Source organism: Meles meles, chromosome 21 (genome assembly GCF_922984935.1).
Source record: "Meles meles chromosome 21, mMelMel3.1 paternal haplotype, whole genome shotgun sequence".
NCBI lineage: Eukaryota > Metazoa > Chordata > Mammalia > Carnivora > Mustelidae > Meles > Meles meles.
The window spans coordinates 8,785,413-8,852,223 of NC_060086.1; the positions used below are offsets into that span (position 1 = coordinate 8,785,413).

The 66,811-nt window shown below is 55.4% G+C and overlaps 6 protein-coding genes, 1 long non-coding RNA gene and 1 pseudogene across 9 annotated transcripts in view; 5 read left to right on the plus strand and 3 right to left on the minus strand.

Annotated features, from left to right (window-relative positions):
- Positions 1-8,117, minus strand: part of ZNHIT1 (zinc finger HIT-type containing 1) — a 14,899-nt gene extending 6,782 nt beyond the window's left edge. Inside the window, exon 1 of one of the 3 annotated variants that reach the window (XM_045993269.1) lies at positions 7,979-8,117. In XM_045993269.1, the coding sequence (XP_045849225.1) occupies positions 7,979-8,000 (22 nt within the window). In that variant the 5' untranslated portion in view covers positions 8,001-8,117. Of the gene's footprint in view, positions 1-7,777; positions 7,894-7,978 lie in introns of those variants that run through there. The other 2 variants (XM_045993267.1, XM_045993268.1) reach the window with 2 other exon arrangements.
- On the plus strand, positions 1,374-2,412 carry LOC123933755 (annotated as a pseudogene).
- A 407-nt stretch (positions 8,118-8,524) lies between the features above and the next one.
- Positions 8,525-16,255, plus strand: PLOD3 (procollagen-lysine,2-oxoglutarate 5-dioxygenase 3). The gene is made up of 19 exons (XM_045993265.1): positions 8,525-9,127; positions 9,508-9,599; positions 9,760-9,896; positions 10,000-10,163; positions 10,341-10,453; positions 10,585-10,648; positions 10,976-11,073; positions 11,318-11,419; positions 11,562-11,687; positions 11,877-11,998; positions 12,398-12,502; positions 12,621-12,746; positions 13,010-13,151; positions 13,237-13,350; positions 13,567-13,635; positions 14,298-14,402; positions 14,936-15,082; positions 15,326-15,451; positions 15,804-16,255. Exons 1-19 carry the CDS (start codon positions 9,007-9,009, stop codon positions 15,957-15,959), a joined length of 2,229 nt encoding a protein of 742 aa, XP_045849221.1. The 5' UTR covers positions 8,525-9,006; the 3' UTR covers positions 15,960-16,255.
- A 3,573-nt stretch (positions 16,256-19,828) lies between these two features.
- MOGAT3 (monoacylglycerol O-acyltransferase 3) lies at positions 19,829-23,654 on the plus strand. Its single transcript, XM_045994231.1, has 7 exons — positions 19,829-20,138; positions 20,372-20,479; positions 20,567-20,637; positions 20,902-21,106; positions 21,434-21,608; positions 23,085-23,287; positions 23,382-23,654. The coding sequence occupies exons 1-7, from the start codon at positions 20,066-20,068 to the stop codon at positions 23,534-23,536; spliced, it is 990 nt and encodes a 329-aa protein (XP_045850187.1). The 5' UTR covers positions 19,829-20,065; the 3' UTR covers positions 23,537-23,654.
- Positions 23,655-25,186: 1,532 nt separating this feature from the next.
- On the minus strand, positions 25,187-34,192 carry LOC123933970. Its single transcript, XR_006816715.1, has 3 exons — positions 34,109-34,192; positions 25,483-25,643; positions 25,187-25,395 (listed from the first exon to the last, which is right to left on the minus strand). It is a non-coding gene; the product is annotated as an uncharacterized LOC123933970 (long non-coding RNA).
- Positions 34,193-34,271: 79 nt separating this feature from the next.
- On the plus strand, positions 34,272-41,752 carry NAT16 (N-acetyltransferase 16 (putative)). Its single transcript, XM_045994148.1, is given in 11 exon segments — positions 34,272-34,314; positions 35,363-35,824; positions 36,703-36,742; positions 39,395-39,488; positions 39,560-39,638; positions 39,641-39,693; positions 39,695-39,784; positions 40,470-40,502; positions 40,504-40,683; positions 40,959-41,200; positions 41,202-41,752. Coding segments are annotated over 11 exon segments (1,656 nt in total). The 3' UTR covers positions 41,542-41,752.
- A 4,617-nt stretch (positions 41,753-46,369) lies between these two features.
- On the plus strand, positions 46,370-51,131 carry VGF (VGF nerve growth factor inducible). Its single transcript, XM_045992548.1, has 3 exons — positions 46,370-46,427; positions 48,040-48,264; positions 48,772-51,131. Exon 3 carries the CDS (start codon positions 48,792-48,794, stop codon positions 50,643-50,645), a length of 1,854 nt encoding a protein of 617 aa, XP_045848504.1. The 5' UTR covers positions 46,370-46,427; positions 48,040-48,264; positions 48,772-48,791; the 3' UTR covers positions 50,646-51,131.
- Positions 51,132-52,014: 883 nt separating this feature from the next.
- AP1S1 (adaptor related protein complex 1 subunit sigma 1) lies at positions 52,015-58,096 on the minus strand. Its single transcript, XM_045994203.1, has 5 exons — positions 58,002-58,096; positions 56,001-56,179; positions 55,235-55,343; positions 54,051-54,188; positions 52,015-52,806 (listed from the first exon to the last, which is right to left on the minus strand). The coding sequence occupies exons 1-5, from the start codon at positions 58,002-58,004 to the stop codon at positions 52,759-52,761; spliced, it is 477 nt and encodes a 158-aa protein (XP_045850159.1). The 5' UTR covers positions 58,005-58,096; the 3' UTR covers positions 52,015-52,758.
- Between the last annotated feature and the right edge of the window lie 8,715 nt (positions 58,097-66,811).

The window sequence follows — 66,811 nt, forward strand, 5'->3', positions numbered from 1 at the left end:
AGACAATATACAGTAACAGACACCTTATAGGCAATACAGTGGCAGTAAATTCATATCTTTCATTACTTAGCCTGAATGTAAATGGGCTAAATGTCCCAATCAAAAGACATAGGGTATCAGAATGGATTAAAAAAACAAGACCCATCGATACGCTGTCTGCAAGAAACTCATTTTAAACCCAAAGACACCTCCAGATTTAAAGTGAGGGTGTGGAAAACAATTTAATACACTAAGGGACATCAAAAGAAAGGTGGGGTGGCAATCCTTGTATCAGATAAATTAGGTTTTAAGCCAAAGACTATAATAAGAGACGAGGAAGGACATTATACCATACTTAGATCTTCTTGTTGGACAGACCCTTGAACAATTTTAAGTATCTATGGCCCTAACATGGGAGCAGCCAATTAATAACAAAATCAAAGAAACACACTGACAATAATACAGTAATAGTAGGGGACTTTAACACTCCTCTCACTGAAATGGACAGATCATCCAAGCAAAAGATCAACAAGGAAATAAAGGCTTTAAATGACACACTGGATCAGATGGACATCACAGATGTATTTAGAACATTCTATTCCAAAACAACAGAATACACATTCTTCTCTAGTGCACATGGAACATTCTGGGCCACAAATCAGGTCTCAACTGATACCAAAAGACTGGGATCATTCCCTGCATATTTTCAACCCACGATGCTCTGAAACTAGAACTCAATCACAAGACGAAAATTGGAAGGAACTCAAATACATGGAGACTAAAGAGCATCCTAATAAAGAATGAATGGGTCAACCAGGAAATTAAAGAAAATTTTAAAAATTCATGGAAACAAATGAAGATGAAAACACAACTGTTCAAAAATCTTTGGGACACAGCAAAGGAGGTCCTGAGAGGAGAGTATATAGCAACACAAGCCTTTCTCAAGAAACAAGAAAGGTCTCAAATACACAACCTAACCTTACACCTAGAGGAGCTGGAGAAAGAACAGCAAAGAAAGCCTAAACTCAGCAGGAGAAGAAAAATAATAAAGAGCAGAAATCAATGAAATAGAAACCAGAAGAACAGTAGAACAAATCAACAAAGAAACTAGGAGCTGGTTCTTTGAAAGAATTCATAAGACTGATAAACCCCCGGCCAGACTTATCAAAAAGAAAAGAGAAAGGACCCAAATTAATAAAATCATGAATGAAAGAGAAGAGATCACAACACCACCAAAGAAATACAATTATAAGAACATATTATGAGCTACTATACACCAGCAAATCTGAATCTAGAAGAAATGGATGCATTCCTAGAGACAAATAAACTACCAAAACTGTGGGGCGCCTGGGTGGCTCAGTGGGTTAAACTACCAAAACTGAACCAGGAAGAAACAGAAAACCTGAAGAGACCCATAACCAGTAAGAAGATTGAAGCAGTCATCAAAAATCTCCAACAAGTAAGAGCCCAGGTCTAGGGGATCGCAGCACCTCACCAGAAGCCGCCCCCGCAGCAAGCGAGCGAGCGCCAAGGCATCGCGAAAATGGCAGATAGTTTTTCACTTAATGATGCTTTATCTGGGTCTGGAAACCCAAACCCTCAAGGATGGCCTGGTCAATGGGGAAACCAGCCTGCTGGAGCAGGGGGCTATCCAGGGGCTTCCTATCCTGGTGCCTACCCTGGACAAGCTCCTCCTGGCAGTTATCCTGGACAGACCCCTCCTGGTGGCTACCCTGGACAGGCACCTCCAGGAGCCTACCCTGGCCCAACAGCTCCTGCTTATCCTGGACCACCCACATAAGGAGCCCACCCTGGGCAACCGAGTGAGCCCGGGGCCTACCTGCTTCCTGGACAGTCAAGTGCTCCTGGAGCCCGGCCCGCTGCTGGCGCCTTTGGCATCCCTGCTGGACCACTGACTATACCTTATGACCTGCCCTTGCCCGGAGGAGTCATGCCTCGCATGATGATAACAATTCTGGGCACAACGAAGCCCAATGCAAACAGATTTGCTTTAGATTTCAAGAGAGGGAATGACATTGCTTTAACCCACTTTAACCCACACTTCAATGAGGACAACAAGAGAGTCATTGTTTGCAATGCAAAGCTGGATAACATCTGGGGAAAGGAAGAAAGACAGGCGACTTTCCCATTCGAAAGTGGTAAACCATTCAAAATACAAGTGCTGGTTGAATCTGACCACTTCAAGGGTGCGGTCAATGATGCTCACTTGTTGCAGTACAATCATCGGATGAAAAATCTCCAGGAAATCAGCAAACTGGGAATTTCTGGTGACAGAGATCTCACCAGTGCTTCACACATTATGATATAATCTTAAAGGGGAAGACTTTAAAAAAATGAAATTGAATATAAACCCTTACACATTGAAACTTCATGTTTCCTGATTGAAAATTTTTACTTTCATTCATCCTTCTGTAAATCTTCGATTTAATAAACAATCTAAGAGTTCAAAAAAAAGCCCAGGTCTGGACGGCTTCCCAAGGGAATTCTACCAAACATTTAAAGAATTAATACCTATTCTTCTCAAACTGTTCCAAAAAACAGAAACGGAAGGAAAACTTCCAACTCATTTTATGAGGCCAGCATTACCTTGATCCCAAAACCAAAGACCCCATCAAAAGGGAAAATTACAAGCCAATATTCTTCATGAACACGGATGCAAAAACTCTCACCAAAATATTTGCCAACAGAATCCAACAGTACATTAAAAGGATTATTCACCACGAGCAAGTGGGATTTATTCCAGGGCTGCAAGGTTGGTTCAACAACCGGAAATCAATCAATGTGATAGAACACATTAATAAAACAAAGAACAAGAACCGTATGATACTCTCAATACATGCTGCAAAAGCATTTGACAAAGTACAGCATCCTTTCTTGATTAAAACTCTTCACAGTGTAGGGACAGAGGGTACGTACCTCAATATCATCAAAGCCATCTATGAAAACGCACAGCAAGTATCATTCTCAATGGGGAAAACTGAGAGCTTTTCTGCTAAGGTCAGGAACACGGCAGGGCTGTCCACTATCACCACTGCTATTCAACATATTACTCGAAGTCCTAGCCTCAGCAATCAGACAACAAAATGAAATAAAAGGCATTGGAATCAACAAAGAAGTCAAACTCTCACTCTTTGCAGATGATACGATTCTTTATGTGGAAAACCCAAAAGACTCCACTCCAAAACTGCCCAACTCATACAGGAATTCATTAAAGCGGCAGGATATAAAATCAATGCCCAGAAATCAGTTGCATTTCTATACACCAATAGCAAGACAGAAGAAAAAGAAATTAAGGAGTCGGTCCCATGCACAGTTGCACCCAAAACCATAAGATACCTAGAAATAAACCTAACCAAAGAGGCAAAGAATCTGTACTCAGAAAACTATAAAGTACTCATGAAAGAAACTGAGGAAGATACAAAGAAATGGAAAAACGTCCCATGCTCATGGACTGGAAGAACAAATATTGTGAAAATGTCAAAGCAATCTACACATTTAATGCAATCCCCATCAAAATACCATCAATTTTTTTCAAAGAAATGAAACAAATAATACTAAACTTTATATGGAACCAGAAAAGACCCTGAATAGCCAGAGGAATGTTGAAAAAAGAAAAGCAAAGTTGGTGGCATCACAATTCCAGACCTCAAGCTCTATTACAAAGCTGTCATCATCAAGACAGCATGGTACTTGCACAAAACAGACACATAGATCAATGGAACAGAACAGAGGGCCCAGAAATGGACCTTCAACTCTATGGTCACCTAATCTTTGACAAAGCAGGAAAGGAATGTCCAACGGAAAAAAGACAGTCTCTTCAACAACTGGTATTGGGAAAATCGGACAGCCACATGCAGAAGAATGAAACTGGACCATTTCCTTAGACCACACACAAAAACAGACTCAAAATGGATGAAAGACCTCCATGTGGGACAGGAATCCATCAAAATCTTTGAGAACACAGGCAGCAACCTCTTCGACCTCAGCTGCAGCAACTTCTTCCTAGAAACATCTCCAAAGACAAGGGAAGCAAGGGCAAAAATGAACTATTGGGACTTCATCAAGATCAAAAGCTTCTGCACAGCAAAGAAAACAGTCAACAAAACCAAAAGACAAGTGACAGAATGGGAGAAGATATTTGCAAATGACTTATCAGATAAAGGGCTAGTGTCCAAAAGAGTTTGATAAAGTGTGGTGTAGAGTTTGATAAGTTCATTGATAAGGAACTTAACAAACTCTACACTACACTTGATAAGTTCCTTGATAAGGAACTTATCAAACGCTACACCCAAAGAATAAATAATCCAATCAAGAAATGGGCAGAAGACAGGAACAGACATTTTGGCAAAAAAACATCCAAATGGCCAACAGACAAAGGAAAAAGTCCTCGACGTCACTTGCCACCAGGAAAATACAAATCAAAACCACAGTGAGATACCACCTCACACCAGTCAGAATGGCTAAAATGAACCAGTCAGGAAATGACAGATGTTGGTGAGGATGTGGAGAAAGGGGAACCCTCCTACACTGTTGGTGGGAATGCAAGCTGGTGCAACCACTCTGGAAAACAGCATGGAGGTTCCTCAAAAAGTTGAAAATAGAGCTACCCTACGACCCAGCAATTGCACTACAGGTATTTACCCTAAAGATACAAATGCAGTCATCCACACGGGTATGTGCCCCCAAATATTTATAGCAGCAATGTCCACAATAGCCAAACTATGGAAAGAACCTAGATGTCCATCAACAGATGAATGGGTAAAGAAGATGTGGAGTGTGTGTGTGTACACACACACACACACACACACACACACACACACAGGAATACTAAGCAGCCATCAAAAGAAACGAAATCTTGCCATTTGCAATGACGTGGATGGAACTAGAGGGTATCATGCTAAGTGAAATAAGTCAGAGAAAGACAATTATCATATGATGTCTCTGATATGAGGAATCTGAGAGGCAGCCTCGGGGGTCATGGAGGCTAGGGAGGGAAAAAAATGAAACAAGATGGGATTGGGAGGGAGACAAACCATAAAGAGATTCCAAATGTCAGGAAACACACAGGGTTGCTGGGGGTTAGGGGGGTAGGGATGGGGTGGCTGGGTGATGGACATTGGGGAGGGTATGTGCTCTGGTGAGTGCTGTGAAATGTGTTTAAGTCTGATGATACATTATCTGTTAAGAATAAACAAAATAAAATGGTGAGGTCAGCAGGTGATTTCCTCCAGCTGACTGAACAGCCAACAGCTGTGGGGCTCAGGAGAAAGTTCACAATCGAGAGAACCACTTTTGGAGTCATTCGCTTTTGGGTGAGAGAGTCCTACGTTTGGGTTTGAAATCCCAGGAAAAGTGAAAAGATTGAGAAAGAGATGGGGCCAGCCCTCTCCTTAGGGGGGAGAGAGCGGCCAGAGATGGCCCCACTGTCGCTGTAGCTCAAAATTCAAAATCTTCCCAAAGTCTGCTTCTCCCCCTGAATACTCTGTATACGTAAACAGAACCATCTACACAGAAATCCTAAACAAGAAACCCAGGAGTTATTTTAAATCTATCAGGGCCTGATAATTCCACACAAAATATCTCTTTATTCATTCAACAAGTATTTGTTGAGTGTCTGTAACCATAATAATAGAGTTGACCCAGTGGCTATGGCTTACCAGACATGCACTGTGAATCAGGCACTACACTAGGCTCTTTGTGCAAGAGCTTTAACCCTTTATCAACCTTACGAGAGAGTTATCATTACCATTCCCAGCTTACTGAAGTTCAAAGTGTGTCCAAAGCTCACATAGCGAGTATGTGGCTAGGTCAGAATTCAGACCCAGAACTGCCCAGCTCTGGATCCCTGCACACTGCCTCCCCTCCAAGTCCCCGGGGGGTGCGCTAGGCCCTAGGAATACATGAGCTTACAGTCGGGGTGGGGGGGGGATACAAACAATGAAATAAGCAAGAAGAGTAGACCATAGTATATGATCACACAAGAAGTACAAAGAGCTATGGAGCACATGCCAGAAACACCTAACTTGGCCTTGAGGTACTCAGAAGATTTTCCAGAGGAAGGAAAGTCTAGGTTGAGATCTGACTAAGGGACAGAAGTTAGCTTGGTTTGGGGAGAGGGATGGGTGAGTCAGGCTTTCCTGTCAGCATAAGAGAAAGCTTGAATGGGAGACCGAAGTGCCTTCAGTAAATTGTAGGAAGATCAGCAGGGATGCTGTTGGGGTGTCCGGGAGACTGTGTGGATATAAAGTCAGGCAGACCATTAAAAGTCTTACCTTTACATATCTAAAGGAATTTGGATCTAGGGATCTACAGTGAGAATAACGGAGATCCAGCAAAGAGTTTTGTTTTGTTTTGTTTTGTTTTTGACAGAGAGAGATCATAGGTAGGCAGAGAGAGAAGAGGAAGCAGGCTCCCCGCTGAGCAGAGAGCCCGATGTGGGGCTCGATCCCAGGACCCTGAGATCATGACCCAAGTCGAAGGCAGAGGCTTAACCCACTGAGCCACCCAGGTGCCCCAGCAAATAGTTTTAAGAAAGGACTGACATGGGGGTACCTGGGTGCCTCAGTTGCTTAAGTGGCTGCTTTCGGCTCAGGTCATGATCCCAGGGTCCTGGGATGGAGCCCTGCATCGGACTCTCTGCTCAGCAGGGAGCCTGCTTCTCCTTCTCCCTCTCCCTGCCGCTCTGCCTACTTGTACTCTCTCTCTCTCTCTGTCAAATAAATAAATAAATAAATAAATAAAATCTTTAAAAACAAAAACAAAAAAAGGAAAGGACTGACATGATTGGATTGATTAAAGTCAACTGGCAGAGTGTCCCATCCACATCGCTTTTTATGGGGACTAAACTCCATCACTCCCTAACTGACCTTCCAGCCTCTACACCTGGATAATAAGGTAGCCACTACTCACACGTGGTTATTCAAATTCAATGTAGATTTTTAAAAAAGATTTTACTTATCTGACAGAGAGGGAGCAGGAGGCCACAGAACAGGGAGTGGCAGAGGGAGAAATAGGCTCCCCGCTGAGCAGGGAGCCGGATGTGGGGCTAGATCCCAGGGCCCTGGGATCATGACCTGGGCCGAAGGCAGTCGCCCAACGAACTGAGCCACCCAGCGCCCCAAATTCAAGTAAATAATCTTAAGTAAGATTAAATAAAATTTAAAATTCATTTTCTCGGTGGCACTAGGCGCATTTCACGTGCTCAAAAGCCACATGTGGCTAAAGGCTGCCAAGCTAATCAGTGCTGATTACGACCATTCCCACCATTCTAGAAAGTTCCTCCGTACAGTGCGGCACTGAAGCCAGAACTGCCTTTCTAAAAGATAAATCTGGGTCACGCCCCTGCGTTAAAAGAGCCATTGACGGTTCTCCACGGCCCTCTGGATAGAACTGAAGCTCCCCGGCACTGTACAGAATGCCTTCCAAATGCACCTTTCCCCAACCCTCCAAACTCTTACTATTCCTCCGTGGCTTCCTAAGCGACTTGCTTTTTCTCGCTTTCCTGCCTTTGCACGTGCAGCTCACGCTGCCGGGAATGAGCCTCGGCGCCCCTGCACTGAGCGAAACCGTGACTCGACTTTCCAGATTCAAACCAAGCGTTTTCTCTCCCTCCAACCCTTCCCAGTCCCCTCCGTCCCAGAAGCGAGGTTAGGTACCACTGCTGCCCGCGCCCTCGAGCTATACACCCCTCTGCCGTCGCACGTCTCACTCTGAAACGCAACGGTAGGCTCGTGTGTCTATCCCCCTCCCAGAAAGCCAGCTTCTGGATGCCACGGACCTTTTTCCTCTCTCCATCCCCAGCGCAGGCAGGGAGCGGGCATCAATAAAACACGAATGGATGGTCTGAGGGGCTACCCCGACGCCAGGACCCGACGGCCGGGGAAGGGATTTGAGACTAATATCTGGGTCAGAACACCCTAGGCCAGGGTCGGGTCTGGGACAGGAAAAGGTAAGGGGCCAACCGCTGGGGCTCACATACCCGAAGTTTTCTTCTCCACCATTTCCACAACACAGCTGCCGGAAGAGCATACGGCGCCGGCGCGCTATAAACCACCCTCGCCCCAGCCGTGGAAGGCGGTGCCATCACTTCCGGCGGCGCGTCCTTCTGCGCGTGCGCAGAATCATCCCAGTGCGCCCACGCAGGACGTGGTGTTGCCTAGGAGACGAGAAAGCTTTCCGCCATATTTTATGGGGGCAAAACTACTTCCGGTTTAAGTGGTTGTGTATTTTGTGGGACCCCCCGAAATGTATCACTTGAAAGAGGCGATGCCAGTGGTCTTTTTTTGAGAAATGTCATTTTCCTTCGGTTCTTCTGAAGATGCCATTACCGCAAAGGCAACCCCTGGAGCTTCTCCCGGGGGCGCTAGAGATGATGGGCTGGACTACCAACGAAAGGCAGGCTTGAGTGGGCAATCCGAGAGGCCCCCCGGGACCCTCTGCCGAAAGCTCCACCCCCCTTGCCCCTGGGGGCCGCAGACTGCTCGGCCTTCTCCCTCCTAGCCGCCGGCTCCTCCGCGCGCCCCCACCGCCGTGCTCTCCCAGCCTTCCGCCCCGCGGCTCCGGGCAGGGCTGTGGCAAAGACCCGCCTCCGCATCCCGCCCGACCTGCGGGGGGTCACTTCCCCTCTCCGGGTTTCAGTTTCCTCGTGTGTCGGGAGGCACTGGGCCGGCCTGGCTCTCACCGCAGTCATCGGCTCCGGACCGCCGGCGCGAGCCCCCGCCCCTCCCCCGCTCCGCGGCCGGGCGCCCCCTCTGCCGGCTCCGCGCTACCCGCGCGCTCACGCCCGGATACAATCCTCCCCTTGTCCGCGGGGCCGGCTTCTCGAGTTTTCAGTAGCTTCGGGCTACGCCTTTTTTCCAGGGCGGCGCCCCAGCCCTGCTCCTCCTCGCGGCGGGCCGCACGGCAGCCCCGGTCCCTCTTCTCAGAGCCCCTCCCCGGAGCTGGGATCCGGACGCACAGCCCCAGCGCCCTGCGAGCCTGCGTGCGGTCTCCGCCCGCTCCCTCGCCATGGCCTCCTCCCGCCCGGGACTCCGGCTCCTGCCGGGGCTCCTGCTGCTGCTGCTGCTGCCTCCGCCTCCTGCAACCTCGGCCTCCGACCGTCCGCGGGGCAGCGACCCGGTCAACCCAGGTGAGAACCCCGGAGCGCGGAGCCGAGCGGGTGCCGGGTTTGCGTGCCTGCCCGCGGCGCCGGGGAAGGGGTCAAGGCCTCTCCCACGCCGCGCGCCCTCCACCCGGTGAGCCACGCGGCCCCTCGCCCACTGCCCACCCTGGGCTAGGATTTCCAGCCTCGCATGTGAACTGACCCCGAATTCCTGGGTGTTACTCCCATCCAGCTCTCCACTGGGGCCGAAGTTCCCCTGGTTGGGAAGAGTTTAAGAGGGAATCGGAAAAATACGGAAGGACAGGAGCAGCGTCGGAGGGAGGGCGAGGGGGTCTGCGGTGAGCCGAGCGCGTGGGGCGGTGAGCTGGGTGAGTGGGTCCCGAGCGCCAATTCCCGGCTGGTGACAGAGAAGCTGCTGGTGATCACGGTGGCCACAGCCGAGACGGAAGGATACCGGCGTTTCCTGCGGTCCGCGGAGTTCTTCAACTACACAGTGCGGGTGAGGAGAGGAATGCCTGCCGGTCCCTGAGGGGAGGAGGGGCGGGAGGAGTGGGCTGAGGGCTGGCTGCTTGGGGCCCCGCGGTGAGCCTGGTCAGGAGGGCCCCTCTGGCCGACTGAGCCCCTCCCTGGCTTGGCGGGTCTCCCTCCGCACCCCACAGACCCTGGGCCTGGGAGAGGAGTGGCGAGGGGGTGATGTGGCCCGAACGGTTGGTGGCGGACAGAAGGTCAGGTGGCTCAAGAAGGAGATGGAGAAATACGCAGACCGGGAGGATATGGTCATCATGTTTGTGGACAGGTAAAGGGGCCGCTGACGGGGAGGCGGGGGCGAGCAGGAGGAGGGTGTAAGCAGCCCGAGGTTCCCGTGGCTGTCCTGCTCACGCCCAGTCTTTCTCACCCAGCTACGACGTGATTCTGGCCGGCAGCCCCTCGGAGCTGCTGAAGAAGTTTGTCCAGACCGGCAGCCGCCTGCTCTTCTCTGCGGAGGGCTTCTGCTGGCCCGAGTGGGGGCTGGCAGAGCAGTACCCTGAGGTGGGCACCGGGAAGCGCTTCCTCAACTCTGGTGGTGAGTGGCAGAGTGCCCAAGGTGTGGGGGGAGGGGGTACTGGGGCATGGAGCATGGCAGGGGGGGGGGTGTTGCTGGGGCATGGAGCATTCCAGGGGCCTGAGGGCTAGAGAGGGAATAGGGATGGGTCCCTGGGACCCTGAGAGTCTTAGGGTCAGCGCCCACCCACCCCTACAGGATTCATTGGCTTTGCCCCCACCATCCACCAAGTTGTCCGCCAGTGGAAGTACAAGGACGATGACGACGACCAGCTGTTCTATACGCGACTCTACCTGGACCCGGGGCTCAGGGTAGGGAGGGATGGTGGAGGGTGGCCACCTGCGGCCCTGGGCGCAGCCTGAAGGGGTGATGAGGGTGCTAGGGCTTTAGGGAGGCTCTAGAAAGAGGGTAGTGATGGCCCACCCCATTTCATCCCATCCAGGAGAAACTCAGCCTCAATCTGGATCATAAATCCCGGATCTTTCAGAACCTCAATGGGGCTTTAGGTGAGGAGAAAGGGTTCCACTTCTGTGATTTTATTTAAGGGAGGACCTAGGGTTACCCCCCGTTACAGGGGAGGAAAATGCCTTTGTGACGATGACTTGCCCGGGTCACCTCGGGAGGAGGGTGGAGCTCCCCAGGGTGGCCGGAGTCTAGTCAGTACCCTTGGGAGAGAGACAATGGCCGCTCCCCCCCCCCACGCCCCTGGAGCCACAGTCCTTCATCCTCTCTCTGGAGCATCTGGGCTCCCCGCCCCCCTCCATATTTAGAAGCATCTGTTGCTTGGCAGCTTTGAGAGGAAAAGAGTATAAAGCTGGGCTTTCCTTCCCCAGATGAGGTGGTTTTAAAGTTTGATCGGAACCGTGTACGTATCCGGAATGTGGCCTATGACACGCTTCCCGTCGTGGTCCATGGGAACGGCCCCACTAAGGTGCTCCAGCGGATCATACCCTCAGCCCCCCACCCCTGCCCCAGTCAGATCTAGCCCCCACCCCTGTGTACCCCCAGCCCTTCCAAGCAGCCAGTCCTCCCCAGCCCCATTGGCAGAGGTACTGGGAGAGGTTCTGAGTGTCCATCTCTCCCCTCCCTGCCCTGTCCCCTGTCCGTCCACCTGACCGTCCTCAGCTCTGCTGCTGGACCCCTTCGCTTCCTCCTCTCACTGCCTCTCCCAACAGCTCCAGCTGAATTACCTGGGAAACTATGTCCCTAACGGCTGGACCCCCCAGGGAGGCTGTGGGTTCTGCGGCCGGGACCGGAGGACACTCCCGGGGGGGCAGGTGAGGAGGGGTGCAGGGAGAGGGTGCTGAGGGGCGGGGCACGGGCCAGAGCTCCTGGGGACTCTCAGCCTGCCAGGGTGGTAGAGGACACACCGGTGTGAGGGCCCAGGCTCTCCTCTGAGCACCATCTTGTGCCTTCCAGCCTCCCCCCCGGGTGCTTCTGGCTGTGTTTGTGGAACAACCTACCCCGTTCCTGCCCCGCTTCCTACAGCGGCTGCTGCTCCTGGACTATCCCCCCGCCAGGATCACCCTCTTCCTGCATAACAACGTGAGACACCCCGGCAGGCGGCCTCTCCCTTGTGCGCCCTCCCAGGGGGCTTTGCCCCTGCCTGGATTGGAACTCCCGCCCACCCCCATGCCCACCCAGATTCCTTCCTACACCCTTTCTGCTCACCACCTGCCCCCTCCTGTCCCTCAGACCCCATCTTCTTGGTCCTCTCTACCCCCCCTTCTCCAGGAGGTGTACCATGAGCCCCACATCGCAGACTCCTGGCCCCAGCTCCAGGACCACTTCTCAGCTGTGAAGCTGGTGGGGCCAGAGGAGGCCCTGACGCCGGGCGAGGCCAGGGACATGGCCATGTGAGTGAGCACTGGGCGGGGAGCACGGGTGAGAGCCAAGGGGGTCTGCCAGCCGCCGCACCCACCCTTCTCCGTCCACACGCTGTGCAGCCTGTGCTCAGCCTTCACGGGGGCGCCCTCGCAGCCAGGAGAACCTCGGGGTCCTGGGGAAGCAAGCACACCACCCCCCTACCCCAATAGGCCCAAGAGTCAAGAGAGAATCGCTCTAATGAGCGGCAGGGCCGGGAGCCGAAGGCCCCCCCAGAGTCTTCCTCTTCTTCCTCTTGCTGGTGCTTCTACCCACTTTCTTCTTCCCCTCCTCAGCGGGTAGTGGGGGGGTTCTCCTACCCACCGTGCAGCCCCCTCCTCCCCCCACCCGCTCCCGTTTTACCCCTCTGCTCCCCGATCTTTCCCCTCCAGGGACACTTGCCGGCAGGACCCGGAGTGCGAATTCTACTTCAGCCTGGATGCCGACGCCGTCCTCACCAACCAGCAGACTCTGCGCATCCTCATCGAAGAGAACAGGTCGCTCGCCCGGCTCAGCCAGAGGGTCCCCAGATAGTCCCCGGGGACTCCCTGCCCCCCCTCCTTCCTGGGACCCGGGGCTCACCTGCGCCCGGCCCTCCGCTCCGCCTGTCCGCAGGAAGGTGATCGCGCCCATGCTGTCCCGCCACGGGAAGCTGTGGTCCAACTTCTGGGGAGCCCTGAGCCCCGACGAGTACTACGCGCGCTCAGAGGACTACGTAGAGCTGGTACAGCGGAAGCGAGTGTGAGTCCTGCCGCGGTCCCTCATGTCCATCGGGGCCCACACATCCCTGCGCTCTCCCCCCAGGTTCCCCCCGCCCCGTCACAAAGGGCCCCGGCTTTGGGGCCGGGCTCACGGGGCAGTCGGCCCGAGGTGCTGTGACTGGAAGCCGGTGGACCTTCCGGCTCGGAGAGTGGGGTGCCCCAAGGGCAGGGGCTCTGGGGTTGACCTGGGCGGCCTTGGGGGAGGGCCCCCCACCTCACTGACCCCCGTGTGGGTGCCTCCAGGGGCGTGTGGAATGTGCCCTATATATCCCAGGCGTACGTGATCCGTGGTGAGACCCTGAGGACAGAGCTGCCCCAGAGGGAGGTGTTCTCGGACAGCGACACTGACCCCGACATGGCCTTCTGCAAGAGCCTGCGGGACAGGGTGAGTGGGGCCTGGGTGCCTGAAGGTGGGGTGCTGGCAGGAAGCCACCGGTGTCTCCTCACACCCTCCCCCTGCCCCACTCCAGGGCATCTTCCTCCACCTGAGCAATCAGCATGAATTCGGCCGCCTCCTGGCCACTTCCCGGTACGACACCGACCATCTGCACCCTGACCTCTGGCAGATCTTCGACAACCCCCTGGTGAGTGCCAGCCGTCTTGCTCCGAGAACAGGACGTGCCCTTGCCCTTGGCTACAGGAGGGCGCAGGCCTGGGTGCCCGCGCATGCTCACTCCCAGGTCCTGCTCCTGCCTGGGGAGAGGCCGTCGTGGTCGTGGTGCTGGGGCTCCCTCGGGGGGACCGGGGGGAGTGGACAGGGCACAGGGTCAAGGCGCGCACCCCACCCCCTTCTCCCGCAGGACTGGAAGGAACAGTACATCCATGAGAACTACAGCCGAGCCCTCGAAGGGGAGGGGCTTGTGGAGCAGGTGAGCCCCGTGCAGGACCCCCGACTGCCCCGGTGGCCACCGCCCCCTGAGTCCGCTGCGTGGATGAGTGGTTCCCAAACTGACTGCCCTCAGGCAGACAGAGGCAAAGGCCAAGCAGATAGGCCTTCATCTCCCCATCCCGCCACTCATCAGAGTGATTCTCTCTTGTCTGTTGGGCCTGTTGGTGTTATGGGTGAAATGACAGTTTTATAAAAAAGGCCCACCTGGGGGGTGCCTGGGTGGCTCAGTGGGTTAAGCCTCTGTCTTCAGCCCAGGTCATGGTCTCAGGGTCCTGGGATCGAGTCCCACATCGGGCTCTCTGCTCGGCGGGGGGCCTGCTTCCCCCCGCTCTCTCTGCCTGCCTCTCTGCCTACTTGTGATTTCTCTCTCTCTCTAAAAAAAAAAAAAAAAAAAAAAAGGCCCACCTGGGGCTCTGGCATGCTCCTGCCGTCTGCACCAGGTTCCCTGCGCCGCTCCCACCTTCTCCAGCCCCGCCTTTCCCTGCCCATCCCTGTGCTCAGATCCCCGTTCCCCCAGCTTCTCCCAACTCCTGGCTTCCCTTTCTGCTGCTGCTTTCGCTGCCCTGGGTTGGCTGCCTATCCCCTCCTGAGAGGTCTGCAAGGGTCCCACGGCCCCATTGTTCTTCCCCTGCCTGTCCTCAGCCGTGCCCAGACGTGTACTGGTTCCCGCTCCTGTCTGACCAGATGTGCGACGAGCTGGTGGAGGAAATGGAGCACTACGGCCAATGGTCAGGAGGCCGGCATGAGGTGAGAGGGGCCGGGGCAGGGGAAAGGGGAGGGAGGTGTGGCTGTGAGGGAGGGAAATGGAATTGAGAGAGTGGGGGCAGAGAAGGGGACCCTGGGGGAGGGGAGGGGAGGTGAGAGGACCCACAGGGGGCACAAATGTGTGGCTGTGTGCATGCGTTTGTTCAGGAACTCCTTACCCCGGGCTGGCAGGTCCCAGACGCCGGCCACGGACCTAGAGGGTGTGACATGTTGAGCCACACTGGTCGCGGCCTGCCCTCCTACACTTCAGCTTCTAGAGTCTGTCGCAGTCCCAGCTCCTGAAGGCTGTGACAGGCAGCCCAGACACTGCAGAAGTCACAGGAGGGGCCCTTGGCCCAGACGTGGGGGGACCGAGGGGCCTCTTGGAAGAGGTGACATCTTCAGGGCCGATAGGGGTGGTCAGGCTAAATGGTCGAGGCTCCCAGACCCAGGTCACGCAAGCTTTCAGGGCTGAGAGCGAGAGGAGGGGGGAGGCTGGCATGGCCCTGTCGGGGCTCAGTGCCCGCCGCCCGCAGGATTCGAGGCTGGCCGGAGGCTACGAGAACGTGCCCACCGTGGACATCCACATGAAGCAGGTGGGCTATGAGGACCAGTGGCTACAGCTGCTGAGGACGTACGTGGGACCCATGACAGAGAGCCTGTTCCCAGGCTACCACACCAAGGTGGGCCGCTGCCCCTGCCATCTCCACGTCCACCCTCCCACAGCCCGGTCCTTGCTGGAAGTCTCCACATGGCGCCCCTTCAGCCCCTGTAGCACCCGGAACCCCGTGGAAAGGGATCCCACAGGAGGGCCGCCTGGGGCAGTTAGCAGTGAGAGCCCCGCGGCCCTCCCCCTACCACCCTCCTCGGAAGGCCCCCAGGACCTCGCGGCCATCCTTCCAGTGTCTTCTTTCGTGTCCTCACAGACCCGGGCGGTGATGAACTTCGTGGTCCGCTACCGGCCGGACGAGCAGCCCTCTCTGCGGCCCCATCACGACTCGTCCACCTTCACCCTCAACGTGGCCCTGAACCACAAGGGCCTGGATTATGAGGTGAGCCCCTAGCGCCCTCCCGCGTCAGGGCACCAGCAGGGCCCCTCCACACACGTGCACGCGCTCACGTGAGCCCCGGGGACCTTGCTGGCCTGCCCCCCCCCCCACCCCGACGACCCCACACCCCCTTCCGTCACCCGCCCTGCCCGTGGCCTGCCTCTTCCGTGTCCAGTTCCTTCGCAGGTGCCGTCTCCTGGGCCTCTTCCGGGCTCTGTGCCTGCCCCTCCCGTGCCTCCCTTGTGTGCCGACCCCCCAAGCCCCCGTGCCTGCCTCTTACCCCCGCTATGGCGGCCTGCCCCCCCCAGCGCCCTGTCTGCTCACTGTCCGCCTCCGATCCCCCGTCCTCTTGCAGGGAGGTGGCTGTCGTTTCTTGCGTTATGACTGCATAGTCGCGTCCCCGCGGAAGGGCTGGGGGCTCCTGCATCCCGGCCGCCTCACCCACTACCACGAGGGGCTGCCCACGACTCGGGGCACCCGCTACATCATGGTGTCCTTTGTCGACCCCTGACACTCAACCACTCTGCCAGACTCTCCCTACCATTGTGCCTTCCTGCGCGCCCCCCCCCCCAGCCTTCGGGGGAGGGGGCTGTCTGGCGCCTCCCTTCCTGAGTGGATGCTCCGTGTGCCTGGGACTGAATGTGTCGCCCCCCCCCCCCCAACACACAGCCCTCTCAGGAAGCTCCTGGGAGCCCCCTTGCCCTGCCCCACAGTCCCCAAAGGTTCATGGGCAGAAGGCTTCTGGGGGCTCGCCATACAATAAATTATTGTTTCTCAGCCTCCCTCCCAATACAGGAGGATTTGTAACTCTTGAGTCCGTGTCCGTCTTTCCCCTCGCCGCTGACCCCGAATCCTTCCTGCCCCCAGAGCAGAGGGGAGACCGGGAGTTACTCCAAAGAAAAAGAACAGAGAGGAAAAGGAGGCAGAAGCAGATTGTAGAGCAGTGTGAGAACCAAGAAGCTTCCCTGGATCCCATGTCTAACTCCCTTGTATTGCCTGGGGGTCGGTGGGGGAGCCTGAGAAGGGCCAGGCCCGAAGACCTTGGCACCACCCCCAGCACCACCCCCACAACCTCTTCTCCAAAGCTCTCATCACTTGAGGGCATTTTCTTCCTTGCGTGAAGCGTGGGGGTGGCAGGTCCCTAGGGCTGGGCTCTGGGGACAATGCCAAGGGAAGCATGCGTTCCAAGGGAAGACACAGGAGGCTTGTGGGACCCAAGCTTTTAGATAGGAAAGATCAGGAAAAGGGAAGCTTTGGAAGGTCATCCCAAGAAAGCTTCCTGGAAGAGGGGAACAGGAAGTAGCCTTCAAAAGAGGCGAGACCTCCTGAGAGCTTATGTCTTCCAGCCTCTGGGGGGGGCGCCTGTCAAGCCCTTGCCAAGTGAGCAAGACCCCTGGAGAAGCCCTGCGGACCGCCTTTTGAAAACCAAATATTTGCGGGTCCTTGGGCATTTCTAGCCTCGAACACCTTCCCTGCCATCCACCCCTTCCCTCCTATTGCCTGGACTCCGGGGAAAACCTCCCTGGTGATGCTTGCCTTCCCGACGGGTGGGGCCAGTCCCCCTGCCGTGCAGACTGATCATCTCTCTGGCCAGACTTCAGTGCATCTCAGTCTCCCCGTGGATGGAAGTCAGTTGAGCAGGGACAGGAGAAAATAACTCCGGGCAGTGGGGACGGAACAGTGGCTGGCTTGTCCTGTGTCCTACGACCCACCAGTCATTTACTGAGTACCCCTCGCCCGCTGGGCATCTGCCACAGGGTTAGGGTCGATAAGAACAACACCTGTCTTCTTGTGGCTCACAGCTGGGGGGAGGCCTTAGCCAAAAAATCGCCACAAAGGAGGGAAAGTGGGAAAGTATTTTATGCCAGGAGTCAGTGGAACAGAGGCACCTCATGGGGTTTGTGTCATACCTGCCTTGAAAAGTGATATTTCCCCACCCGGAGAGGGCACCGAGAGGGAGCCAGTTCCACAGGCCTGGCCAGCGTTGGGGAGGGCCCTGGCCATGTGAGGACTGGTCCCCACCCACTTGGAGGGTGTACTCTTTTAGGCTGGCCCATCGCTGGTCTTTCCCAAAAAGGCCTCCTTTCTGGAATGTCTCCCACAGAGTCCTTAGGGGCTGGACTGGGGCAACTAAAGGGGTGTCTAGATGCTCTCAGTCATGTGGGGAGCCCTGCCATGCACGGTACACACCGCTCTGGTGACACCCCACTTTCCCAGACCTCTGCCAGCAGGCTCCTCAAAGGCCCCCTGCAGGGGCCCAAGGTCCTGTTCACACACCCTCACTCTCAGGCTCCTGGCCACACCCCTGGGCATTCCTGTTTGGTCCCACTGGTCACAACCCTGTGAGCTCAGTAGTGGTTAACCTTTTCTTGCTGAGGCTCACGAGGGTGCAAGGTTCAGGCGAGCAAACAGGGGTGGACACGGGAGCCGAAACAGGGCCAAGGGTCAGGGCCAGTGTGTTGGACCACATGGAGTGTACTTAAGAACCACCCCCCCAAAAAAGTGCCCATACTGGCCCCAATGGGATGTCCCTCCGTAGTATGCCGGCCCCCTCCAGCCACCTCCGCTGGGCTCCTCGACTGGTTCTGTCCTTCAGCGGGTCTTCTCCTTCTTGGGGCTCAGTGAGGCTCGGCATCTGGCACTCTGCTTCCCTATTACCGGAGGGAAGCAGGCCAGGGCTCTCCGGAGCCCGCTGAAGGAATGGGAAGGAATTAGCTGGGGCAGGAGGGCCTGAAGCCATGGAACAGGGATGCGGGGGCAGAGGCGGGTAACTGGGTCCTGAGTAACCCCCACTCCATCCTCCAGCCCAGGTGTGCCTGGCCGCGTCGCCCCTTGCTCTTCTAAGCCGAGCCCGGATCCTAGCCGCCCTCTACCTGGTCTGGCTCTACAGAGACAGGGACACACCATGAGCAGGAGGTCACCCCTCTCCCGGGAGCCCTTTCTGAGATTACTTCCCTGCGTCAGTGAGGCCATCCAGGAATGGTGTGCTGGGGGGGGGTTGGGGGGAGACGGTGGGGGGGAGGCTTTGGAAGAGACTCTTCTCTGGTTATCACCCCTGGCCCCTGGCTGCCCCCAGGCTGGGACAACAGATAGGCAGCTCCGGCCAAGTCTTAGGACACCAAACCTGGGGGAGAGGACAGGGGGCCCGGATGCCTGGGTCTTTGAGAAAAGGGGGAGGAGGGCACTGGGGAGGTAGAGAAGGGACCGGGAGCTCCCACCCCGCACCCCAGAGAGGTGGGGGGGGGGGTGACACAGAGGGACTGGGGGAATCTCCCCACTTCTCATCACTACACGGGAAGAGGGGGAGGCGGAACCCTCGAGGCAGCATGAGATGTGGCGGGAGGCGGGGGAGGAAGCTAGAGAAGCAGGTGGCCTCCCTGCGAATGTTGCTGAAGGCCCTGGTAAGTGGAAGCCAAAGAGAAAGTTGCGAGAGGGATCAGTTCTGGGGTTTTAACCAGCTGGGGCCCCCACTCTGGCCAGACGATTGGACTCTGGGGGCAGGGGTGGTCCCCTGGAAACGCTGGGGGCAAAACCCGGCGAGCCGATTTGCGGATCGGCAAGCACTGGAACACGGGTGAGGAAGCCGCAGTGGCCCGGCGGGACGCTCGCGGGCAGGCCTGGTGCCTGTCCTCTCTTTCCGGGACGACGAGCTCTTACAGCAGTTCCCGAACCCTCCGGGCTCGTGGCTGCGGAGCGCGCAGGAGGCGCCGGGCGGCGAAGATCCCTGGCTGCTGGCCACGCCCTGGCCATGCCGGCCCCGCCCCCTTTGGCAACCGCCCAGGGCCAGATGGGCAGGAAAGACACCTGGTTGGGGATCCCAACCACCGTCCCTCGCGTGTCCCGTTCTGCCCGCGGCGGGGCGGGGGGAACCGATCCCGGTGCAGCGAAGCGCGCGGCCCAGCCGGGCGCAGGTGGACGCGCTGCACGCGCTCGACGTGGAGCGGCTCCCGCGGGGGCTCGAAGCGCACGAGGCGCGCTCCGGCACCCCCGCCCGCCCGCATCCCCTCCTCACCTAGGCGCGCCGCCCCGACCCTCGACCCTCGCGGTGCCCGCCGCGGCTGCGGGCGGGAAGGGAAATGAAACGTGGGAACAGAGCTGCGGTGTGTGCGTGTTTGTGCGCGGCCGTGCCTCCGGGTGATCTGGACCCTCCCGGAGTCCTGCCCCCCGGGTCCGGGGCGCGCAGCGGGGGCCTGCCCCGCCGCCCTGGAGATCTCACAGTCTCAGCTGGGCTTGGCCCGGGCCAGCTGCTGGGACCCGGTGGGTGGGCTTTCCGGCTTCTTCTGAGCCTCCTCCCCACATCAGTCCCGGAACCTCCGCTGCCTTCCCTGCAACCTCCCAGCTCCGCCCAGAGGCCAGGGGCCAGTCCAAAACGACGGACACTGGCAGTTCAAAGATCATTCTGGAGGCATCTAGCGCTCCGGATCCAGGGATCTCCCTCTCCACACACACGCAACAGACTCGCAGCACCGGGAGGCTCCCGAGGGTTTGGTCCCTCCGGCAAGAAAGACTTCCTGCGGCGCCCAAACCTTCCTCGTTTGTGCTCGGGGCCCTGGAGCCCCCGCTGGCAGAGGGCAGCGACTGCGACAGGCATCTCCACAGACCGGCCGTGGCCCCACCATGAAGTCCGTGCAGAAACAGTGGCTAGAAGTACTGAGCGCCTACTACTACGTGCTCACTTTCCTCTTCATGGGTGAGAGGCCCGGTGCCCTGGGGTCCCCAAGGGGAGCAGGGACTTCAGGGAGAAAGCCTGGGGCTCTACTTGCTTGTGCACTGGAGGGCAAAGGAAGAAGGAGCCCCCAGAGGTCAGGGCCATGGCTGGAGTCACATCTGCCATCTGTGAGGGGGCCGGGGGCGGGGGAGAGCAGGTGGCATGGAATGATTCTTCAAAAGCTAATGCACTCATCTTTCTCATCTATCCCCCAGGCCCTTTCTTCTTTCTTGTCATTCTCTTCCTCCTCTTCACGTCTTTCTGGTCGGTCTCTGTTCTCTACCTGGTGTGGCTCTTCCTGGACTGGGACACGCCCAACCGAGGTAAGTGCCACAGGACCTGTGCCCAGGAAGCAGAGACGGTGGCACGGGCCCTTCAAGGATTCCTCCCACGCATCTCTCCGCCCCAAGGTGGAAGGCGCTTTGAGTGGATAAGGAACTTACCCATGTGGAGACATGTCAGGGATTATTACCCTATCAAGGTACCAGGTCATCCACCCTCTTCCTCCTCCCTCTCCCCAGTCCCTGGCACTTACCCCTGCCAGTGCACCCTGGGCTCCCTAACCTCAGACGGGGTGGGCGGTGCAGAGTAGCACCGCACAGTAGGCTCTCTGTGCTGCCCACCCCATTCGAGGACTTTGAACTCTAAAGTCCAGCAGGGTGGAGGGCAGCTCTTTTCAGCTGGTGTCCTGCCTTCCATGCCTGTTTCCCTGCATCCTGCCTCACCAACCCCCCCCCCCCCCAAGCTGGTGAAAACCACGGAGTTGCCCCCCGACCGCAACTATGTGCTGGGTGCCCACCCACACGGAGTCATGTGCACGGGAGCCTTCTGCAATTTCTCCACCGAGGTCAACAGCTTCTCCAAGAAGTTCCCCGGGATTGAGCCCTCCGGGGCAGGGCTGGCCTCCCTCTTCAACCTCCCAGTCTATCGTGACTACCTCCTGTCCTTCGGTGAGCCTGGAGCTGAGCAGGAGGAGCCAGCCATTCCCTCCCAACCCCCACTCCCACCCCCGCCCCCGCCCCCGCCCGGACTGCCTCCCGCGCACCCAATGCAGGGACCTGGCCTGAACATTGGCCTGCTTCACAGGGGGCATCAGTGAAGAGCTCCAGAGCAAATGTCCGTCATCCTTGCAGGGAAAGGCACTCTAGGTCACACTGACATGGGCACGGGGGTGGCAGGTTTGGAGGGAATAGGGTGTGGGGCTCACTAAAGGGCGGCTGAGGGGCCAGGCAGCCTGGGAGTGGGTGGTGACGGCTCCCCACTTCCTCTCCGTGTAGGGCTGCGTCCTGTGAGCCGGCAGAGCCTGGACTTTATCCTGTCACAGCCCCGGCGCGGGCAGGCTGTCATCATTATGGTTGGGGGTGCCCAGGAGTCCCTGTATGCCATTCCAGGGAAGCACTACCTCATTCTCCGAAATCGCAAAGGCTTTGTGCGCCTGGCACTGAGGCACGGGTGAGTCGGGTACAGGCACCCAGCCCGGGGCTGCTGTTGGAGGTCAGAACTTGACATGGTGTCTGGGGGTCCACACTCTTTTGTCCCCACCCATCCTGGTCCCTGTAGTTGGGCCTCTGTGTCCTCAGAGCCCACTCTGTGCCCTCTGGCACACATCAACACTTGGGCGCTTTCTCTGTGCCAAGCACCATGCCCACTTCTGCCAGGCTTCTGTCCTCTCCGAAGAAGGCAGGATCAGGGGGAGCCTGGGTGGCTCAGTTGGTTGCGTGACTGCCTTTGGCTCGGGTCGTGGTCCTGGAGTCCTGGGATCGAGTCCCGCATTGGGCTCCCTGCTCGGCGGGGGCGTCTGCTTCTCCCTCTGACCCTCCCCCTCCTGTGCTTGCTGGCTCTCATTCTCTCTCTCTCTCTCAAATAAATAAATACAATCTTTAAAAAAAAAAAAAAAGAGGCAGGATCATAGCGTAAGTACTAGGACCTTGTGCTCCAAAATCCAGAGTTCAAAGCCATTTCTGACACTACCTCAAAGGCCAAGACCCTGGACATGTTTCTCTGCTGTGAGATAGGATGAACACTGCTGTACTAGAATGCTGTAGGTACAAAGGCTCGAGGACAAAATTTATACAGTTGACCCTTGAACAACATGGGTTTGAACAGCACCAGTCCCTTACCCATGGATTTATTTTTTTTTTACAATATAGTACTGTAAATGTATTTTCTCCTCCTGATGATTTTCTTTTTTTAGAGATTTGATTCATTTGTTTGAGAGAGAGAGAGAGAGAGAGAGGCATGGGGGAGGGGAGCAGAGGGAGGGGCAGAGACCCTCAAACAGATACCACCCTGACTGCAGAATCCAACTTGGGTTTCAGTTCCAAGACCCCGAGATCATGACCTAAACCAAAACGGAGAGTTAGCCGCTCAGCCAACTGAGCCCCCTGGCACCCCCTAATGATTTTTTTAAGGTTGTATTTATTTGAAGGGGGTGGGTAAGAGCATGAGCTGGAGGAGGGGCATGGGGAGAGAGAATCTTAAGCAGACTCCCTGCTGAGTGCAGAGCTGGACCTGGGACTCGATCCCAGGACCCTAAGATCATGACCTGAGCCCAAGGCAGATGCTTCACTGACTGAGCCCCCCAGCTCACTTTATTATAAGAATACAGCATATAGTACATACACAAAATGTTAATTGACTATTTATGTTATTGGCCATGCTATTAGGGGTTAAGTTTTGGGGGAGTATTAAGTCATATGGGGATTTTTGGGGTGGGGGTCAATGCCCCTTACCCCATGTTGTTCAAGGGTCAGTACACACTCATTTCTCAAGAACGGTGAGTCCCTTCTCTCCAGATCTTTGTCATTTGCTTGAAAGGGCCTTGGCCAGTGGGATCCAGAGGTGTGGGGAGGGACTTGTGGTTCCCTCCGAAAGCCGCTGGCCGACCACCCTTCTTGTCTGTCTCTCTCTCTCTCTGTCCCTTCCCAGGGCCTCCTTGGTACCTGTGTACACCTTTGGGGAGAATGACATCTTCCAGCTTAAGGTTTTTGCCACAAATTCCTGGCAGTATCTCTGTCAGGTCACCTTTAAGAAGATCATGGGCTTTTCTCCTTGCATCTTCTGGGGCCGCGGGCTCTTCTCGGCCAACTCCTGGGGCCTGCTGCCCTTCGCCAGGCCTATCACCACTGTGGGTGAGTACCCATCTCCGGGCAAGAAAACTGCTGTCAGCTGCGTGGGCCGCAGGACCTCCCCCACCGCCGACCTCTGTCTCCCCTCTCCCTGCAGTGGGCAGCCCCATCCCAGTGCCCCGGAGCCTGGACCCCACCGAGGAGGAAGTGGACCATTATCACATGCTTTTTATGGAGGCTCTGGAGCAACTCTTTGAGGACCACAAGGAAAGCTGCGGGGTCCCAGCTTCTACTCACCTCACCTTCATCTAGCCCTTGCTGTCCTCCCCCCTCCCCCACCCCCAGCCCTGAGCCCCTCAGCCCAGGGCACTGAGAGCTCTACCTACTGCCTCTCTGTACTGCTCCAATAAAAGCTCCTTCTCTCCCACCATGACGTTGTAGAATCAGATGCCTACGGAGCTCGCCCTCCGGCTCTGGGGGTTGAGCAGGTCCGGGAATGGCCCGCCTTCATTCTCCAGGAATGCGGGGATCGGAACCCTGAATTCTCCTCCCAGCAAGCCTTAATTCGGCTGCATGACCTTGCCTACGTCTCCTTCCTTTGTAGAGCCCTTTCTCCCTCTGGGAATGAAGGCATCTGCTTCCCGAGAGCTGGAGGGCGTCAGGACTGAGTTGAGGAAGGCGGCTCTAGGGAGGGGTCGCCTTTGCGGGGTGAGCTGGACAAGACAGGACGGAGGGTCGAACAGCCAGCCCGAGCGAAAGCCGAGTTTCGTTAAAGGTTCCTGGCCATGTGAGGAATGGAATAATCTCTGATGGGAGAAATAAGGAGGTTGGTCTGTACTACACCCCTCTCTGTCTTTTATGTTTCCCTGTGGCCGGGCAATGAATGCAACAGGGACCTGTTTGACCAGCATCACGTCAGCTTCCTGCCCAGCGTCACATCAACATGAGCCCATCTGCTCAGAAAGCACAGGACTCCCGTGATGATCGAAGAATTAAAATAGAAGGGCTCAGAACGGAGATTGGCAAACTACCATCATCCTCATCACAGACACGTCGTCAGGCCCAGGAGAGGGTAAGACTGCACCGTCTTAAGGGTCCTCGTGTGGTCACAGCGTTCCGTGACGACATCAGTCCCGTTCACTGCCTGGCCTTGCGTCTGTATCCCGGACTTCAGAAGAACTTGCTGGAATGTAATCGGAATGCACCTACACCAGTCTCCCACTGTCCTATAAAATACATTCAGTGGAAGAATTTTTTTCTTGTTCCTGGAGGAAAATCTGAGCGGTCTTGTGGCTTATCTGGGTCATTCTCGGGGGGGGGGGGGGGCAGTAAATTCCTCATTGACCTTAAATTGGTATAGACCTGTAGCTTGAGAAGTAATCTACCCTTGGATCTCCGTCCGAGGGTGGGAATCCTTTATCTCCAGCAAAGGCGGCAGGGGGGCTGCCTGCTTAACCAGAAGGGTTAACCAGAAGGGAAGGTGGAAAGGGGGCGGGGTTGCCCTTTTTCCTCCCTCCTCTCCCCCTCCCTTGCTAGACCCTGTTGCTGAAGGGTTACTGAAGGGAAGGAGGATCCCAGACGTTCTTGACGACATTGTCCTAAGATAGCTTCGTGTTCTCTGGGCCTCCAGACCCTCCAAGCTGATTCCTTTGCCTCAGGGGCCCTCTCCTGGATTTTCCGGAATATTCCCTTTTAGCTTTCTCTGCCTCTTCGTCTGTCCTTGGTTTTCTGCTCATGCACTTGACACAGGATTTCTCCTTAGGAATCCCATTGCTTTTCTTTCTTTCTTTCTTTTTTAAAGATTTTATTTATTTATTTGACAGACAGAGATCACAAGTAGACAGAGAGGCAGGCAGAGAGAGAGGAGGAAGCAGGCTCCCTGCCGAGCAGAGAGCCCGATGCGGGGCTCAATCCCAGGACTCTGAGATCATGACCCGAGCTGAAGGCAGAGGCTTTAACCCACTGAGCCACCCAGGCGCCCCTCCCATTGCTTTTCTAGGCTGAGGGGTAGAGAGAGTGATGGAAACTAAACAGCTCGAGGTTGGAACGTGCTTAACCTGGATACCACCGGAATACAGGCTCAAAGCAGCCACTTGTCCTTCCTGGATGGGAACATCCGGTCAGCTACCGTCTGGCCGCTGGACTCCTCTGGTGGACACACTCCACAAACGCTGGGGAAGACCAAAGTCTTTGAGTCTTGCAACCTTTGTCACTGATCTTGTGGAGGGAAGCCTGGCCCTCCGGGGGGTAGGACTTACCGAGCTCTCAAGTCCTTCCCTCACACCTCTCTCCTTGGTGTCCAAATTCTGATCCTTATCATGGGTTGGGGACTCAAGGGTCACTTCTCAATCACTGGCTTGGAAAATGTGGTCTTGCTTGTTGCACGTGGTCCGGTCTGGTCCCTTCCGGAAGGCAGGGCCTACTTGGTGGAAATTCATGTCTCAGCCCAAACGTTAAGGATAGCTCAAGGATAGCATCACGGGTTTTTCTCTGGATTCTTCCCCTGAGGGACAAAGGCACCACCTTCTAGTGAGAACCTGCCACCAACCGCTGGGGATATGGGGATTAGATCGCTGTGGGCCTTCCTCCAAGAAGCCCTCTGCCCTTCTCCTCTGTGAGTGGTAGATGCCTGTCTCTGGGGAGGGGAGGTTGGGCTGGGTGTAGGTGAGGAAAGGGACCTTTGGGGACTGGGGGGGGGGGGGAGGAAGGGACTTCACTCCCGATCACTCATTACTTCTATCTGAAATCCAAGACCAGTAAGGTCAGGGGATGGGAGGGATTAGCCTGAGGCTGGAGAGAAACAGGAGACTCCTGTCTGAAATCCAAGACCAATAAAGTCAGGGGTGGGGGGGTGTGTGGGAGGAATTAGTCTGAGGCTGGAGAGAAATAGGAGAAGCCAGCAAGCAGTTAGGACAGAAATATGGTCAGGAGGAGCAAAGTCTTCCCAGTACTCGTAAACCTCACTGGGCAAGTTTCTCAGGAAAGTGGTCCTGTCTCATCCTGGCGGAGAGAGGGACAATTGAGAGGGAACATTATCCTTCATGTGGAAACATCTGGGTGGGTTAGACACAAACCAGAAAGGTGTAGGAAGGTCACGATCAGGCTTCTCTCGGAGAGAGCCTTGACACCCATACCCATAGGTGCGTGTTGGGTTGGGGGTGGGGTACAGCAAACAGTGCTGAGAGCTGTGGCAAGACTGTGTAGGGCAGGGGTGCCGCCTGGGTGACTCAGTGGGTTAAGGCCTCTGCCTTCAGCTCAGGTCATGATCTCAGGGTCCTGGGATCGAGCCCCGCATCGGGCTCCCCACTCAGCAGGAAGCCTGCTTCTCCCTCTCCCACGCCCCTGCTTGTGTTCCCTCTCTCGCTGTGTCTCTCTCTGTCCAATAAACAGATAAGAATCTTGGAGGAAAAAAAGGAGAGGAAAGAAAATGACACTCCTGGGCAATGACAAGTGTCCCCGGCTGGACTGACACTCCAGCTGAGACAAAGGGCCTTGTGCAACGTCAGTCCCCTGCCTCCCAGAGACTGCTGTCATGTGGGTTTCAGCCTGGAGCTGAATCTCCCCAACGCAACCGTCCACTTGGCCAATGGGCTGAGCTCAGCTGAGGCGGGTCAGGCCCAGACCATGATCAAAGCCGGAGGCCCGGACAGGAATCAAGATTCTAGAGAGATTGTGCTCGAGCTTCAGAGCACAAGGCCTGTCCTTTCTTGTTCTGGCCTGCACGTCCTGGGCCCTCACAGAGAAAGATGCCACACCGCTGGCAGGGTGACAACGGCCACTGACTGGAAACAGAAATAGCACACAGTTGGAAGGCATGTAGTTCAAGGGGGCGCCTGAGCCAGAACCTGAATTTGAGGACCCAGCGTGGTCCAAGGGCCATCTCTGAACCACAGGACAGTGCCAAGGACAAGTCTGCTGACATCCAGCTCTGAGCCACATGCTTGGCGTGTGGTCCAGCTCTGCCGGCCACTGGTCATGACCTTGGCGTGGGGTCCAGCTCTGCCGGCCACTGGTCATGACCTTGGCGTGGGGTCCAGCTCTGCCAGCCACTGGTCATGACCTTGGTCAAGGCACTTAAGCCTCAGTTTCCCCTGGTAACACGGGACTACCTACTTCCGAGCTGTGAGGTTTTAAAACTCCTTATTGAAATACAACACAGACGAGCGCGCAAATGACAAGGGCACGGCTCAGATTCTCGTCAACCGAACAAACACAGGGTTTCTCTGCGACGGGGGTGCGATGCCATCCAAGCTCACGGGACAGCCACAGGGATGTCTCTGTGCTGAGGTTGAGGCAAACTTCCCACCCACCGGCGACCCAGCCTTCTTTCTTTACCTTGGCTTTCTCGTGTTCAGGTGGGTGCCTCCTCAGCCACAGTGGAGCTGGGAGGAAACATCTGGAAGCCTTTGTGGAGAGGGAAGAGGGGAGGTAGCACTGAGGAGGGCCGAGGCGGGGAGAAGCCTTCACGGAGTAGCGGAGTCCACCGGGCAGGCCGGGGGAGGTCCTGGCATGACCACGGCTGGTTTGGAAGCTGCAGACCCAGACAGGGAGAATCTTGCTAGGGTCTGACCGGAGCCCCACGGCTAGTCCTGTCTCCATTCCCCTGTCACCAAGGCCAACCCCAGTATGCTTTGGGGATCTGGCAATCACCTCCCATAGGTGAGCTCTCCTCCAGCCCGGCTGCTGGTCCTTCCTGCTGAGCTGCAACCACTCTGGGTCCTCCCCACCTGCTTGTGGATAGGGCAAGCTCTGTAGGGGCAGAACATGGCATCTGCGTACCCGGGGAGCCCTAGGTCCTGAGCTGCCTGCCTGGGGCTGATGCTGGACATGCCAGAACGGTCCTCACCTCCTTCTTCTCCCCACACATTCCAGAACCCCACTCAAGACCCCTGGCCTCTTCAGTTTTCCTGCTAAACGGTTTTCAGCTTCTCCTGTTGCTTCCCACCCCCATCCCTCTGCGGACAGCCTCTGGGACCGCTCCTCTGCGATCAGAGATGTCCTGCCCCTCCTCTCCCATCCAACCCCTTCTCCTGCTGTCCAGATGCTCTTTGTAACACACTGCTTTCTCCGCGTAAGTCTCCCTACTGGATCCTCACTGTGACAGGGTCCTTGTTGTTAGAAGGTGTGAAATCCTCAGCGCCACATTCGAGGAAGACTCCAAGCAGCCCAGCCCGTCTTCCCAGCCTGTCCTTGACTCGGCTCTCCTTCCTGAGTGGAGAATGGATGGAACCCCTACCAACGAGCCCCAGTTCAGCTCCCGGGGCTCAACCCTCACTGTGAGCAGACCTTGGCAGGTTCACGCACCACTTCCAAGCCTCCTGTCTATACCACAGGGTTCCCGATGAGCTCGAAATGAGGTATGCACAGAAATGGGACCCAGCAGGGCACTCAGCAGACCTCAGTTACTGGCACTCTTATCTCGCCCATCTCTTTACGGGAAATCTTTTCCTAGCCACAGCCACATCCCAAGGCTCACACCATAGGATCCCATCATGTACACCATCGCGTTAGGCAGACTGGTCTTCTGTTACCCAAACATACGGCTCATCTATGATCTTTTATCTCATATTATTAAATGCGGCTGTTAAGGGCAGGAAGTGCGTCTTGGATGTTTTTGCATTTTGACCGTGTTCTGGTGATGGCCATGCACCAGGCATGAGCGAATGAAGCATGTCCAAGAGACCTGTGCAGAGGGAACCAGCTGCATCATTTGTAGATTGTGCCCAGGACCAGGAAGCCCAGCTGGGGGGCAGGAGTGCATGGGGGTTCCTTCACAGAGCCAGAAGTTGAGGGGGTTTGTACCCATAGTGGGAAGGGAGGGAGCTTCACTAGTTTCCCTAACAATGCGCCCCACACTTGGTGATTTAAAACAACAAAAATGGGGGTGCCTGGGTGGCTCAGTGGGTTAAAGCCTCTGCTTTTGGCTCAGGTCATGATCCCAGGACCCTGGGATGGAGCCCCGCATCGGGGTCTCTGCTCAGCGGGGAGCCTGCTTCCTCCCCTCTCTCTCTCTGCCTGCCTCTCTGCCTACTTGTGATCTCCGTCTGTCAAATAAATAAATAAAATCTTTTTTTAAAAAAATATTTTATTTATTTGACAAAGAGAAATCACAACTAGGCAGAGAGGCAGGCAGAGAGAGAGGAGGAAGCAGGCTCCCCACAGAGCAGAGAGCCTGATGCGGGGATGGATCCCAGGACCCTGAGACCATAACCTGAGCTGAAGACAGAGGCTTAACCCACTGAGCCACCCAGGCGCCCCAACAGATGTCCTTTAAAAATTCACACAAAAGTCTTCTCTGCTTATACCTGGGGGCCGCACCCACCCAGAGATGGTCTTTTGTGCAAATTATGTTGGGTGGTGGTGAGCATTCTCCACAGGATCTTTTCTTGGGGGAGTGTGCGTGACAGGTTCACAGAGAGAACATGGATCACTAGACCATCCTGAAGGGCCTACTGTATTTTCAAGAGGCCTGTGTCCCACAGAACAAAACCATTAATGAGCTTCCCCGTGCCATTCCTCCTCCTGTGTAGCTGAATGATAAGCCCCAACATTGCGATTTCTCGTCCTGATCTGGAAGAGTCTAACCTCTAAACGTATGAACGGAGGAAACTTACAAGCTCAACTTGATGTCTCCTTTGACTTTTTTCTTCCCCGTCATTCCCCCATGTGGCCACCAGAGGGCGGTCTCTACTCACAAGGTAAATGTGTCACTCCTGCTTAAACCCCCTCCGCACCCGACCCGCAGGGGGCCAGCCCCTGCCTATAAGACCGGTATCACCCAGAACTGCCAGTTCTTGCGAAGGGGTTTCTTGCTCTGGGCTTTGCTCAGGCTGCCTCCTCCTCCCGGCGGGACCTTGTCCTTCTTTATCCACTGGAAGGGATTTTTTTTTTAAGATTTTATTTTTAAGTAATCTCTACGCTCAGTGTGGGGCTTGGTTTCACAATCGGGAGATCAAGAGTTTCATGCTCTACTGACCTATCCAGCCAGGCGCTCCTGGAGGCGGATTTTTTTTTTTTAAGATTTTATTTATTTATTTGACAGAGAGAGATCACAAGTAGGCAGAGAGGCAGGTGGAGAGAGGGGGAAGCAGGCTTCCCGCTGAGCAGAGAGCCCGATGCGGGGCTCGATCCTGGGACCCCGAGATCATGATCATGGCAGAGGCTCAACCCACTGAGTCACCCAGGCGCCCCAGCTTGTTATTTTTTAAGGGTGCCTGGGTGGCTCAGTGGTTTAGGCCACTGCCTTCGGCTCAGGTCGTGATCTCAGGGTCCTGGGATCGAGTCCCGCGTCGGGCTCTCTGCTCGGCAGGGAGCCTGCTTCCCTCTCACTCTCTCTGCTTGCCTCTCTGCCTACTTGTGATCTCTCTCTGTCAAATAAATAAATAAAATCTTTAAAAAAAAAATCATAAAATTTTTTTTAAAAATTAAAAATTTGTTATTTTGAAGACCAACTAATGAAAAGAAAACTTTAAAGCATTTAAATGACTCATGACCTCAGCCAAAATCAAGAGTCGGTCACTTAACCAACCCAGGTGTCCCCCACATTTATTTCTCATGGGTCTGGATCAAGGTTCTGGCAGATTCAGTTTCTGGTGAAAAACTCTCTTCCTGGCCTGTAGACAGTCACTTTCTTTCTGCCTCCTCACAAGGCCTTTTCTCTGCAAATGCGAGGGTGGAGAGGGAGCTCTGGTGTCTCTGCCTCTTATAATCCTACGGATTCCAGCCCCACTCTTATGACCCCATTTAGCCTTTATTCTCTACGTAAAGGCCCCTGTCTTCAAATACAGTCACACTGGAGGTTGGGGCTTCAATATATGAATTGGGGAGGGAGACCCAATTCCATCTCTGCCTGTGATAAAGATCTACTGAAATACCAGAAGCGAAACGATGTCTGACATTTTTCTCAAAATATCAGGGTGCTTGCAGCATCCAGTGATAGTGGTTATGAGCTGATCATTGTTGAAGCTGACGGTAGGCCAGTGAGGCTTCGTTACACTGTTCTATTTTCTGCGTGTGTTAGATAGCCTTCAGAATAAAAGTGATGGGGGTTTTTCTACGGCTAGCTAATGATGGAGCTCTCCGAGAACAGAAATGGAGTCAATCAGACCCATCGAAGATGACGTTAATGTTTGTGAATGAATGACAGACATAACAGCCAATGTTGGCTCACGTGGACCTGGAGAGAGGGACCTGGTGAGGCGTGGGGAGAGAAGATGCGGAATTTCAGGGACTTCTAGGCACAAGCCGTTATCCTGAGCCTTTAGAAATGCAGTGTGAGGGGCGCCTGGGTGGTTCAGTGGGTTAAGCCTCTCTCTGCCTTCGGCTCAGGTCATGATCCCCGAGTCCTGGGATCGAGCCTCCCATTAGGCTCCTTGCTCAGCAGGGAGCCTGCTTCCTCCTTTTCCCTCTGCCTGCCTCTCTGCCTACTTGTAATCTCTCTCTCTCTTTCAAATAAATAAAATCTTTTAAAAAAAGAAAGAAAGAAAGAAAGAAATGAAGTGTGAGGCTGGGTTGTGCATTGGCTTGGGGTTAGGATACCAGGAGTCTGGTTTTTCTTTTTCTTTTTTTTTTTTAAGATTTTATTTATTTATTTGACAGAGAGAGAGAGATCACAAGTGGGCAGAGAGCCAGGCAGAGGGGGAGAGGGAAGCAGGCTTCCTGCAGAGCAGAGAGCCCAAGGTGGGGCTCAATCCCAGGACCCTGAGATCACCACCCGAGCCGAAGGCAGAGGCTTAACCCACTGAGCCATGCAGGCGCCTCTGGGAGTCTGGTTTTTCCTCTACCCGGTGGATGACTTTCGATAAAAATGATCAAAGGTGGTCTTAACTTCCCCCACTCTAGAACTAGGTCGAAGTCATTCCATCTTTCATAATACACTTATTAAGCATTTACTATGTGCCAAGAGCTGAACAAAGCACCAGAGGTATAAAGATAGCTTTAACATCAGGGAGCATGGGTGGTTCAGTCAGTTAGGCATCTGTCTTCTGCTTGAGTCATGATCTCGGGGTCCTGGGATCGAGCCCCACGTTGGGCTCCCTGCAGGGAGTCTGCTTCTCCCTCTCCCTCTGCCCCGCTCATTCTCTCTTCTCCCCCACAACAAATAAATAAAATCTTTAAAAAAAAAAAAAAAGCTGTAACATCAACCCCATTCTAAAAGCGTTCACTGTCAAGCTCAGTGGCTTCTCAGCTTTCTATCCCCTGATTCATGAAGTTCCTAGAGTCTGACAGTCCCAAAAGAAGAATAAATAAGGCAGGCCTCTGGTTCCATCTGCATTTCAGTGTACCAGCTGCAATGCACCGCAGGGGAGATTTGTTGTTCTAGTTGGCTAGACTATAATACCTGCTTTTAATCGAACCTCTATGCTCTGCCAAGTACTTTTCTTACATTATCTTACTCAGTCCTTACTGGAGGTGGGAGCTATGTCCTCTTTACAGATGAAGAAACCATGAGTCACCAGTATGTGGGATCTGTGATACCTTGCCTTCTGAGGTGACTGGAAGGTTCTTCCCAGTGCCATAATTCTGAGTAAGACTTTTAGGCGTTCACTGGCTCTGTGATTTTGAGGCAATTACTTGACCGTGTGGTCTTTGGTCTCCTGCCTTATCTGCAGATCAGCTGGTCCTTGGCCTAGTTGACAAAAAGCACACGCAGTGCCCGTAGGATACTCAGTAAAGCATCTGTTATATTTCTCTACAGTCGGCCAAGTGCCGATAGACTCGACTCATAGAATGGGGACTTGCCCAGGTAGAGGGTCACTGGATCAGGGAAAGGCCGGGGGTCTCAGCTTTGTTCTCAAAAGCTGGAGAGTCGGAGGGAGAAGAGGGGTCAGAGAGGAGAACACCCCAAAACCAAAAATCTGCAGGAGGAAGTCCCGGTCATCAGAATCCCAGGGTGCAGAGGTGTTCAGGGCCGGAGAAGAAGACCCAAGGTGATCTGCGGAAGGGGAGGGGTGAGAGAGGACGATGGGGATAGGGACAGCCCATATGAATGAAAGGACAGGGAGGAAAATACTGCCCCGCTGACAGTAAGACACAGGGGTCCAGAGAGAAGACACACAATATGCTCTTCCAAATAAAAGGCCCAAAGAAACAAGCCCGGCATGAGGGTCAAAGCCAGTATGGGTCCCCAAGTCTGAGACAATGTTTACAAAATTCAGAGCAGCTAAGGGACACCTCCAGCATTAACTGCCCTGACATCTGCTTCGTGCTTTGCCGTTTGCAAAAGCATTTTCACCAGGGGCGCCTGGGTGGCTCAGTGGTTAAAGCCTCTGCCTTCTGCTCAGGTCATGATCTCAAGGTCTTGGGATCAAGCCCTGCATGGGGCTCTCTGCTCAGCAAGGAACCCGCTTCCCTCTCTCGGCCTGCTTCTCTGCCTACTTGTGATCTCTCTCTGTCAAATAAATAAATAAAATTTAAAAGAAAAAAAAAAAGGCATTTCACCAAGTACATCTGCCCTCTGAGAGGTCAGTGGTAGGTGGGGGTCTCCGTTTGCAGCCGGAGGCCTTCATAGCGTCCCTTGCCAGCTACGGGATCTAAACCACATGACGGGACTTCTCAGAACCCACTTTCTTCCTCTGTAAAGTGACTACACGAGCCTCACCCATCCTACAGTGTTATGAGAATCAAACCGAAGTGCTGTGCAAACATTCTGGGTGCTTCTGCGGCTCACCACCAGGAGGGGGTGCGGGGGTGAAGTGGGGGGGAGGCGGGGTGGCCTGGTACCCAGACCTGTGAAGCCAGGACTCACGCCTCTGCCACAAAGCAAATCACGCTTCCATCCCCATGGGTCTTAACCTTGGCGGATTTTAAAGCCCAGGGGCACAAGGTGACGCACCCTCATTCCCCGCTCCTCCCCCCCCAGCCCCCCATCCTCAAAGCACTTACGGATGCCGAAAGCCTCTTGTTCCCTCTGGCTGGGAGGGGCAGACAAGAGATTCGTCATCTTCCAACCTCTTATCACCACCGCCCCCCTAAACTCTCAGGGGAGTCGGGACAGAAGCAGCCTGCGCGTGGGGATTTCGGAACCACGTGACTTTCGACTAGACCAATGAGCGGCGACTTCTTCCTTCTGCGCAGCTCAGACGCGAAGCGTTAGCAACTTCGGAAAACTTTCTCTTCTCATTGGCTGAGGGAACTGGAAGTGGTGAACGTTGAACCAATCCCAGAGCTTCTGGTGGCAGAAGGCGGGGCTTCTGGCGAAAAGGGAGGGATTAGAGCCTGGTTGCTTCTCCCTCCTGCCGCCGGTGACTTTTTTCCGCCAACTTTTTGAGGAGCTGTCCCACCGTGGAGCACGTTCCCCCTTACCCGCGCCTTTGGGAGATGGGCAGGGTGTTAGCAGTTTTTTTTTTTTTTTTTTTAATCAGAAATGGGGAGAAGTCATATTAAGAAAAAGAAGGAAGAGGGGCGCCCGGCGGGCTCAGTCCGTGGAGCATGCAACTCTTGATCTCGGCGTCGTGAGTTCGAGCCCCACGTTCGGTGCGATTACAGAAATAAAAACTTAAAAAAAGAAAAAGAAAAAGAAGGTTAAGTGACTTGTCAGTTACTTATTGGCCTACCTGGGCCTAGAATTCCAAGGATGAGTCTCACCTGTTTAACCCTCCACGTGGCCATGTGTCTGGGAGCCCCGGAAGAGGACACGTACCCCCTCCCCCACCTGATCACATTAGCACAGCCTATTGGATCGCTGTAACAGGTTAACGGAGTTATCACCTTGGAAAGTATTTTAAAAAGTGGGAAAAGATGGGTGGGAAATCAGCTTTGGTGGGAAGAGGGAGCAGGAGAGCTGGGCAGACCCTGGAGGGAGGGCGAGGGAGAGGGGCTCCCATCCCCATCTGTCTCCAGGTGTCTCCACGGACCCCCATCTGCAAGGGTTTCCAATTTCCTCCATCGGTTTCTCCGAATCTGGTCCCCAGGGCTCTGCGTGCCCTCTCCAGTGGCTCTGATTTACCTGGCACTGGGATTAGTGTGAGGAGGTGTTGCCTGGAGGAGGGAGGACTGCGAATGCGGAGGCGGGGGCGTGGGGGGGGAGGCCCCGGGGCAGAGTATAGAGGTGCTGGCGGTGTGGGGAGATAACTAAGCCAGCAGTCAACCCCTCCGCCAAAACCCAAGGCACCTCCCACCCTTAGTCCCGCTGCCCAGCCAGGACAAGGGGCGAAGTCTCGTCGGCCGGACTTGAGGCCACCCAGCTGCGCCGGACCCCGGGCCCGCACGCCCCCACCCCACCCCCCTTCCCCGGCACCTGCTCTCCGCCCACCCGCCCCCAGGCCGCCCTGAGTCCACTCCAGATCCGGGCCGGGTTTCCTCCGCGTCGCCAGGGTCTCCGCCCCTCGGAGCCGCCGCGCGGGCCCCGCAGAGCGTCGCGGCGGGAGGCGCCCGCAGCACCCGAACCCCGAACCTCCCGCCCGCGTGCGGCACTGAGCCGCGGCGCAGACCCCACATCCGCGCTCCAACCCCGAGTTGGGACTGCTCCGGTCCCCGCGCGTCGCCCGAACTCGACCCTCGGGGCTCCGAAGGGACCCCACTCCCGACACCGTTCGCGGTCCGCGTGGCCTGCCCCGCTCCCTGTCTCGGTATCCCGGTCCGGGCTCCGGCTCCGGCGAGGTAGGGGGCCGCGGGCCTGGGGGGTGGGGGCTGGCGTGCTCCTCCTCCGCGGAACGGGGGCAGCAGAAGGCCACCGCCCCGCCCCCCCCCCCCCCCCCCCCCGGGGAAGACAGACAGCCGCTGTGCCCCTTACAGTCCTACCCCTCCCCGTCCGGTGACCTAGATAACTGGGACCCGGACTTTGCCTAGATGTTCAGAATCACTTTCCCGTCCGTCATCCCTCCCCCATCCCGTCGTCATTGCGCTCCCACCTGTCCCCTGAGCCTGGCGCCCACGGGGACCCCTGCCAAGTAGACAGCTTCCTTCGGAAGCTCTGTCCCCCCTGCCCCCCCAATCCCCACTCCTGGGAAGGGACAGGAAAGACTGGGGAAAACGCTCCAGGACAGCTCCCTAATCCATGGCTGTGGCTCTGGGGCACCCCCCATGGCTCATTGGTCTATCATCCTCATCCCCTGCCTGTGCCCCATTTCATCTTGTCTCCCCCGCCTCTGTTCCCGAGGTCTCTATTCTCTTCCTGACTCTTTTTCTGGCTCTCTCCTCCCCTTGACCCCTTCCCCCATCGCGCACCGTGGGGAGAAGGGGGTGTGTCGCTGCTTTCTATTTATGGTCTCCCTGGGGAGGGGGGTGCATTGCTAGGACTTTTTTTTTTTTGGCATCTGCTGGGCCCAGAGTCACGAGGTGTCAGGTCTGTGTCTGGTATCCGTGCCTCCTCCCACTCCCCTCTCCCATCCTCTCCTGCCCCGCACCTCCCTGTCCGCCTTTGTCTCCTTCCTGCCTCCCTTCCTGTCCTTTTTGCTCTCTTCTTTGGGTGCTTTGTGTTGCTGCCGTCTCTTTGTCTCCGCCTCTCCGCTCTCTGCTCCCTCGACTCCCTCTTCCAGCTCCGAGAAGCTGTCGACCTCAAGGGCATCAATATTTCAGGTGTGTGGGGTGCGGTGGAGGTGGGGTGGGGGCCTCCCGGCATGCCCAGCGAGGACTTTAATCATCCCCTCCCAGAGTGAGCATTCATATTTATAAGATTGAAAGAATGGATCCAAGGATGCAGGGATATGGAGGGCAAGGGAAACGCTGCCCCTCTTCCTGGAGCTCAGTCCAGGAGATGCCTGAACTACATCTCCCACAGTGCCCTGGGGGCACAGGGCTCCCTCTGCCTTCATACATTATGGGAATGACAGTTCAAGGAGCCAGGTTGGAGGGCACTGCCCTGAGGGATGGAAAGGGATCAGAGTGTGGGGATGGAAAGGGATCAGAGTGTGGGGCCAGCGTTGGGGGGCCAGCCAGCAGCTTTGGCTTGGCCTGGAGCTTCTGGCCTGCTTTGTTCCCAGCACCAACCTCCCCCAGGATTTAAGGAACTTGGAACATTTGTGTCCCCGTCCCCCAAAAAGGGAATAGGTATAGAGGAGTGCCTAGGAAGAAAATGAGAGAGATGAATTTGCAAGCTCTTCCTTCTTCCCTGTGACCTCCTTACAAACAACCTTATCCAAGATGAAGACACACCCTTTGGAAAGAGTCTCCCCTAACTTGAAAGCAAAGGAGGGTAACCGAAGCCTCATGTCTTGAATCAGTTGGATGGGTCCCTGTCTCCAAGTTGCTCACATTCTGTCCCTTTTGGGGGCTGTAGGAAATTGTCGAGCTCAGCTTGGAGCTACCAGCTCGTATTTTTCAGGGACCGGAGAACTACTGGTGAGGTTGCCTGGAAATGGAGACAGAAGCCACAAGCTGACTTGCTCATTTCTGAGACCCATCATGGCCAGAGCCTGCCACAAGGAATCTGATGCTTGAGCGGGTCCCAGGCTTGTTGGCATGGAAGTGCTGACAGTGCGGGGAGGGCGCTGGGGTTTCCTCCCAAGGACCCCATCTCTGGTTCTGAGCTTTTAGTTCTTGGGACTTTTGACTCCTGCCAAGGAAGGACCCAATAATTCCTATCCTTGCTCTTCTGCCTGGGTTTGGAGGCCCAAATACACCAAAAAGAGGTCTCCCCCACTGGCCGGGGAGCCAGGAAAACTTAACCTTGACCTCAAGCCTGGCTCTATCCAAGCGGAGTCACCTTAGGCCAGATCTGAGCCTCCTTTGGGTGTCCGTTTCCTCACTGTTAAAGAAGTGGGATGAACTTGATGATGTCGGGTGGCTCTAGCAGGGGCTATAAGATCCTGAGTCTTTGCTTCCCCTCTCTCTGATGATACTGACCTGATGCTGTCTTACCTCAACCAGGTAAGGATCACCCAGGAGGGCCTTAGACATCAGCATCAAGGTGAAAAGAAAGAGGGAGATGGGGCTTTTGTTTTGAAGTTTCATCTGTATAGCAAGCATGCTGTAGTTACGTGTGGGAGCTAAGACCATCCCTAAACTCCTTAGTGTCATTGTTTGTCCCCTCTCCCAAACCTAGGCGGTGTGCTTGTTAAAAAAGCAAACAAACAACAAAACCAGTATCATCCCCCACAAAGTAGCTAGTAGACGTGTCTCCTGGGATGTTGGTTAATGAGGCTTGAGGTCGGTTGTAGGAAGGGACTGTTATAACTGGCTGAAAGAGAGGAGGGGGGTTTAATTGGTTGATTTGCTTGGTCTGGAGGGGAGAGGTCTGGCAATGAAGAGCCATTAGGACTTGGGGAGGGGGCTTTCTCTTGGCCCTGTTTCTGGCAGGGAGAACAGAAGAGGCCAAACTGTGACAGATCCAGGGGAGATGACCCAAAAATGAGAATAGGAAGGACACAGAAAATCTTGAGTAGGAGATAGGGTAAGAATTATAGGAAGAAATTAGAAAGAAGAACAGAGGGAGAGAGAAAAATCAGAAGAGACTCTCTGGAGGGAAGGTAAATGGAAGAGGGGCATAGGTGATCTTTGTGGACATTCTGTTTGCCGGAGCTCCAACAGAGCCTTTTCCCAAATGATCATCTAGCCTTAGAGGGGAGCCAGGTTTCCCTATGGAGAAGGAGGGAACAAACTCCAGCAGGAGGAAGGGAAAGGCGTTTTGATCAGCCTGGGAGGAATGACTTGAACTTTTCTAATGGACCTATCCAACTGTCCACTCTGGTTTATGTTTGAATGTATGTGTCGAGGTGGGAGTGGAGGGTACTGGACTGGCGATAGGGGAAGATCTGGAGTTTATACCCCCCCCCCTTTGCTCTGGGATTGTGACTGGCAGTGGTAGGAAAGGGGGGGATGGAACCCTCTGTTTTCCCCAGGGACCCCTTTTGTAGAGAGAGTGCAGATGGTGGTTTCTCACGTTCTTGCCGAGGTCTTGGAGAAGTGGTGGGACCTTTTCAATCTTTTACCCCTTCAAGGGCCTTTTGCCCCTTGTCTGAGTCCCTAGAGGCAGCCGGATGTGAAGGGGATCTTGGGAGTCTCTGAGGAGCTCATGGAGTTCCCGATTTGTGACTGTTGAAGAACCCCCTGGTAGGTTTGGGAGCTCTGGGAGCTTGCCAGAGCCAGAGGCCCTGTATTCCCGGGGTCTGTGTGGAGAGCAGAAGAGAAGGGGTATTTGTGTAGGAAAGGGCTGTGAGGACTGCAGGTATAGGGGTACACATGTGGAAACAGGGGCTCTGACCACAACACTGGGTTGTCTCTTTTCTGCAGGGTGACGAAGTTGGAAGCCAGGTGTGGTGCAATCCGCTCAGAGGTCCCTAAGCCTGAAAACGAGGCCAAGTCAGATGCTGAGCCACACTCAGACGCCTGGAGGGGGAGACTGCCACGTCCAGATCCGGATTATCGCGAGACCCCGGGGCTGAGTCAGGGCCTGAGGCCAAGGCCAAGCCCTTGGGGGCCAACCCCAGGTCCAGATCGGGGCCTGACGCCAAGGCCAAGCCTTTGGTCTTCGTGGTGGCACAGAACGGGAGTTTGAGGAGGTGCTGGCCGTCTCGGGGGGCATCTCCAGTAGGCCTCGACTACTACGTTCCCAGCCACTACCACAGCCGGCTCCCGGATCCCGACGGCACCGTGGTGCTGGCCAAGCCTAAAGGAGGAGTGGTGAGAGCCGGGGCCCAGGTGAAAAGGGGGTAAAGCCACGTTTGGGTGGCTGGGATCTTAGGAAGGAGAGGAGACCTGAGGAGCCAGTCCGCTCTGGAACCAAAGAGTAGGGCGTACGGATTCAGGGGCCCAGCGGTGAGCGCAGTACTGGGAAGAGTGGAGGAACCAGAGGGAGGGACTAGTGAGCGCTCCGGTGTTTGAAGAATCGTTTGAGGAGTTTGGGGGAGCAGGAGCATAAAAAGAAGAGAGCAGGCAAAAGAAGGCAGACTGGAGGTGAGAACAAGAGCGGGGTCAGGACCCCTAAATGGACTGAACTCTCGCTCAAAGAGCATCTGGAAACTGCGAGCCGTCCGGGCTGCGAGAGGGGGGTCGGGGCGGAGCTAAGAAGAACCGGGGGCGTGACAGGGCCTAGGGGGCGTAGCCAGCTCCTGGGGGTGGGGCCAAGGAAAAGGGGTGTGGCGATGCCCAGGGACCCGGTGTTAAGCGGAGCTGGATCCTCTCTAGAGGTGGATGAAACCGGGAGGGAAGGGCCGGCTCTGGAATTCGAGACCCGAGGGCTGAGGAGATCTCCCCGGGCAGGCCCGGGCCTGGCCTGGCGCCCGGGGTGGGGACGACGGAGTGCTCAGCGTGTGGGAAGAGGCGAGTCCCGTGGGGCGGAGGGCCCCCTGACGGCGTCGGTCCGCAGATCGCTCTGGAGTCGGTGCCCTTGATCGACGCCAGGGGGACCCGTGCTGGTGGAGGGGCTGCGCGTGGCACTCAGGGAGCGCGGCAAGGGCGTAGCGCGACAGCACCTGGGGGTCAGGGTGCCACAGCTCACGCGGGACAACCAGCTGGGCCCCCGTGAGCTGGAGAAATACCGCCCAATCACGCAGCAGGTGAGAAGGACCCGGGAGCTCGGATAACCAGGCGTCCTCCCGCCTCGCGCAGTCACGGGCTTGCTTTCTCTGCTGGGTCTGCCGAGTGGGGGCGCCCGTGAGCGCTGCCCCGGGACTCGCAGACCTGACCCAGGCCCTTTTGCCTAGTGGCAGTCAAAAAGCTCCCGACTCCTAGCCGTCAAACCCTCAGTCCTTACCCCAGATGGCTGGCGAGCCCCGGCGTCCGGAGTTCTGTGACCCTGCCTCCCCTCTATTGCTCCTGCTTCCCTTCAGGGACCCAAAGATCCTGATCTGGGCCTTTGTCCTTTCCCTGCGCCTCCCTTATCCTACCGACTGATCTGTTTCCCACCCATCCCCTCCCCTCGGAGACCCAGGGCCCCACATTGACCTCGCCCCTCCTTGGGGATCCAGGCACATATTCAGAGGCACGCCTCCTGCTGTCGCCCTCCGCACAGCGCGACGAGCTTCCAGGAGGGACCATCATCCAGGACTGGCAGCCGAGGGAAAGCAGCCCGCGCCTGCTAGCGGCCAAGGCCTGGAGTGGCGCGTGGACAGCCCCTCGTGCTCATGCTGTGCACGCGCCCCTTTCCCATCTCGCATGGCGGTGACGGCACGTGGCGCTACCTCAACATCAGCGCCTTCGGCAGCGATGACGCGCAGGTGCAGAGCCAGCTTTTGCGGCACCTGCAGCGCCAGGCCCCGCGCCTCGCCGGCCTCATCGTCATGTGCCGGCTTTTCCCAGCGCCCCAGTTATGGTCACGGCTGGCTGACTTCTGCCAGGCCGGCCGGGGGCTCGAGCTGCTCAAGGGTGATACAGAGCAGCACCTGCTGAGGCCGCCATCTAAGGTCTGTCCTATCGGAGCGGCAGAAGCAGCACTTTAGATCTGCTGAAAGCCCAGACCCGCTCTGTCCACAAGCTCCGCCCCCTCCCCCTGCTCGCCGCGGTCGGCTCTGAAGCCTCACCTTACTTTTTACCCTTACTTCTCTGTCATCTTGCCTCTAGCGCACCCCGAAGCCGTTGCCCACGCCTTGATGCAAACCGCCGGGTTTGGGGGAGGCCCTTGCGCTGCGATTGTCCACCCTTTCCCCCTTCCCAGCCTTCAGAGCCTTTCCTTGTACGCCGCCTTGGCCTGACGGTGAATTCGGCCCTTCTTGGCTTCTCCCTCCTGCCCCCTCGCGGATGGGAGCGGGCAGAAGGATGTGCTCTGCCCAGCTGCCCAACACGTATTACTTTTCTTCCTCCCGCCCTTTCTCGAGCTCTCAGAGCTTGCCCAGCACTCTCCTCCTTGCCTCCCTCTCGGCCTCTGGCGTTTCTCCCTCACTCTCCTCTCCCTCCTTGCCTCTGTGCCCTCACCCTCCTCCTCCCTGGACCTCCCAGACACTTAGCTCCCCGTGGCCCGTTTGTCTGACCCTCCATTCCTCTTCCCCATGACCTTTTCATCACCCACCCCGTTTGCAATACGGAGCCTGTCAATGATCTAGAATTATAATGTCCTCTTGACCCTGCAGGGACGCATCTTTCCAAGCCTGCCCCCTCTGACGGGTCTCCTCCAACTTTGCACCATGTTGCTATGCCGTGCTATGCTCTGCTCTGCCCTTCCCATGCCCCCAACCAGTGGCCTGAACCAGGCCATGGACCAGGGGGGTTGGGTTGCAGAGTCTGGCGTGGGAGTGCAGATTCCTCAGCCCAGCATGGGGCTGTTCTCCGATTCTGACCCGGCTGCCTTCTAGCGCCACTGGAACCCCCACCTCCAGGTTATTTCTGGACATCCCTCCCTTCCTACGGTTTCTTTAGGCTTTTCGGACTTTGGCGGTTTTCTATTTGAGTCCAAGCACGCAGCGCTGTCTCCTACACTGGATGCTCCTGTCTACCACGGAGGGAGGAAACAGGTTCGCAAAGATCAAAGTGACTTCCAAGTCATTCAAAGTAGCTTGGAGCCAGGCAGGGCCTAGAATTCCAGAGTCCCAAGCCCTGAGCATGCCTCAGAACCGCCCTCCGTGGGACCGTGAGTGCTGGAACTTCTTGCTGGACGATGGAGAGTTGGTGGGGATTTGTTGACAGCAAGCACAGGCGTCTCTGGGGATGGAATCAAAGACGTGGGCAGAGAAGGGCGCCTGGAGGTGGAAGAAGGTGGGCGAAGAGGCCAGCCGCTGCTTCATCGCTTCCCCCAGTTCCGGTTCTGCTGTTGCTGCCTTTGGCGTCTGGCCATGCTGCCACCCTCCCTGTCACTTCAACCGTGGCTGTATTGCAATAAAACGGACCCTTAGCCTACCCTCTGTGTCTGTTTCACTTCTCGGTGGGGGAAGGATGAGACGCGTTATCCTCCCCCGCCCCCGCCCGCCCTTCCCCAGCAGCCTGTATTAGAGAGGATCTCTAAGCCCTGTGGCAATGGGGCTAATGACTTCCTGGAGCTGGAGAGGGCTGCTGGCCGCCGCGCGCCCCCACCCCCACCCCAGCCCAGCGGCAGAAAGAAGCGGTTGCTCTGGAGCGAGGAGGGCAGCTGCGCGAAGCCCTGACAACCCCGGGTCTCTTTTTCCCCTGGACCTAGGAGTCCGCTGCTCTCCAAATTCTATGGGCTTCTCTCCCAAGTTCCCCTTGGCATCCAGGACCGGCCTGCCTCAGCCCCACAATCCAGGCGTCTAACTCGCGGCTCTCGGCTCTCTTGGCCCGAGCGCTCGCTTCCCGGATTCCTGGGTGGGCCCCCCGCGGAAGGGGGAGGAGGTGGAGGGAGCTTGGGCACCGCCCCCCGGGAGCCGAGCTCCGGAGCGCCGGAGACTGCGATTCCGAAAAGTAACACGCGGGGGCGCCAGGACGCGCGGACGCCGGCGAGGCAGCGCAAGGTGGTTTCCGTCCGTGTGAGTGTGTCCATGGGCGTCTTTGTGTGTCTGCGTTTCTGTACATGTGTGTACGAGTCACAGGGTGTCCGGGTGGGATGTATTCGGGACAACGTGCCTGGTGTGCCCCAGAATCAGGTACTCCAAGTGGCTTTTGGATGAAGAGGCTATTTGATATGTCACTATGTATGTGTGGATGGGGAGGTAGGCAACTGTATCACCGTGTTGTGCAAGGCGTAGCCTGTGAGTCCCTGAAACCGCATCTTGGATTTTTGAAGTCACATTCCCTTAGGGTTTTTACCCCCTCCCACCATCCCATGTAGAAGGAACGAGGGCTCTCAACGCAAATCTCCATTACCCTGGTCACATCTTCAGCATGTGTCTGAGTGTCGCTGCCACGCTAGGTGTGATATTGTGTTTGTGTAAGTGGGCGTGTCTCAGAACATCAGTGTAACTCTGAATAACAGTATGTCTGTGTGTGACAGGTGGATGTTGGAGGAGGCTGGGGCAGAATTATGAAAGTACACAATTTGCTATCTCTGGTTAGTTTGTGGATATCATCTTCATGGCGTGTGTGTTTTTCCTTCTCAGTCTCTCCAGAAGCTGTCTCTCTTTGTGTCTCCCCTCATCTCTGTCTCTTTCTCTCTCTCTCTCTCTCATTCTCTTGGTGACTCATCTCTGCGGCTTTGCCCTCCCCCGGCTTGCTGGGTCTCCCATCCCCCACTCAGGAGTGGGTGGGGGTATGAGAGAATGGGGCCCTGGAACTGAAAATCAGGGTGAGCATCCCCTTCCTATTACTCATCATTCCCAAACCCACCAGTGGCCCCCAGCCCCCTTTCAGTCCCCTCCCCAGTACTCCCCACTATACTGAACTGGGCTGGGCAGGGGATAGGGCAATGATGCTTTTTAATGGGGCCATTCTCAGGGGGGACCTTCACCTTCTTTCAGTTCAAACTGGAGACCCCTGCCCCTCTCATAAAGTGCCCCCCTCTCTGCCTGTCCCCCCAACGCTGACGCAATGAAAGGCTGCAGAGGTGAGTCACCGGTTGGGGGGAAGGGAGGAATGGGGGGACGATGAGCTGCAGGGTCCCCAAGCCCCTGCCCTCTTTTTCTCTTCCAAACCTTCCCAGGGAAAAGACACAGGGGTCTGTCCACCCCCCTCCCCTGGCTTTCCAAATCTTCAGTTTGGATCACTACTCCATTGGACCCCCATCTTCTCCTGCTGCCCTCTTGGAGAGTATGAGAGATTCAGAAACAAAGACAGAGAGAAGGATTTATACAAATAACTCAGAGCAAACACCAGGCATCCCCTCCAGCTCTCCATCTCAGCATTGCCTTTTCCAGCTCTGCCTCTCCATTATCTTTCCTGCCTTCTCCTTCCCCTACCGATTCCAGCCAACTGTCCCCAGGTCCAGCTCTTTTCCAGAAGCCCCTCGAGTCAGCAGGGTAGGAAGGGCACAGCACATCTCTGAGAGGTGGGGTGTGTGTGAATGAGCACACCCAGGTAGGAAACTGAGATGAAGAGAGGCAGAAATAGATCCAGAGATTCAGAGTCCATACAGATGGGATCCAGACAGATTGTGGAATCACCAACCCTATTGTTGGGGGGGTGGGGTGCCCTGGCTTCCACCTTGCTGCCCCCCTCCCCCACCCCACGGTGGCTGAGATTCTTGGGATGTCAGTGTCTGAGAAGCTCCCCTGGGCTCTGGGCTTAGTGGAGGAAGGAAGGGGTGAAGAACTGGGAAGAATGGAAGAATAGAGGAACGCTCTGAAAACCAGGGGGCAAAGACCTGAACTTGGGGACTGCGGGTGAGTGGCTTTACTGCACAGAAATCTAGAGATGGTGAGCGTGGGGGAGGGGCAGGCATGATCAAAGACATAGAGACATCCGTATAACTTCTAACATAAATCAGAAAGCATGGAAAGATTCAGAGAAATAAACAAAGACGCATATGTATACACACACACACACACACACACACGTGACACACCAAGCCAGGTTCACTTTTCGGACAGCAGCAGATCCCCAGACTGGACACACTCAAAGCTTCCCAACCACACAGGTATACAGACACCCAGAAGGATTGGAACCCACATGCACTCATACTTATACAATGACATCTGGAAACAGGCACAAACATGGCCACATAGATTGCAAGAGATTTCATATTTAAAGTGGAACACTATCATGCCTATCCACTCTATCTGATTAAGTACACAACTGGTCTTCCAGTTCCCTTTCTCCACCCTCCCCCCATGTTTCATTAAACTCTGCACACAAACACACATAGGTGCGTGTGCACATAACAAGCCCACAGGAACACAAACCGCTTCTTTAGGTGCCTGTCTCCCCTCATCTCACACTTAGTTCTTAGCCCCATCAGCCTCTCAGTCTGCCCCCCTTGGCTCTTTCCCTCCCCTCTTCCTTCTCTCTTGGATGACTTCCCCTCCCCCCTCCAGATGTCTGAGCCATCTCTCTGATTCATCCTCCTCGGGAAGGTAACGTGACCCCCTCCCCATTCCACTGCTCACAGTAACCAGGCTGGGAAGATAAAGGGGAGAAGAAGAGGAGGAGAAAGAGGAATGTGGGGAGCCCCCAGGTTAGGAAGTGGTCCTAGATAGTTGCGTGTGTTGGGGATGAGGGGGCGAGGCAAAGCCTTGGGGTCTACTGCCCCCTCCTCTCTCTGCTTTCTGTGGTATCTCCACAGTCACCTTGGTTCTCAGTGCTGGTTTTTTTTTTTTCCTCCTTTAGCCTGTTCCTTCTACCTGTTCCAGATTCCTTCCTTCCTCCCTCCCTCTCCTGCTCCCTTCTCTTCTCTCCTCTCTCTCTACTCCTCCCCACCTCTTTCCCTGCAGAGCTGATGGGCTTTCTTCTGGGAAAGTCCAGCCACTGATGGAACCAAGAAGCCACTGCTGGCTATAGAGGAAAGCACGTGAGTGTGTGTGTGTGTGTGTGTGTGTGTGTGTGTGTGTGTGTGTGTCAGAGAGAGAGAGAGAGAGAGAGAGAGAGAGAGAGGAGGGTCAGTGCTAGGAAGAGATGAGAAGGGGATTGAGGACTGGCTCTGAAAGAGTCTCTGAGCCCCTGAGAGACAGCCCTGATCTCGGTTTCCGGAGTCTTAGGGTGTGGGTGCCCTGCGTGTGCCCACAGGCACCCCTGTGTCCGCAGTTCTTGTGTGTCTGGCATGTGTCATTGTCACTCCCCCCTTTCCCTGCCCACGCCCCCGCACAGCTCTCTGCCTGCACCGCAGCCCCCTCCAGCCTCCCTCCTCCCCTTCATTCCTGCAGTGACTGCTCCCCTTGCCTTCCTCCCTTCTCCCCTGCCCCCTCCCCATTTCCGTCCTCCCTCCACCCCCGCCCACGGGCTGGTCTCCCTTCACTGGACCTGGCTCGCTGATGGATTCTCTTTGCGCAATCTGTGCGTCATCGCCCCCCCCAACCTCTAGCTGTCCAAGCCCCCAACCCCAACGCCTCTGGCAGGAGATACGGACGAGGGGTCTGATGGTTAGAGAGGGGCTATCTCTGACGTTGCACCCTCACCCCCCCACCCCTCTGCAACGCGTTCAACCTTCCCTTTAAGCAATGGAGAGAGCTGGAGTTGAGTCACCCCCCCAACCTGCACAACCCCCTCCCCACCTGGTCTGCTCTCGCCCTCCAAACGTCCTTTGGGGGGAAGCAGAGGGAGGGAAAGAAGCAGGAGGAGGGGTGGGGGAGAGGTGGGCTGACAGGGGCAAGCCGGGCCGCCAACATAAGCTACAGAGTGAGCTGGACAGAAGGACAGACACACCTTTTTCTCCAAACACGCACCGACTGTGAACAGATACGACACAGAGGCACACATCCTCAGTATTTCCCCTTTCTTCCGACTCGGACCCTTTCCAACGGGATTACCAAAACCGCAAGATCCACCCATCTGCCCCGGCCCAGGGCCGGCACCCCGCACCGCAGATCCGCGAACAGCGCCAGCAGGCGCCCAGATCAGTCCCTCCTCTCTCGGGTTCACGCCGTCCTTGGGTGTGTTCCCCGTGAACCGTGCGTGCTGTCGGGGGTGGGTAGTCCAGCCCCTTCCTCGGCTTTGGAATCTTTATCCTCCCCCTCCCCAGTATGGATCTCCTACTGATGCCCAGTCAGACCCTGGGAGTGCCCCCATTCTGTTCGGCTCAGCGACGCGGGCTCCCGCAGCTGCAAGTTGCTCTGTAACCTACCCTCCCGCCTTGGAGCTTCTCAGCATTCACCCTTCCATTCATTCTCCCATTCATTCATTCATCCTTTTCTCCTCGTCCCTCCTTCATTCATTCATAGCCCCCTGCCCCGCCCGCCCCGGCGATTTCATTCATTCATTCATTCATTCATTTCCCCGGTGCTAAGCTGGCGCACGCCCCTCCAGCCAAGGCTCCCGGCGCGCAGGCGCGGGCCGGGAGAAGAACAGCTTCTCCAATCACTGGGCTGCCCCCCACCTCGAGGCGCCCGCCCGCTTCCCCATGAATGAACATTGACGTCAATGGGGCGGGGCGATCCCACGTGACCCTGCGCTCTCCCCTTTATAAGGCGGCAGCGGCGCGGGCGCTGTCCAGCGTGCTGAAGCCGGAACGAGCGAGTCTCCCAGAGCCGCGCGGACCCAGCTGAGCCCAACCCACTGGACGCCAGAACTCGACCGTCGCTCCTATCCCAGCCACTGCTCGGAGCCGAGGCGGACGCGTCCCGATCTTCCCCTGTCCCCACCCCACCCCGACCCGACCCTCCTCTCCACCTCCCGCATCGTGACACCAGCTGGTAAATACTCCGCTGTCCATCCCTCAAACCCTCGGCAGCCGTGGGCGTGAGGGAGGGTTCTCTCTCCTCCCGGATGGGGGTGTTAAAAACACAGCGGGGAGCCCCCGGTAAGGGTCCCTGGTAAATGGGGGAGTCGCCGCTTTTCTCTTGCTGCTGAAGTCGCCCACGCACCATCCGGGGAGTCCTGTGGGGAGGGATCAGAGATTTTTTCCCCCTTATCTTAGCTGCTTAGTACGTGGGCGCTGGCAGTGAGATGGCTTAGGCAAGGGGGCGAGGAGGCACTGGGGGGGAGCGAGGGTTGCGGGCGTTTTCCCATTTACACGACTCCAGAGATCGGCACAACATCTCTCTCCTTTGCACCTAAACGTCCCTCTTCTGGGTAAGGTTAGGGGAATGAGGGAAGCCCTGGGTTTCCTGATTAAAGGTGGGGGAAGGGGATATAGAATCAGAGAGCGGAAAATTCTTACAGAAACCCTCTCTTTCTTTGGTCCCTTCTATTTTTCACAGTCTCCGGCAGTCCTTTGGTCATGAAATCGCTCAGGTTGCCGGTTTCCACCCTCTTCTGCTTCCTTCTACTGATCAAGGGGTTGGGAGCAGCGCCCCCGGGGCACCCTGAGGCGCAGCCACCTCCCCTCAGCTCTGAACATAAAGAGCCGGTAGCTGGGGACGCAGTGCCCGGACCGAAGGATGTTAGCGCCCCAGAGGTCCGAGCCGCTCGAAATTCTGAGCCTCAGGACGAGGGAGAGCTTTTCCAGGGCGTGGATCCCCGGGCGCTGGCCGCAGTGCTGCTGCAGGCACTTGACCGCCCCGGCTCGCCTCCCGCGCCCGGCGGCTCCCAGCAGGAGCCAAAGGAAGAAGCAGCAGAAGCTCTTCTGACCGAGACCGTGCGCAGCCAGACCCACAGCCTCCCGGCGCCAGAGACCCAGGCACCTGCGGCCCCGCCTCGCGCTCAGACTCAGGAGAATGGTCCCGAGGCTGGCGACCCCTCCGAAGAACTCGAGGCGCTAGCTTCCCTGCTCCAGGAACTGCGAGATTTCAGTCCGAGCAACGCCAAGCGCCAGCAAGAGACAGCGGCAGCGGAGACGGAAACTCGCACGCACACGCTGACCCGAGTCAACCTGGAGAGCCCCGGGCCGGAGCGCGTGTGGCGCGCTTCGTGGGGAGAGTTCCAGGCGCGAGTCCCGGAGCGCGCGCCCCTGCCACCCCCTGCTCCCCCGCAATTCCAGGAGCGTATGCCAGAGAGTGGGCCCCTTCCTGAAGCCCACCAGTTCGGGGAAGGAGTGTCCTCCCCCAAAACACATCTAGGTGAGGCATTGGCACCCCTATCCAAGGCGTACCAAAGCCTGGGTGCCCCTTTCCCCAAGGCGCGCCGTCCGGAGAGCTCACTCCTGGGCGGCTCTGAGGCGGGGGAGCGCCTTCTACAGCAAGGGCTGGCGCAGGTAGAGGCCGGGCGGCGGCAGGCAGAGGCCACACGGCAGGCCGCGGCGCAGGAAGAGCGGCTGGCAGACCTCGCCTCCGACCTGCTGCTCCAGTATTTGCTGCAGGGCGGGGCCCGGCAGCGAGGCCTTGGGGGTCGGGGGCTGCAGGAGAAGGAGGAGGAGCGAGAGAGCGAGAGGGAGGATGCGGAGGCGGAGCAGGAGAGACGCGGCGGGGCAGAGAGGGTGGGGGAAGAGGACGAGGAGGCGGCGGAGGCGGAGGCAGAGGCGGAGGAGGCTGAGAGGGCGCGGCAGAACGCGCTGCTGTTCGCAGAGGAGGAGGACGGGGAAGCCGGAGCCGAGGACAAGCGCTCCCAGGAAGAGATGCCCGGCCACCGTCGAAAGGAGGCTGAGGGGGCAGAGGAGGGCGGGGAGGAGGACGACGACGATGAAGAGATGGACCCTCAGACGATCGACAGCCTCATTGAGCTGTCCACCAAACTCCACCTGCCAGCGGACGACGTGGTCAGCATCATCGAGGAAGTGGAGGAGAAGCGGAAGCGGAAGAAGAACGCCCCTCCCGAGCCGGTGCCGCACCCCCGGGCCGCCCCCGCCCCCACCCACGTCCGTTCCCCGCAGCCCCCGCCCCCTGTCCCCGCCCCCGCCCGAGAGGAGCTGCCCGACTGGAACGAGGTGCTCCCGCCCTGGGATCGCGAGGAGGACGAGTTGTTTCCCCCCGGGCCCTACCACCCTCTTCCCAATTACATCCGGCCGCGGACACTGCAGCCGCCCGCTGCCTCGCGCCGCCGCCACTACCACCACGCCCTGCCGCCTTCGCACCACTATCCTGACCGGGAGGCCCAGGCGCGGCGCGCGCAGGAGGAGGCGGAGGCGGAGGAGCGCCGGATGCAGGAGCAGGAGGAGCTGGAGAATTATATCGAGCACGTGCTGCTCCGGCGCCCGTGACCTGCCCTGGCTCCGCCCCCGTGCGCCGCTACCGCGTGCGCTGCCACCCCCCTCCGTGTTTCTCCTCTCCTTTCTCGGTGTTTGCATGCACCCCAGCCCCGCCCCTGGCCGCCTCCCGGCCCCGCCCCCGGGCTGCGCCGGGACCCGTCAGACCGCTTCCCGGATTCCAAGCCCGAACACCCCAGACTCACTCAAGGAGGCCCGCCGGGGCCACCCCAGGCGGGCGGGTGGTTTGTGCGAATCCCCCCCACCCCGCACCGGGCCTCTGTCCCCACCTAGTCCCTCTCGGGACGTCCCCGTCCAAAACCGGAAAAAGCTGTTCCAGTTAATTGTGCGAAGAAGTGTCTGTCTCCTGCCCTTTGGGCCTCCCAGGAGCCTCTCCACCCTCTCCAGATCGCTGTGAATTTACCTATTCTTTCCCTTCTCTGTTGTAAATACCCCTCACGGAGGAAATAGTTTTGCTAAGAAATAAAAGTGACTATTTTATTAGGACTTTGTTCTCCGTTATTCACCCGTCCCCTTGGGCCTCCGTGGTCCTTCCCAAGGGGCGGTGAGGGAAGCGCCGGCCACAACACCCATCGCCTCCTGTTCAAAAGCCAGGGTGGTGGAACCGCTTTCAGCCGCATTTCAGAGTAGAATATGGCCCATATCCATGAAGAAAGCCCAAATTCCACTTCCAGCCTAGCGGGGGTGGTGATCGTGGCCTGTGGCCGGTTGTGGTGGGTCCCTAGGGTGGGGCAGCTCCAGGCCACTTAGAAGCTTCTTCTAGCCTCCAGCCTCTTAGGCAGTCCTGGTGGCTCCTCACAGCCCGATTCCAACCTCACCACTCGCCTCCCTTCCCCGGATCCCTAAATTCCCTGGTCTTGTGTATTTCACAACACACAGGGAGAAGGGGCCTCCAGCTACAGAAACACCCTGCTTTCAGCCACTTCTCAACCCTTTGGTAAGCATACACGGTTGGCTGTACCCTTGACCCCCTGATTCCTCTCTCCAAATAAAACTCAACCAGCTGAATGAAATCTTCCACAAAGGAACCTCCCAGGAGTGAAACCATGTCCCCAGGAGTTGCTTGTCCCTGGCTGAAGGTGGCTGGGGAGCTGGGGGTACCAAGTTCAGAGAGGCATTGAGCTCACAAATCCGATTGGAATAGGGGCGCTCAGCACAGATTAAATTTTCACTTTGGATAAAGGATGGATGTATTTTCATAGGAGGCGAATCCTAAAAATATTCATTATCATTCAAATTGAACCGGAGGTCCTCTATTTTTGTTTGTTTGTTTTTTCCTTTAACGCCAGCAATCCCAGTTCCCATCCTCTCCTGACTTATCCCAGGGGCCTTTCCTTCCTTCACAGAGCCCAAGCAGACAAAGTCCAGAAACGCTTTTCCTTTTATTTCAGAGGAAAGGAAATAAAGTCAGACGCTTCCCACACCCCACCCCTTAGCTCCTCTCTGGAGCTTAGCTCCTGCCTCACCCAAAACATGGAGTGAAGGAGGGACAGTCTCCCATAGAGCCTGCCCTTCCCCCAGCCATCACTTCCCGCAAAGTGGCAAGATTAGAAAAAAATTAACCATGTTGTTCCTCCCCTGGCACTGGACAGAGTCCCCGCGGCGGCCGAGGAGGAGGAGGGTAGATGAGGGGAAAGGTCTTCCCTCTCAGTACTCAGAAATCCCCCCACCCCTATCCCAGGCAGAGGGGCTGCCCTAGCTGGCTACTGGGGCAGGGTGGAGGTAGGTTATGGGGCAAGGGAGAAGAGAAGAGCCCTGAAAACCTTTTCCCTTTAACCTGACGTATTTATATATTTACAGTTATAAGGGAGGGGAGAAAGTCTGGGGTAACATTAGTTCTTCAAAGGCAGGGAAAGAAAGCCAAATAGCACCCCCATTTTGGTCACATTTTCCTACCTCCTAGCTCCTAAAACCTTCGTCGGGGAAAGGGGAAAGAGGAGATAGAGGTGAGGGAAGGAATGTTTGAGGGTCCTGAGCCCACAGCTCACTCCAGAAGAAGGTGAGGCAGCAGAGGAGGGGCGGCTGGGTCCCACCAAGAAAAGGGGCACTCGTGCCCTGCCTCTCCACCAGCTCCCCACGGCTCCACGGGCCCAGGCGGGGTGGGGGGCTATGCCAGCCCCATCTCCTCCAGCACACTGCGGGGCGACTCATCTTCCTGAGGCAGAGACAGAGGGTGACGCAGAGACACCAGGAGAGGCAGAGGAAGGTGGGCAAGACAACAACAATCACAGGTGGGGGGGGGACACAAACGGGGGGGGGGCAGAGAAAAGCCAATGTGAGTTCAAAGCTGGAACAGTCTCCAGTCCCCAGTCTCCAGGGACCAGCCACTAGAGCCAACTGTGGCAAGTAGGGGTTCCAGGTGGGGTCTGCCACCCCCAGAGAACCCCAAACCAGAAGCTTGGGGAGCAGGGGGCTCCGTCTCTGAGGCAGAGGGGAGTGAAGATGGGACTGAGGGGTGGGAACCCTTGCTTTCTGGAGGCTGGGGGTGCCAGATGGTTGGGTCCTTTGATTCAGAGTGGGGGCAGGGAGGAATAAGTTGGCATCAGGTCCCTGAGGGAAGGTGAACCAGACTGCAGAGAAATGAGTCATTAGGGTCTGAGCAGTGCCCTAGTAATAGGGGTGGGTGTGTGTGCCAGGGCACGTGTGTGTGTGTGTGTGTGTGTGTGTGTGTGTGTGTGTGTGTGAAGGGGAAGCTGGACCAGTGAGGTGCCAAGTTCAATCCTGCCCTTTCTCCTACCGCAGAGATGAACCCCCATCTCTCCCCCTCCTCAGAGCCAGCCCAGGCCGGCTTGCTTGTCATTGCAGATTCTGGTGACTCATCTCCCTGCACCAAGTCTCAGCAGTGGCACAGCAGAGAGGGGGCAGGCAGTAATGGGGTGAGGGCGGGGGCGTCGGAGAGCAGAGAACCAACAGTCAGGCACCCTCTACCCCAACCCCCAAATCCCCACAGCCCCTTGCTTCTGAGGAGCAGAGGCTTTTGGGTGTGTGTGTGCTGTTAAAAAAAAGTGGGGGGAGGGGACCCCACCTCCATGAGACACCAGGGAAAGAAGAATTACCTACCATGTGCCCCTCTCCGATTCCCTGAGCAACCCCAAATGCCAAGAGAAGTATGGGACCAAGGAGATCTGGCTGGGACAAGACACCTTAGGTCTCGGGAGAAGGAGGGAGAGCGGGCACAGGCGGGCTGCCTGCCACCCTGACCTCCCACCCTGAGCAGTCAGTCAGTGCTTGAGGGCAAGCTGGCCAACCGGGCGCCATGGGGGCCAGACGCCACAGGGAGGGGGGTTCCCTTGGCGGCCGGAAGGCGGCAGCTGTGGCTGGGAGGTGAGGTATCCAGGGAAGGCAGGGCCCCCCTGTGCCATGGCACTCTTCCTCCTCCTCACTGTCCCGGGCCCGTACCTCCTGCAGCAGGTCAGCCTGCTCGATGGCCTTCAGCACACTCTTTTTGGAAGTGTCCTGGACATCACCCCCCATGAGAAATTCATCCAAGATGAAGTAGGCCTTCTCAAAGTTGAAGATGATGTCCAGCTCGCACACCTGGGGGGACGGGGAAAGGCAGAGTTGAATGTCAAGGTGCATTCCCACCCCACTGGCACCCCAGCCGCCCACCTCTTTTCTTCTCATGGCTCCACAGTCTTCTTTGTGACCACTGCTCCCACCTCGGGCTCCTGCCCTAGGCCTACGAACCCCCGAACCCCAAAGCCTTAGTACTCGGTTTAACTTTTCCTTCTCCTTGTCTCGCCTCTTTCTCTGTGAACACGAAAGATGAGTTGCTCTAATCTACACTTGACTGTGATTCCTGTTGCCTTCCCCCCAAAATCTGTGTCATTGTTTCCCACCAGGGGCCGGGCTAGCCTCCCTGCCTGGGCGCTACGGGGCCAGGAAGGAGGAGATTCTGGATCACGGGTGGAAAGACTTGAGCGCCAAGCAGGGCTCTGCCACCACGCCGCGAGATGGACATGACATTTCATTTCTCTGAGTCTGGTTTCTCATCGGAAAATTGAGATAACACCACCTACTCACCAGATAAAATGAAGACCAGACACGAGAGCTTGAAAGCTCTTTGTAAACTGTTAATTTGGGATACAAATGAGGAAATTATTACTTCTCCCCATCTAAGGTCTGAGCTGACTGTCCATGCCTGGGCTATCCCTGCTCTCCCCCGCTGATCAGTAAATCCAGACTTGCTGGGCATGGGACCCGACATCACTAATTAAAAAAAAAAAAAAAAAAAAAAATCAACTCTCCAGAAAATTCCAATGCGAAGTCAAGGTCAGGAGCCACTGATAAAACCTGAATGTGGGCTCTGTCCTGAATGTGGGCTCTGTCCTTTTGTGAGACCTCGGAGCTCAGCTCTAGATGTACTGAGTGGCAGATTCTGGTGTGTACCGCCCCCCCCCCCACTCCTGGCTGATTAAGGGATATGGCTAATAGGCTTAAGGCTTAAAGAGGGGAATTAATTACTGTTCTCACTGTTCCAACTTCACCTCTCCCAAACCTTCCAGGCAGAGACTGGAAGGGTCCCAGGGTTTGGTAGAAAGAGGGGACTGCTGGGTACGGACAGGGCGGGTGGGGAGACTTACGCTGCCGAAGTACTTGTCCAGGAGCTCCACATACCGGTGGATCAGCTCCAGCGTGATGAGCTCATTGTCTTGGCCTTCGATGGCGCAGCAGAAGTAGAGGCTGGCGTATCTGCGGGCAGGGGCACAGGTGGGGTCGCTGGAAGGGCTGCTAGGCCTACTTTAGGACCCATGCGCTGTGTGCCCAAACTCCCTTTCTCCTTATTCCCAGCGCAGGGTCTGTGTCCCTGCTGGACACAGGCTGGGTGGCCCCAGGGTATGCAAATAGTAACAACTCACTCTGCCTCTTGGTGGCTCTCACAAGACAGAGGCAAATATGCAAGCTCTTTCCCTCTTGCCCTCTGACCTGTTCAGTTTGACTCAGCAAAAACCCAAGGCAACTAATCCAGCTGCTCAGAGAAGGAACTGGACAGGTCATGTGTGTGTGTGTGTGTGTGTGCGTGCGCGTGTGTGTGCGTGCGTGCATGTGCATGCGCGGCACGTGTTTGGGGAGAGGCGGTGCAGGATCAATTATTGTTGAATGAGGCTGAATGAGGACAGGATAAGGCCTTGGTGACAGAGCCAGGTGTCAGGCATGAACGAAACAAGTGGGGAACCAGAATTTCTTCCAGGTAAGTTTGGACAGCAAAGGAAGCTGGAGTTCCTCACTGCCCTCCAGATGGCCTTAGCTCTCAGTTCTCCCTGACCTTATTGCTCAGCCATTTGAACCCATTGCCAGATCCCCCTCCGGCAGGATCCGGACAGCTATGGAAAGTCGGTGGCGAGTCACCTCTTATAGACGACTTTGAGATCCCTCCACTCCAGGAAGCTGCACATCTTGGGCTTGCGAGCCAGAACAACCTGCATAAGCTCCCGGACCATTTTCTTCCGCTCCTTGTCTGATGTGGCCAGGTACCATTTCTGCAGCCGCAGCTTCCCCTGCCGGCTGAACAGCAGCATGAATCGCATCTAGGGGCAGGGGGCAGAGCTGAGGGTCAGAGATCTGGTTCTCCGGGTTTGTTTACTCCAGAAACACAGCTACGGGTGTGTCCCACAAATGCCTCTAACTCTTCTCTATTCACAGCTCCCACGGGCTTCAAACAGCAGTCCTTGCTGTCAACTCTGGGTATGCCCAGCAGCAGGTGCCTTTCCTTCTGGGGCATGTCAGAGCTTCGGAGTCTGTCATTTGGGTTCAAATCCTGGCTCCAGTAGTGGAGAAATTTGCCTCGGGTGATAATTCTATGTCTCAGGGCCTCAGTTTCCTGGTCTGTAAGATGGATGTAATAAAAGTACCTACCTGTTTGGAGGGATTAAATGAGTTGCTACACACAATTGTGCCTGTCACGTGGTAAGGACTGTAACACCTTAAGTGTCACTATTATTATTCCTTCACCTCCTGTTTCCTACTTCTGTCTTCCAAAGGTCAGTAAAATGCCTAGTACGGTGACAAGCAGCTCATAGCTGAAGCCACAGAGATATTTGCTTTCTTCTGTAGTCCCTCTACCCACCACCATGCTGAAATGGGGTATTTTGTCTCTCCAGAAGCTTCCTCAATTCTCCACCCTATTCCTAACCATACACCCTTGCGGATGTCCCCAATGCACTGCCCTCCGGCGCCAGTCGTATGCCCAGGGGTAAATTCCACCCTCTTCTCTCCTCAGCCAACCAGGCCTCTGGCCACCGTCAGTCCTGTCTTTCTTCCTTTTAGGGTGCCTCTAGCTATGCACCCACTCTTCTCCAGATATCAGGTGACCGAAATTAATTTCCCTCTCAGTTCCTCGGGTTAGGACACCGCCATCCTGTGTGGTTCCTGGAGTTTTGTGGAACAAAGTGCACGCTGAGTAGAGTGGGGAGGAGTACACAGCCCTCACTACCCCATGATGCACCCCCAGTTTCCCAGTTCCAGGGGGTCCAGTCTACACCCTGGAGTTAGCTCCTTCTCCCTGCGGTTCTCCTCTCCCTGGGCATTACCAAGGGCTGGGATCCGTGGGTGTTTGAAACTGGGCTTGTTTAGGAGATTAAATGAGAAATCAAGGGGGTCTGGGGGTGGGGAAGGGGACAGGCTGCTAGCGTGGCAGGAGGGCAACAGAGGGGCGCAAGGGAGCCCTTCGCCTCTGAGACTGGGGGGCGGGGGAGCGGGAAGCCAGCAGGAAAACGGAAGGCCTGGGCTCCGGAAAGAGAATGGGATGGGGGCGGAGAGCCAAGAGCACGGGAGCCGGGGATCTGAAGCCTGGGTCCCGGAGAGCAAGACCTCGAGCCCACTTGGCTTTCCCACCTCACCCCAGCCTGCAGGCGAGCAGAGCGATAAACCGAGGCAGGACATCCACTCCTCGGACCCGGAAACTCTCCCTTCCCACACACCGCTCTCCCCGGGCCCCCCCGTTCCTCTGGGCTGCACGGGGAACAGAGGGTCTTGGTGACCCGCCAACCCCGCCGCCTCCCTTCGCCGACAGGCCTCCGCGCCCCTCTTCCTCGAGCGACTTCCTGTGGCAGTGGTCGGGACCCCCTGGACCGCCACCCGCGCGCTACCCCCGGCTCGGGACGGTTCCGCCGCCCCCTAATCAGTCCCCTCTCGCCCCCCCAAATGCGCCCCCTCCCCGTCCCTTCTCTCTAAAGCCGTTTCCAGCTGCTCTTCCTTGCGAGGCCATCTGGCCCACCCGCCCGCGTAAGCGGGGCCTCTGAGGACCGGAGGAAGAGAGGGCGGCCCCCACAGAGGGCGGCCCCCAAGGACCCCCGCAGGTGCAGCCCACGCCCCTCGGTTCCCCCTCCCCTCCCTCTCCACACAGCCTACCATCCTGCAGCCTCCGGCTCTGCGCGTCCCTCTTCGGCCACCGTACGCGCCAGCTCCACTCCCTTTTTTAACCTATCTCCTCCTTCCCTCCCTCTCGTCTGAAGCCCCGCCCCGTCCCGCCCCGGCTCCGAGGCCCTCCGGGAGGCGTACCGCGCAGGCGCCAGCTCTGCGGGGCGCGCGGGCGGGGCTGGAGGCGGAGATGCGGAAGCCATGGCAACCAGGTCCTCGACTTCAGCTGTGAGTAGCTCTGTCGTCATGGTAACAAGGCCTTCTGGTGGGCAGGTTGGAAGATGGGGGAGGAGGACAATGAGGTCCTCGAGCTTCGGAACCTTGGGGGGAAAAGGCGGGAAAGGGGGTGAGAGGTGGAGGGGACGACTGGTGGAGTTTGTGGGGAAACAGGGACGACTGAGGGGGGCGCGGGGGCGATGGAGAGGGCGCAGGGTGGGAACTGGACGTGGGGAAGGAGCCCTGACTTGAGGACTTGAGGAAGACTAGGCAAAGCGTGGTAGTGGTGGTGGGGGGCGGGGGTTGACATAAATATGGAGCCCAAAAGAGAGATGTACCGAGAACCTGCTCGATGCGGCTCCCACCTGAAGTGAGGGAAGTGGGTAGGTCATGAGGGCGATGGGAGATTTAAAAAAAAGGGGGGGGGGCTGGTAGGAAAGTGATGTGAGGAGAAGGGAGAGGAGCATGAGTGAAGGCAAAACGGGAAGAAATGCCGAGCATCTTAAAAGGGCAGCACGGGTCGAAACTGAAAAAGGACAGATGTAACTGGGACGCAAGGACAAAGATGAGGCGGTGAATTAGTGAATTAGATGAGGCTTCCCGGCCGGCGGCGTGCACGTGTGAGCATGCGCACCTGTGCCCGCGTGCTTCCTCGCGGTCGAGTGAAGCAATTGGCAGGTCGGGGTAGAGAAGACCTTCCCTTTTGTCAGGTCGAAAATGATGTTATTATTTCTGAATAGCACTTGAAGCAATTGTTGCTAAGGCCTCACCCGTCTCCATTTTATGCTCTTTTTTTTCTTACTCCTGGATATGAATTAATATGATATTGTTGCAAGAACAGGGGGCCTAATTCGCCTGGGATACGGTGTCGTCTCTGACCCTTACTGGATGTGTGGCCTCAGATAAGTCATTTAGCCCTCATTGTCCTTATTGGAAAACTGAGGATGGCCATACCTGCTTTGCAGGGTTGTTTTGAGGCTGTACAGAAAGTATCCGGCACATGGCCAACACTCGTCTGTATCCCTGCTTACTTTCTCCCTTTCTCAACTTCTTGCTTCTACTCTTTCTTTTTCCTCTTTGTCAATTCCGTTTCTCCTCTGTGTATACCTTCAGCTTACCAATGACATAGACGTTGGTTGGACAGTCTTGTTTTTTTTCTTTTCTTTCTTTTTTTTTAAATTTATTTGTTTAGATCAAAAATAAGATCAACAAAGCCAGCTGTTGGTGTTAGGAAGGGTAAAACATTACAGAGTGAAAAGAAGGAAAGGAAATGGCATAAGGAATGAAAAGATGTGTGCGCCTGGGGTGGAGGGGGAGAGGAAGGTTGTAGATAAGGAAGTAAAGAGCCGAGAAGCAGAGAGGTAAAGCAGTGAGCTGAGCAACAGTGCTTGGAAATTTGGAAGCTCTAGAGATGTGAACTCCTACACTCCTTGGAAAGCTGAGACTTTCTAGAATTCCTTGTTTCAATGTGGTATGCCTCGCTGCAGAAAAGAAGATTCAGGAGAGAATTGTTAGAAGTATGCGTTTTGCTCCTGCCGAGTCCTAGACTTCAGATGGTTCAAACCAGTCTAAAGACGGTGGACTGGATCTCTTTGCTAATGTAGAAAATCTGAGTTGGTGGATCCAGTTTGGCTTGGGTCTGCAGAGGAGTTCAGATTTGAGGCAGTGGGCAGTTGGGAGTCATTATGATTGCCTGAGTTGGTGGATAACTTGGTGAGAATGGTTTTTGAGAAAGTTAATCTTAGGGCGCCTGGGTGTCTCAGTGGTTAAGCGCGTCTGCCTTCAGCTCAGGTCATGATCTCAGGGTCCTGGGATTGAGCCCCAGGTCGGGCTCCCATCTTGGCGGGGAGTCTGCTTCTCCCTCTCCCTCTGCTGCTACCCCCTGCTTATGCTCTCTCTCTCTCTCTGTCAAATAAATAAGTAAAATCTTAAAAAAAATAAAGTTAATCTTATAGTAGCACAGGGGACAATTTGAAAGGATAAATGGAAGGTTGGAAGATCATCTTTGGGAATCCAGGCACAAAGATGAAATGGAGAGGGGCAAACTGGGGAGATGCCTGTAATGGGCACATCAACTGATACGGAGAACTCATCTATTTCATAAAGAAGAAGGAGGAAGAGTCAAATATAAGTCTGGAGGGTTAAAGGGGAGATTGACCTTCATAAGTGATGACGTTTTTATTGTCACCCTACAAACCATACTGACACCTCCCCAAGTCTGTCCTCTTCTGGTTGTAGGCGCTGGTTCCTGGGGTGGTTGGAGGGGTGGCCTGAAGTCTTTCGTCTCTGTGAGTTTATGCTCTGTATTTCTCCCTGTTGTGATGCCCTCTGCACCCATTTTTTTGAGAAAGATTTATTTATTTGCGAGAGAGAGAGAGAGAGCAAGCAAGGGGGAGCAACAGAGGGAAAGGGGACAAGCAAACTCTATGCTGAGCGCAGACCCCAAGGAGGGGCTTGATCCCAGGACCCTGAGATCATGACCAGAGCCAAAATCAAGAGTCGGATGCTTAACCAACTGAGCACCCAGGTGCCTCCGCACCCATTTTTTGCACATTCTTTGAGTAGTCCGTAGTTCCCTAGTGATGTCATTTGTAGCCATCTTTGGTTTTTGTTTGTTTGTTTTTAGATTATTTATTTATTTATTTTATTTGACACAGAGAGAGAGAGATCACAAGTAGGCAGAGGTGGGCAGAGAGAGAGAGAGAAGCAGGCTCCCTGCTGAGCAGAGCCCGATGCGGCCCGATCCCAGGACCCTGAGATCAGGACCCGAGCCGAAGGCAGAGGCTCAACCCACTGAGCCACCCAGGCACCCCGACTTGTTTGTTTTTTCACTGAGCAGCTGGGATCTTACCATGTACTGTTCCTAAGAGTCTGGACAGTTAGAATACCTTCTCCCATAGATGTTTGCCATTCTCTTTTGCCTTCCAGGCTCTAACCCCACTTCCTAAGGTTTAGGAATCCCACCTTATGAGTCTAGGGGGAGACAGAACAACCTCCCATTTGCATGTGTGGCAGTTCACAGAAGCGTGTGAAATTTCCTGACATTCGCTTATGCAGCCTTCTTTGGGACCACACCCTTGGCATGATCATTGGATTCGGCCAGCCCACACATCTGCCCAGACTATGGACTGGGAAGGAATGAGGTGATGGAGGGGAGGTAAGACTCTGGCGGAGGGTCAGAGGATGGAAACTTAGGGCGCCAGTACAGTGGCACCAATGACAGTGTCCTGTACCCAGTGGAGGTCAGGGACTGGCACCGGTGTGATTTGGGGGGTGCTGTCTGTAGTTCGAGATCTCCCTCTCTTTCTCTGGCTCTCCCGGCAATTCCCTGAGGTCCCCAGTTTCCTTCGGTGCTCCCCTTAGCTAGAGTTGGTTTCTGTTCCTGGGAACTAAGGACTCTGGTAACCTTGGTAAGCATGCCGTATCATCCACTGGCTGCACCTGTAAGCCACCTTGTCTCTTCCACTGGATTGGAAGCTCCTTCAAGGATAGAATCTTTTTTTTTTTTTAAGATTTTATTTATTTACTTGACAGACAGAGATCACAGGTAGGCAGAGAGGCAGCCAGAGAGAGAGGAAGGGAAGCAGGCTCCCCACTGAGCAGAGAGCCAGATGCGGGGCTCGATCCCAGGACCCTGGGATCATGACCTGAGCCGAAAGCAGAGGCTTTAACCCACTGAGCCACCCAGGTGCCCCCAAGGATGGAATCTTATTCATCTCTTCTTTCTTCCTGGCATCCTCCCGCATAGTACTTGTGGACTGGCATCCATTATGATTGGTACCCACGGTCCTCAAATCTAGGTGTTTCCATTTCTCATCCAACATATGCTACAATCTCATTTTGTATATGGCGGTAGCATGTCCAATATAGTGGTTACTTCTTTTGCTGTTTCTACTGTGCCCAGCACGGTAACTGACAGCAGCAGATACCCAGCATTGGTTGAATAAGTGTACACGGGATCCCCGATTCAAAAATTCCATTGTTGGGGTGCCTGGGTGGCTCAGTTGGCTGAACACTGGCCTTCAGCTCAGGTTATGATCCTGGAGTCCTGGGATCGAGCCCCACATCGGGCTTCCTTCAGCAGGAAGCCTGCTTCTCCTTGTCCCTCTGCAGCTCCCCCTGCTTATGCTCTCTTGCTCTCTCTCGCTCTCTCTCAAATAAATAAACTTTTTAAAAAAGACAGAGATCACAAGTAGAGAGAGAGTCAGGCAGAGAGAGAGAGAGAGAGGGGAAGCAGGCTCCCTCCTGATCAGAGAGCCCGATGCAGGGCCCGATCCCAGGACCCTGGAATCATGACCTGAGCTGAAGGCAGACGCACTTAACCACTGAGCCACCCAGGCACCCCAATAAAAATTTTTTTTAAAAAAGAAAATTCCATCGTCATCTCTGACATCATCAAGCTTCACTGACGTCCTTCCTTCGTGTTCCTCTGAAGGTGGGAACTTTTGGTTTCCCATCTTTTGGCTTCCCACCCTGGTCAATGTCACCTTTTCGTAGTCTTGCAGACTATAATCCTGGGACATGAAGGATAACAAGAAAGCATGGTTGACTCAAAAGACAGAGGCCATGGGCGCCTGGGTGGCTCAGTGGGTTAAGCCTCTGCCTTCCACTCTGGTCATGATCTCAGGCTCCTGGGATCGAGGCCTGTGTGGGGCTCTCTGCTCAGTGGGGAGCCTGTTTCCCCCCCACCCCGCCTGCCTCTCTGCCTACTTGTGATCTCTGTCAAATAAATGAATAAAATTAAAAAAAAGAAGAAGACAGAGGCCAGACTTGCCTGACTAGATCAGGAGAGGGTGTTTCAAAGAGGGGGAGAGTTGATTGGCTGGGTTATCGGAGGAGAGAGGCAGCAGTCTGAAGGCCAGCCTGGTGACTTGGGACTTCCTCCTCAGGTGTGTGCCTTGAACGTGACTTGGTAACACTGTTCCTTTGTCATTTTGTTCTCGCTGTTTTCTGAAATGCGCTACCATTCCTGTCCCACAGACCCAAGCCCACCTTATTCCTCCTGTAAGTTTCCATCCTGTAAGTTTCCATCAAGCGCCCACTCCTGGTGAGGCTTATCCTCCGACGTAGGCCCTGGCGATCATTTTGACAGTGTTCCCTTCACCCGTCTTTGGCAGGGACTCAGGTAGCATTTCAGCTTTTTGGCATCTACTCTCCTTAGGTAAGATAGTAAGAAAAATCACTTATGCTTTTTTATTTTATTTTATTTTTTTTTAAAGATTTTATTTATTTATTTGACAGCGAGAGAGAGAGATCACAAGTAGGCAGAGAGGCAGGCACAGAGAGAGAGAGGGAAGCAGGCTCCCTGCCGAGCAGAGAGCCCGATGCACGGCTGGATCCCAGGACCCTGAGATCATGACCTGAGCCGAAGGCAGCGGCTTAACCCACTGAGCCACCCAGGCGCCCCTCGCTTATGCTTTTGAAAAGACTTCACAGTATCCAGTATCAAGTTAAGCTTTTAAATAAATACTTGTCAAATCGTATGGGGTTCAAACTTGGCCAGATTTGGGCAGAAGCTACAGCTGCTTTGCTTCAAGAAGAGCTTTCCACTGGAGTCAAAGCGACATCTGGTGGCTGGGGAATAAAGGAAAAGGCTCTGTGGTGGTAGGACGGGGGTGTGTGCAGGTTGAAGGCCGAGGTGTAAGGGCGTGCTGGTGGCTGGCACATGGGGGCAGGGAGACCTGTGTTCACAAATGCCACTGAGAGGGACGGCACAGTGTAACAAAGAGCACAGAGACATCTGGGCTGTTATGTAATCATAGTAATAATAATAATAATAACAGTAATAATAATAACAATGACAAGTTTCTCCACCCCTCTCTGCCTGGTTTCCTCATCTCCACATAAGCATTTGCTACTATTACAACGAAACTTACTTGAGGAACCACCTAAAAAAAAAAAAAAAAAAAAAGAGTGGCTTGGAAAACAGATGGTGTCTCCTTGACAAGTTTCATTCTGATGGAATATTTTTACCATGGAGGGATTTACAGAATGAGTCATACTCATTGCCCACACGTGGGCAGATAAATAATTCCACTGTGTGAGGTTTATAAGAAATGTGCAGTAATGATGGCTGGAAGCAGATCTTGTTGGCTTTTCATTTCTAAAGAGATGGAGGAAGAGAGATTTGGAGGGGTGGAGGAGGGGGGCCCCGGGTGAAGCCAGGCAGGGGCGGGCAGGCTTTGTACTGTGAGGGCCGCATCATCATCTCTGTCCCCAAAATATCTGAGAAAAGCAGAGGGCACAGTTAAATAGGGCACCTCCCGGAGCAAACTCTTTCTGCGGGGGTGAGGCCTTCTGATGAACCCTTCTCTTCTGAGACTTCTCAGCAGGGATGGATGGTTTTTTGAACTGTACCCTGTCAAACCAGGCTAACTTGCTCTGCTTTTTGAGATGCTCTTGGTTTCTGAGCAAAGCTGTTACCGATGGGTAAATCCTCCACAATCAGGCCAGTACATGGAATCGGTCTTATTTTCAGAGGTAAAGAGGACAGAAGATCTATCTGGGTCCCTGTACCCTTACATTCTTGGGTCATTACCGTCAAGACTCCAGCTCCCCGTTACAACGCCAAAGGGAGGGACCTATGCTTGCATGAAGAGGAATACTTTAGTACCAGCTTAAGTTCTGGCTACAAATCTCAGTGATCTCATGAACTGGACCAGGCCACGTCTAGTTTGGGCATCTCTGGTCTGAGCCAGTTAGAAGCAGGCCAACTGGCCTCTATGGCTCCCTTTCTCTAGTTCTGTGATGAGTTTCTAGTCCATCTTGGTCCCACAGAGCTTGCCAGAGAATTGGAAAGGAAAGATGGGGCACTCACTGAGGTTGAGAGCATCTTTCTGAAACTAAGAGTAGCTTCAGTGGGTCTCCTTTCCTTTCCCCCATCCTTCCCTCCATCTCCTTCCTTCCTTCCTTCCCTCCTTCCAAAATTTACATTTTAATTCCAGTATAGTTAATCCATTGGCTTTCTAAGGAGAGAGGAAGACCAGGTTTGATTGGGCTTTGGGGCCCCTCATACTCTATGGACCCTTGGGGAGAAGAGAAATCTGAAAAAAAAGGTGAATCCAAAAACAAGAATCCGGGGTACCTGGGTGGCTCAGTGGGTTAAAGCCTCTGCCTTCAGCTCAGGTCATGATCACGGGGTCCTGGGATTGAGCCCCGCATCCAGCTCTCTGCTTGGCGGGGAGCCTGCTTCCCCTTCTCTCTCTGCCTGCCTCTCTGCCTACTTGTGATCTCTGTCTGTCAAATAAATAAATAAAATCTTTAAAAAAAACAAAAACAAAGACAAGAATCCATAAGGAGAAGGTGCTAAGCAACCACATCCTCTTTGAACATGTTACAGCACCATATTGGAGGCAGCCAAGGAGGTCCCTAACTGTCCCTCTAGAGGGAAACAGGAACGACAGGGTCAGGGAGAAGCCCTTCAGCAAATGTTGAATGATTGGGGAGCGAGTAGGCTGAATGAATGCCCTTTCTGGATTAACATCATAATCTAAACTCGCTCCAAGGAAGTCTAACACAATTTAGAGAAAATTATAATGTGAAGGTTCCTTTAGTTCAAGGCCTGAAATCTATCTTTATTCACACCAGTGGGCTTATTTAGGAAAGTTGTGAAGGCTTATTTAAGCTTGAGAAGAAGTAAGATTCTAAACAGGCAGAATGATCACTTTTGACTGTCTGTGCCTTTTGAGAATGTTTGTATTACCAGAGTCACATGACTGCAGGGTTGAGAGGTTCTCGAAAGATCCTTAGTTCCGCTGCTAGGAAACTATCCTTTGGACGCGCGAGCACACGTGCACTGGGATGCATGTGCATCCCAGCCTTGCTGGTAACAAAAATGACAATAAAACCATGGAACCACCAAAATCCATCCACGGGGGCTTAGGAATTAAAGTGTGTCCATATATGCAACTGGTAAAGGGGAGGAGGGACAGGTGTGTAGGCTGTATCATTGGGTAAATAAAGCCAGTTGCCGAACACTCTGCGTGTGTGTGTATAATGATCTCATTTGTGTGAAAGTGAAGAATATTTTAAATATGCTTATAAATGCTTAACGAAGTACTAAAAGAACACCGAAGAAACTGGGGACCAATTAAGTTCCTATTTTTACCTTTCAAACTGAGTGTCTTCCTATGAGCTTGTGTTTGGTATCCCTTACACAAGTCACCTGACACCTAAAATTAAATTTCAATTAAAATATACGTTTTAAAAAGTATACCCTGCCTGCAGATGCTAGCGCCACCAAGAAATCATCCTGGCTGTCCTTAAACCCTTCCAGTGATGGAGAACTCACTGCCTATTAACTGTTAGAGGGCATTTTGAACAAGCCCCCAGATGGTAATCAGTTCCTATTAAGACAAGACTGGGGGGGGGGGGGGTTGGCACCTGGGTGGCTCAGTGGGTTAAAGCCTCTGCCTTTGGCTCAGGTCATGATCTCAGGGTCCTGGGATCCAGCCCCGCATCGAATCCGGCTCTCTGCTCAGCAGGGAGCCTGCTTCCTCCCTCTCTCTCTGCCTGCCTCTCTGCTTGCTTGTGATCTCTGCCTGTCAAATAAAAAAAAATCTTAAAAAAAAAAAAGATAAGACCTA

What these genes read in the sequence shown, in the direction of transcription:
- MOGAT3 (XM_045994231.1), top strand. Translation starts at nt 20,066, where the DNA reads ATGAAGTCCGTGCAGAAACAGTGGCTAGAAGTACTGAGCGCCTACTAC. An exon ending in GCTCACTTTCCTCTTCATGG is followed by an intron (nt 20,139 to 20,371) that starts GTGAGAGGCCCG and finishes TCTATCCCCCAG; the next exon opens with GCCCTTTCTTCTTTCTTGTC. An exon ending in GGGATTATTACCCTATCAAG is followed by an intron (nt 20,638 to 20,901) that starts GTACCAGGTCAT and finishes CCCCCCCCCAAG; the next exon opens with CTGGTGAAAACCACGGAGTT.
- VGF (XM_045992548.1), top strand. Translation starts at nt 48,792, where the DNA reads ATGAAATCGCTCAGGTTGCCGGTTTCCACCCTCTTCTGCTTCCTTCTA.
- AP1S1 (XM_045994203.1), bottom strand. An exon ending in TGGACAAGTACTTCGGCAGC is followed by an intron (nt 54,189 to 55,234) that starts GTAAGTCTCCCC and finishes CCGTCCCCCCAG; the next exon opens with GTGTGCGAGCTGGACATCAT. An exon ending in AGGCTGACCTGCTGCAGGAG is followed by an intron (nt 52,807 to 54,050) that starts GTACGGGCCCGG and finishes TCTCTGCCTCAG; the next exon opens with GAAGATGAGTCGCCCCGCAG.
- PLOD3 (XM_045993265.1), top strand. Translation starts at nt 9,007, where the DNA reads ATGGCCTCCTCCCGCCCGGGACTCCGGCTCCTGCCGGGGCTCCTGCTG. An exon ending in GGACACTCCCGGGGGGGCAG is followed by an intron (nt 11,420 to 11,561) that starts GTGAGGAGGGGT and finishes TGTGCCTTCCAG; the next exon opens with CCTCCCCCCCGGGTGCTTCT. An exon ending in GGTCAGGAGGCCGGCATGAG is followed by an intron (nt 14,403 to 14,935) that starts GTGAGAGGGGCC and finishes CGCCGCCCGCAG; the next exon opens with GATTCGAGGCTGGCCGGAGG.